At 34.6% G+C, this 72089-nt stretch overlaps 5 protein-coding genes across 14 annotated transcripts; 1 reads left to right on the top strand and 4 right to left on the bottom strand.

Moving 5' to 3' along the window:
* Positions 1 to 13749: 13749 nt before the first annotated feature.
* On the bottom strand, positions 13750 to 17937 carry LOC110888419. Its single transcript, XM_035979404.1, has 3 exons — positions 17521 to 17937; positions 16219 to 17436; positions 13750 to 15549 (listed from the first exon to the last, which is right to left on the bottom strand). The coding sequence occupies exons 1-3, from the start codon at positions 17915 to 17917 to the stop codon at positions 14297 to 14299; spliced, it is 2868 nt and encodes a 955-aa protein (XP_035835297.1). The 5' UTR covers positions 17918 to 17937; the 3' UTR covers positions 13750 to 14296.
* On the bottom strand, positions 17904 to 20457 carry LOC110888420. Its single transcript, XM_035979406.1, has 7 exons — positions 20328 to 20457; positions 20104 to 20202; positions 19813 to 19984; positions 19378 to 19548; positions 19095 to 19310; positions 18568 to 19000; positions 17904 to 18466 (listed from the first exon to the last, which is right to left on the bottom strand). Exons 6-7 carry the CDS (start codon positions 18765 to 18767, stop codon positions 17932 to 17934), a joined length of 735 nt encoding a protein of 244 aa, XP_035835299.1. The 5' UTR covers positions 18768 to 19000; positions 19095 to 19310; positions 19378 to 19548; positions 19813 to 19984; positions 20104 to 20202; positions 20328 to 20457; the 3' UTR covers positions 17904 to 17931.
* Positions 20458 to 20906: 449 nt separating this feature from the next.
* Positions 20907 to 25183, bottom strand: LOC110890522. 10 transcript variants are annotated; one of them, XM_022138144.2, is made up of 8 exons: positions 24881 to 25183; positions 24595 to 24723; positions 24194 to 24391; positions 24010 to 24092; positions 23632 to 23914; positions 22492 to 22665; positions 21728 to 21793; positions 20907 to 21334 (listed from the first exon to the last, which is right to left on the bottom strand). In XM_022138144.2, the coding sequence occupies exons 5-8, from the start codon at positions 23644 to 23646 to the stop codon at positions 21080 to 21082; spliced, it is 510 nt and encodes a 169-aa protein (XP_021993836.1). In that variant the 5' UTR covers positions 23647 to 23914; positions 24010 to 24092; positions 24194 to 24391; positions 24595 to 24723; positions 24881 to 25183; the 3' UTR covers positions 20907 to 21079. The 10 variants fall into 10 exon arrangements, with proteins under 10 accessions (XP_021993836.1, XP_021993838.1, XP_021993837.1 ...); XM_022138146.2 differs by having other exon boundaries at positions 23632 to 24092; positions 24194 to 24361; positions 24595 to 24650; XM_022138145.2 differs by having other exon boundaries at positions 23632 to 24092; positions 24595 to 24650.
* A 176-nt stretch (positions 25184 to 25359) lies between these two features.
* Positions 25360 to 31818, top strand: LOC110890521 (protein FAM133B). Its single transcript, XM_022138141.2, has 6 exons — positions 25360 to 25662; positions 26627 to 26696; positions 26778 to 26840; positions 27082 to 27123; positions 31234 to 31290; positions 31380 to 31818. The coding sequence occupies exons 1-6, from the start codon at positions 25475 to 25477 to the stop codon at positions 31470 to 31472; spliced, it is 513 nt and encodes a 170-aa protein (XP_021993833.1). The 5' UTR covers positions 25360 to 25474; the 3' UTR covers positions 31473 to 31818.
* An 8105-nt stretch (positions 31819 to 39923) lies between these two features.
* LOC110888421 lies at positions 39924 to 41333 on the bottom strand. Its single transcript, XM_022135947.1, has 3 exons — positions 41237 to 41333; positions 40294 to 40489; positions 39924 to 40209 (listed from the first exon to the last, which is right to left on the bottom strand). The coding sequence occupies exons 1-3, from the start codon at positions 41331 to 41333 to the stop codon at positions 39924 to 39926; spliced, it is 579 nt and encodes a 192-aa protein (XP_021991639.1).
* Positions 41334 to 72089: the final 30756 nt, after the last annotated feature.

Consider the following 72089-nt stretch of genomic DNA (forward strand, 5'->3'; position numbering starts at 1 on the left):
TAGACGATCAACTATGACCCAAATACTGTCGTGACCTGATGGCGTGGGTGGGAGCTTTGTTATGAAATCCATAGCTATACTCTCCCACTTCCATATAGGTATCGGCGGTTGTTCGAGTAAGCCAGAAGGTCTTTGATGTTCAGCCTTGACTCTTGCACACGTTAAACAGCTTCCAACGTACAGAGCGATATCCCTTTTCATACCCGGCCACCAGTACTTATAACGAAGGTCCTGGTACATCTTATCTGCACCGGGATGATAGAATACCGGGATTTGTGGGCTTCGTTCATGATAATCTTTCGCAAATCGGTCCGCTTAGGGATCCAAATTCAGTCCAGATAATAGAATATCCCATCGGGTTTGCTTACTAACTGAGCTCCATCGTGATAGATTCTCTCTCTCTTCAATATACGCTCGTTAAAGCAAGCATGTTGGGCTTCTCGGATGAGGGTTTCGAGGTTATGCTGGGCTTGGATGTTTCGGGTACTGAGCACGTAACTCTTTCTGCTGAGAGCGTCAGCAACCACATTCGCCTTGCCTGGGTGGTAACGAATCTCACAGTCGTAATCATTGAGAAGTTCTACCCATCGACGTTGACGCATATTAAGCTCTCTCTGATTAAAGATGTGTTGTAAACTCCTGTGATCAGTGTAGATTGTACACTTTGTGCCCTACAGGTAGTGTCGCCAAATCTTCAATGCAAAGACAACCGCGCCTAGCTCGAGGTCATGGGTTGTATTGTTCTTCTCGTGGATCTTGAGCTGACGAGATGCGTAGGCTATAACCTTGTCTCGCTGCATGAGAACACAGCCGAGACCAAGGTTAGAAGCATCACAGTAGACAATGAAGTTGTCGCTTCCGTCGGGCAGTGTAAGAATCGGTGCGTTGCACATCATATGTTTGAGGGTTTGAAAAGCAGTCTCTTGTGCGTTTCCCCACACAAAAGGCTTGTCCTTATGGGTAAGAGCGGTAAGCGGCACAGCGATCTTGGAGAATCCTTCGATGAATCGTCGATAATAGCCCGCTAGTCCGAGGAAAGAACGAACTTCTGACGGGCTCTTAGGCGTAATCCAGCTTTTGACAACTTCAATCTTCGCAGGATCAACATGAATACCTCGACTATTCACTATGTGACCCAGAAATTGAACCTCCTCCAACCAGAATTCGCACTTGGAGAACTTGGCATAGAGTTGGTTTCCCTGAAGTAACTCGAGAACCAAACGTAGATGTTGTGCGTGTTCGGCTTTTGATTTGGAATAGATCAAGACATCGTCGATGAACACGATGACGAAACGGTCAAGATAGGGCTTACACACGCGATTCATCAGATCCATGAAAACCGCGGGTGCGTTGGTTAAACCAAAGGGCATAACAACAAATTCATAATGGCCATAACGGGTTTGAAAAGCAGTTTTAGGAATGTCTTCCTCCTGAATCCATAGCTGATGATATCCTGAACGTAGATCGATCTTAGAGAAGCATGCTGCACCTTGGAGCTGGTCAAACAAATCGTCAATTCGGGGCAAAGGGTATCGGTTCTTAATGGTTAGCTTATTCAATTCCCGATAGTCGATGCACATCCGGAACGACCCGTCCTTCTTTTTGACGAAAAGGACTGGCGCGCCCCAAGGAGAGGTGCTTGGACGAATAAAGCCTTTTTCGAGTAATTCCTGGAGTTGATTCGAGAGTTCCCGCATTTCGGATGGTGCGAGTCGATAAGGGGCTTTGGCAACGGGGTTAGCTCCAGGAATGAGGTCGATGCGAAAGTCGATATCACGACTTGGTGGTAGTCCGGGAAGATCATCAGGGAACACCTGAGGAAATTCACGAACCACTGGAACATCTTTGACTTCAACTTTCTTTTTCTTTCCCTTCTCCGCTACTACGATGTTGGCCAAGAAGGCTCGGTATTCCTTGCAGAGATACTTGCTGGCTTGAATACATGACATAAGCTTGAGACCTTTCGACGTTGTTTCACCGTAAACACATAGAAAATCACCATTCGCGAGCAAGAATCAAATCATCTTTTCAAAGCACACAACTTTAGCATGGTTTTCACGAAGAAAGTCCATGCCTATTATGACATCAAAACTTCCGAGTTGCATCGGAATAAGGTCGATCGGAAAGATGTGATTGTTGAGCTCGAGGGTACAATCACGGAGTACTGAGTTAACGGCAATAGTTCTTCCTGTAGCAACTTCGACTTCGAATGACGAGGATAGATAAGAGCGCTTACGACTAAGGAGCTTCTCGAATTCAAATGACACAAAGCAGTTATCGGCTCCAGTATCAAACAAACATGATGCATAAATACCATTCACAAGGAACGTACCATTGACCACGTTGTTATCCGCCTGAGCCTGACGGGCGTTGAGGTTGAAAGTTCGGGCATGGGCTGCTTGCTGCTGCTGCTGAGGCTGCTGTTGTTGCTGTTGCTGCTGGGGCTCTTGCTTGACTACCCTATTCGGGCATCTATTGGCAAAGTGGTTAGGGTCACCACATGCGAAGCAGACTCTAGCATTGACTGCTGGTGCTGGAGCTGCTGGTTGGCCTTGAGGAGCAGGAAGTAGAGCTTGGTTGACAGTAGCTTGAGCTGGGGCTTGGCGAGGGCCATAACGGCAGTTCACAGTGAAATGACCGTAGAGGTTGCAGTGAGCGCAAAAACGACAAGCTAGACCCACCGGGTGATGATACGAACATGTTGGGCAGAGTGGGTGAGGGCCTGTGTATGCACGCTTTGCTGGCAGTGCATTGATCACTAGAGCTGAACGCTGGTGCTGCTGCTGTTGAGCTGGTACAGATTGTAGGGGAGCAGTAGTGGTCGCGGCAGCACAGCTCTTGTTGCTGGAGCTGTTGTTGTTATTCTTCTTCTTCCTTCTTGAAGACTTGGAGGACTGAGTAGATGAGTCGGTGGGCGTTGCAGTAGCTTGATGCAGGGACTTGGTTTACTTATCCCAGAAACCTGACTTAACTTGCTTATCGTTGATCTCAGCGGCGAGTAGGTAGGTTTCCTCGATTGTTGCTGGCTTGGCGGCGTGAACGAAGTCGGCTACACAGTCGGGTAGAGCTCGGATGTACTTCTTGATGGCCTGATCTGAGGTCTTGACTTGGTCAGGGCAGATAATGCTAAGCTGCTTGAAGCGAGCAGTGAGAGCAGCGTTGTCTCCATCCTTCTGCTTGATTTCCCAGAACTCGTCCTCCAGCTTTTGGCGTTCATGAGGAGGGCAGAATTCTTCGATCATGATAGCTTTCAACTCCTTCCATGATAGCCCGTAAGCTGCATCATTTCCGCGCTTGTTTCGTTCGGCCGTCCACCAGTCCAGAGCACGGGACTGGAAGACGCCTGTAGCATTGAGAGTACGGAGATGCTTAGGACATCCGCTCTGGCGCAGAGTGACTTCGACCGGGTCGAACCAGTGAAACATGGTTGTCGGACCATCTTCGCCAGTAAACTCTTTCGGTCCGCATGCTTTGAACTGCTTGAAGCTGAAAGCAGCCTTTCTTGAATCCTTGGAGATCTCAGTTCGGGATTCTTCTGACGACTTGCTAGCGTTTTCATACACCTCACTCACAGCTTTCGCCACGGTTTTGGAGATGATAGCAGCGAGACGTCGGTCTCTCTTTTCTTGGCGGGTCAGACATTGACGGGATCCAGACGACGACATGGTCAGCAACAGACATCGTCACAGAACTCAACACAACGTAATTGAATCTCTCCTCACACGTCTACCACTATCTAAAGCTTAGAATCACGTCGAGACACATAAGCACATAAACACATATGCACAAAACCACAGATGCACGTAAGCACAGAAGCACATAAGCACAAAATCACATAAGCACGAAAACACGTAATCATTTAACCATAGAAGCGGTCAGAAAACAGAAACCTATCCTTCAAAGTTCGAGTACCGTTCGAATATTGTATCGAATAACCTAACTTGGTCGTGTAGCACAGTATAGTATGATATCGTCTAGCTTCGCGATAGCTGAGTGTCGTTTAGGGATAGAATAATAGTGCGAGTCGCGTGGGTCGATTGAAATTTGGTAGCAGAATCGAATAACATCCCGAAATAAAACAGAGAAGCAATTATAAACACAAAGCAGAAAAGGCACACATAAACACATAAAAATCAACAAGAGTACCAGACGACTTTGTTAAATTTGAAACATATAAAATCGAGAGATAGATTGTCTGCGGCTACTAGACATCGACTACCCAAGACAATTCGACTATTCGCAGTAGGCTTGTCGTCACTTTCGACTCTAGAGGTCGTGTTTCTGCCTCGATTCTCGGGCATTCCACACGCGTTCCCTAGGTCATACTTGTGAGTTCAGGTCGTTGGAGTCCGTCGATGCCTTGGTGAGATAAGTAAATACAGAACAAACTGCCAAGGTCAGGGTTTCACCCCTTGGCTTAGCAATTTCTTCCTTGTTTTTAATGAAAATAGAGGAAATTATGCATCAAAATGTGGATTTCACTCCTGATTTGGTATAATCCCCCTTGTTTGTTGGTAAAAGTAATGAGATGAGCATGAATAACGAAATAAAATCGGCATAAGTCAGGCAGTTCGGTCAGGAGTTTGCGGCTTTCACACCTATTCCCAACTAAACCTACCGACTTTTATTTGAAAATTCGAGTGCAGTGATAGGGAAGGATCGCAGAATTCAGCACATAAACTGGGTCTGATGGTTCCTAACTATAGTCTAGGTCTCTAAGACAGCGACCCGGAGTAGGTCGTGTCTGCCTAATTCCCTATAGTTATGGCTCTGATACCAATCTGTCACACCCCAACCGATGGCGGAATCATCGGGGCGCGGCACTGAGCGAAACAGATTGTTCAAAGAAGTTCCATAACAACTATTATTACCAAATAGTTTTAAATATCACGTCCCATACCGTGACCCATAATATAAATCTAGTTATTACAGACATAGATATTCTTTAAACAAAACATGTTTCGACAACTCAGATTTAAACATATAATTATAAATTGTCTTGGTTTCTAGACTCTTCCTAGCCTCGATTTCATCACCATACGTCTAAGCATCCTAGCAACTTAAGCACCTGTCATATACGTTAAAATAAAGTCAATACATAAAATGTAAATGTGAGCATACAAGTTTGATAATAGCATAAAGAGTTTCGAATAGTTTACGCATAACCAGCACGTACACAGAGAGAGCAATGATGCATGTAAATTATCGACATGGACCTATCAATACCAGTGACTGCGGGTTGACTGTCCGAGACAGTTCGCAATACATGATCACCACCGTAAATCATGCAAGTAGATTGTCCTTAACAACCCCCGTGTGAACGGGTGCTGAGTCCAAACTATAGTACTACGTTGCTAAGGCAGGTAGACAGCTTTCCACGTGTAAACATAATAACAAGCATACATTTAATCACGTAATACATGCGGTCGGTTAGCGTTCAAATAGTTTGTATAGTGTGTTCGTTTGTGATTTTGGTAGGTAACGTATGTAACACCCAAAAGTGCTAAAGCAAAAAGGGTTCAAGTATACTCACAGTGATTGATTGTGGATTGAAGGGAGCGCTGAGAGTAAGATTAGCCTGAATAGTTCGATAGCATAACGATAAGTAATGCGGAAAAGTAAACAAGTATGGATGGATCAAATGGGCTGGTCGTTCGAACGGCAGGTTCGATCGAACGGCCTGTTCGATCGGCTGGTATATCCGATTGGACAGTCTTGTTCGATCGGCCGGTTGGCTTGATCGGCTGGACCATTCGAGTGGATTGTTTCTTCCTCTGGTGTGTTTGTGTTAGAGGATTTGAACTTTGGAAGTTTTTGTTGCAGTATTTGAGAACACTGAAGTGTTCCTACCTTTTCGAGTCGTTCGATCGAACGGTTCGTTCGATCGGCTAGCTCACTCGATCGGCTAGGAGCTTCATGTTAGTCCCCAACTGAATGTCACTCGATCGGACAGTCTGTTCGATCGGCTGACATTCTCTACTACGAACAAGTTGTGAAAACGATTAAGTGTTGAAGCATAGTATCTCATGATCCGAACAATAATGTTTACCCATCCAGTGATCCATTCGATTGAACATTACTTCGTCAATACTATTCTTCAAAAGTTTGGGAGTGTGGGGCCATGTGCTAGCCGATCGGCTGGCCCGGTCGATCGGCTGGCATATCCGATCGGCTGGGCTGTTCGACAGCCTAGCCGTTCGGCCAGCATTTCTGACCTGGTCGGCCTCTCGTCTAACACTTGGTTGTTTGTTTATTTGTTATTCTTTCAAGGTATCTTGACAACGTGTTGAACTATGATAACCTTCGTTCCCACCTGTTCCCTTGGCTCGAACAGGAATCACCCAGGTCCGGCCGGTTTGGAATGTCGGTTTAGAGTTTAACCGATATCGGTGAACCTTGTTCATAGAATCCGAATCTTGAACCTTCTAAACCATTTGAATGATTGGTTAGCCGGTTCAAGCTCCGTCTCTACCGGTTTGAAAGCATTGAGTGTAAAAGAGTTGAAAGAAAGTTGGAAATCCTTCTTACAATCCTTTACATTATGAAAATGTTTAGATCCATGATGGATCTTAGCTTGTTTATGTGGAAATCGGTTAGATCTAAGCTAATCATAGTGGAATGAGGCCAAAACATGATGTTCTTCAAGAACACCATGATGACATCACCCAACAACACTTAGATCTTGGTGATTTCACGGTTAGAATCCAAGTTTTGAAAGATAGAAAGGTGTAGATTCAAGTAATGATCAAGAACGTGCAAGAATTAGAGTGAAAACTTACCGGGATTGAGATAAATCTGAGGAAAGGTGAAGAAGATAGCTGGTTCGGTCAGAGCTTTCCAAAAATGGAAAGTATGACAATGACAGCCCTATTTATAGGCTTCCAAAGAGGGGAAAGTGACAGCCGATCGGCTGGGAGATCCGATCGAGTGGGCTGCTCGATCGGCTGGCAAGGTGCTAGCCGATCGGCTGGCCTGTTCGATCAGGATGCTTCCTGTTCGATCCGCCACGCACTTCGGGTATTTTTGCGACGATTTTCGACGTTTCGATTTCGAGGAATGTTGGTACGGATACGATAGGGTTCCTAGTCAAATTACTTTTAATCCCAACCACTATATCTAACATACAATCTTCCATAAGTTACGTTTCGATGTCGGTTTCGATTGAGTTTGATCGCCTTTCGAGTTTTCGATTCGATTTTCGATTGGTTTGCTTGAATACCACACCAAACATAAGGTAAGCACGCACAAGTAACACATAAGGCACACACACGTATAATAATAACACAATTCGCGTAATTCGAGTCTCGAGTTCGATTGATTGTTAGATCGGTTTGATTACTGATTAGGTTAACTTTATCGCATTGTTACTTCCTATCATTCACAGTCGTAGATCGGTTCGCATTAAAACACGTTCGATTACTTCGATTCTTGCTGTTTACAACACTTACTCCACATAATACAACTAAATCACAAGATCGACTATCTACAGTCAGAGAAAGTCAAAGTTGACTTGGACTTTGACTTTGACTTTGACATTCGAAAACACGGGGTGTTACAGTGGGGGCGATGTAGAGTGGCGGTGGAGGACCTGGAGGTGGCGGTGGAAGAAGGTGGTGTTGGTGGAAGGAGGTGGTGGAAGTGGTAGAGAGAGAGGGAGAGAGAGGTAGATGTTGTAGAGAGAGAAGGTTTTGTTTAGAGAGAGTTGAGTTAATATATATTATTTTTATTTTTTTCTTTTAAGATATTTTTTTAAATAATAGGGTAAAATGTCAAAAATGCCCTCATGTGCCTTGCACATAATAAGATTTAACAAAAAAAATTAACTGGGTTTGTTATAAAGGACATAATGTGCAGGATTTTGAAACGTTAAGGACAAAATTCATCAATTTTAAAGGTAAAGGACAGCGCCTGAAATTTGGGACAAACATAAAGGACAAAACTTGTATTTTACTCTAAATTTCGATATGAACAAATTGCTATAATTATTTTCTATCAAATTTCTTGAAATTTGTAAAACAGTTAATGGCATGGATTTGTATATTAATTCCATAGATGAAATTGTTTTATTTTTCAATTGGCTCTTAGTGGACTTGTTAAGTGTCGCCATTCTTTTGGTAGACATTGAATGAATTTAACATTTATCTTTTCATTGGTTGTTACAATCTTAAATTTCTTGGTTCCATTTGAGATTGAGTTAAACTTGTTGAATGTTTTTGTTAAAGATTCTCCAGGCAAATGCTTGAAGGTTTCATATTCATATAGGACTTTTGGTTCTTTACATTTGTTCTCCACCATCAAACACACTAGCCAAACTATCTCACATTTCTTTTGTTGTTTCACATGAATCAACTTGAGAATATCTGTCATTTGGCATGGCCATGATCAATAAAGATTTGGCCTTTTTCATCTTTTTTACTTTTATGAACATTTTCCTCACTTCAATGTCTTATTTTTATTTTGTTTAGTTGAGGCTGTGATTTTAGGAGTGATGTCTAAAGCAAGAATCTTTATATTTATTGTTGGAACATAAGGACCATTTAAAACAGATTCATAATATTGATGATCACGACTGCTAAGAAAGTTTATCATCCTTATTTTCTAATAAGGATATCCATCTCTTATAAAGGGTGGTGGCTTAACCATCAATCCTACTATGTTGACTATTTTATGGTTGTAAGCTTGTTATTTGTACTCAAAAAACAATATAAAGCGGTGTTAAAGCTACATAATTGAACAAAATCAAGACTTAAATCACAACAAAGCAAAAATATCATAAACAAAGTAATATGAGATCTTGTTTATGCCAATCCGAGAATACTTGTGGTTGGCCGGGATCAATGAATAATCATATACAAGAAACATATAGCTAAAACAAATAAATAGGGACCTAGAAATGATCTATGCTAACAATATAACTTGCATAACTCTAATCAAAGAAACCACTTCAAAGGTAACCAAGAAAATAAATAAAACGAGATGTCAAGCCATGCAGTTGTGTTAGTTCCAGATTCATATAAGGATGATTTATGCAATAAATGATTTCAATAAAACAGTAATTTGAAAAAGTTTTAAGTGGAAATAAAATCAACCTTAAACAATTGTGGTGTACAATTTTATGTGTTTTATTCAGGGTAAATAACATTTTACGTCCTTTAAGTTTCAACAAAATTTCAGTCGCTATCCTTTAACTAAAGAACTTACAACGGATGTCCTTCATGTTTTAATTTCTTTACAGTAGATGTTCTTTATGTTTTAATTTCTTTACAACATATCTCTTTTATTTTTGTAATCTTTTTTTGGGAGAAATGACACCGCCTGTAAAGAAATTAAAACGTAAAGGACATTCGCTGTAATTTCGTTAGTTAAAGGACAACGCCTGAAATTTTGTTGAAACATAAAGGATGTAAAATGCAATTCACCCTTTTATTCATTAGTAAAAGATTACATATGTGAAATGTTTCAATCATATCTATACTATATAATGAAAGAAAACACTTTAGGGACACTTGTCATCATATTAGGCAATCTCTAATAGATAATTATTAATTTAGTTTAATCTCTTATAATTAATTATAAATAACCCTCCTACTAAATATTATTTAATTTAATATATTATATTATAGATAATCCTCCTACTAAATATTATTAGTTTTAATCCTCCTACTAAATATGTAAATTTTTATTAAGAAAAGATCTACTTGAAATCGAATCATATTAAAATATTGGTACTTCAAAGTACATAATATTGTAGTTTGATGCACCTAATTATGCACCACCAAACACATTTTTAATAGAACAATAATACAAAGATTTTGAGTTCAAATGTTGTATAGATTTGTATTTGTAATGGTTAGGTATTTAATCACTTGAAACCTTAGGCTTGATAGTTTCGATATGAGAAAATTAAAATCTATTATAATAAAAGAAACCAATAAGGGGACACATGTCATTTATTAGAGCCCTCTATTTTTTAATTTTCTTATCTCTCCTACTTAATTATAGATAACTAGGTTATAACCCCATGTATTACACGGGTTGAATAAATGAATTTTATATACCAAATAATAAAACATTATCTTTTTAAAAGCCTCCTTTATTGCACGGGTTGAAGAAATGTAATTTTATATATTAAATAATAAAATAAGTTATATCTATAAGAACCATATGTATTGTACGGGTTGAATAAATGTAATATTATATACCAAATAATAAAAAAAAATTATATCTTTGAAACCATTGTATTACACGGGTTGAATAAATGTAACATTGTTTACCAAATAATAAAAAAGTTATATTTTTAAAAACCCTGGTGTATTACATGGGTTGAATAAATATGATTTTATATATCAAATAATAAAAAATATATATTTAAAAAAACTAACGGATTTTTTTATATTTAAAGTAGGATAAGATTGAATATTAATTTTTATTTATTTAGTTAATATAAGATTGAAAAATCATATGATTGAATAGGTGGGAGGTTGTATTATGATAAATCGGTTAACTGTACCGAATGATAAAGATAATAGTGATTGTTGAACAAACTAATTAATCGAATTTGACAGAAACATTTGTGATGCTAGGCGGATTTTTTTTAATGATAAAGATAATTATTAATTTAGTTTAATCTCTTATAATTAATTATAAATAACCCTCCTACTAAATATTATTTAATTTAATATATTATATTATAGATAATCCTCCTACTAAATATTATTAGTTTTAATCCTCCTACTAAATATGTAAATTTTTATTAAGAAAATATCTACTTGAAATCGAATCATATTAAAATATTGGTACTTCAAAGTACATAATATTGTAGTTTGATGCACCTAATTATGCACCACCACCTTAGGCTTATCATTTTCACAAACCAAAACGCATTTTTAATAGAACAATAATACAAAGATTTTGAGTTCAAATGTTGTATAGATTTGTATTTGTAATGGTTAGGTATTTAATCACTTGAAACCTTAGGCTTGACAGTTTCAATATGAGAAAATTAAAATCTATTATAATAAAAGAAACCAATAAGGGGACACATATCATTTATTGGAGCCCTCTATTTTTTAGTTATCTTATCTCTCCTACTTAATTATAGATAACTATGTTATAACCCCGTGTATTACACAAGTTGAATAAATGAATTTTATATACCAAATAATAAAACATTATCTTTTTAAAAGCCTCCTTTATTGCACGGGTTGAAGAAATGTAATTTTATATATTAAATAATAAAATAAGTTATATCTATAAGAACCATATGTATTGTACGGGTTGAATAAATGTAATATTATATACCAAATAATAAAAAATTATATCTTTGAAACCATTGTATTACACGTGTTGAATAAATGTAACATTGTTTACCAAATAATAAAAAAAGTTATATTTTTAAAAACCCTGGTGTATTACATGGGTTGAATAAATATGATTTTATATATCAAATAATAAGAAATATATATTTAAAAAAACTAATGGATTTTTTTATATTTAAAGTAGGATAAGATTGAATATTAATTTTTATTTATTTAGTTAATATAAGATTGAAAAATCATATGATTGAATAGGTGTGAGGTTGTATTATGATAAATCGGTTAACTGTACTGAATGATAAAGATAATAGTGATTGTTGAACAAACTAATTAATCGAATTTGACAGAAACATTTGTGATGCTAGGCGGATTTTTTTTTTAATTATTTGAAAGTTAACATCAACTTTGGAATTCATATGAATTCTTATTAGATTTGATTAAATATTATTGATAATAAAAATTTATATTAGATTAGATTTTAGATTTGATTAAATATTATTAATAATAAGAATTTGTATTAATTTAGATTAAATATTATTATTTTTAGTATTATTAATAATTCTAATCAATTAAATTAGAGAATGACAAGTGTCCCAAAACAGGTTTCTTTTACTATATAGTATAAATTAATATTATTTAAAAGATAACTAAAAATTTAAATTGAATATAATATTAATTAAAAGATAACTATAAAATTAAATTTAATATAAATTTAAACAATTCGTATAAGAGATAATATAATATTTTGAAATATTTATTAGATTTTAAAATCTATATCTATATCTATACTATATAATAAAAGAAAACAATAAGGGGACACATGTTATTCATTGGAGCCTCTATTTTTTCATTTTCTTATCTCTCCTACTTAATTATAGATAATTAATATTAATTAAAAGATAATTATACAATTAAATTTAATCTAAATTTAAACAATTCGTATAGGATATAATATAAATATATAATATTTTGAAATATTTATTAGATTTTAAAATTATTTATCCCGAAATTAACAAAAGACGTACAATAAATATAAATTAATATAATGTAAATGATTTATAAGAACCATCACCGCAATCACCCCATCCATCATATATCGAGTATATCCGTTAGTTTTTTTAAAGATATAATTTTTTATTAGATTAATTCAACGCGTGTAATAAACGAGGTTTTTTAAAGATATAATATTTTTATTATGTATTATACAAAATTATATACAAGGTTTTTTAAAGATATAATATTTTTATTATTTACTATACAAAATTACATTTATGCAACTTGTATAATACACCGGGTTTTTAAAAATATAAGTTTTTTTATTATGTGGTATATAAAATTAGATTTATTCAATCCGTATAATACATAGGGTTTATAAAGATATAACAAGATATAACTTTTTATTGATTGGTATATAAAATTACATGTTCTTAACCCATACAATACATGAGTTTCTTAAAAATGTAATTTTTTTCATTTTAATATATAAAATTAAATTTACTCAACCCGTACAATATACGGAGTTCTTAAGGATATAACTTTTTTATTATTTAATATATAAAATTACATTTATTCAGCCCATGTAATAAACGAGATTTTTAAAAGTATTTTTTTTTATTATTTGGTGTATAAAACTACATTTATTCAACCCGTGTAATAAACGAGGTTTTAAAAGATATATTTTTTTATTATTTGGTATATAAAAATACATTTATTCAACCCGTGTATTACACGGGGTTCTAACCTAGTATATATATATATATATGTATGTATTGCAATTTTTATGTATTCAACCCATGTAATACAAATAGTATTTTAGTGTTACTAATTAACATATGTCAGTTTTGTGATAAATTAAAGTTACTTGTGTGAATTGTCATATAACAATCAATTATATGATGTTTTTTTACAAATTATATAATTATAAATATGTAGTTATGTATATTTTTTACAAATTATATCAATTTTATTGTAATATCATGTATACACGAGTCTATAACCTAATATAAATAATAAAGTAAAATGTCATTTCGTCCCTTAGGTTTGGTCACTTTTGCGACTTTCGTCCAGATGTTTGTTTTCTCGCATCTGGATCCAAAAGGTTTGAAATCTTGCAATTTTTATCTGGCTCTTTAACTCCATCTATTTTTCTCTATTAAGTCATGGGTATTTCCATTATTTTAGCTTAAAAGACAATTCCACAAAGTGAAAAAGACCGGATTGCCCTTTCAGTTAGGAAAAAAACGAAAACACTCTGACTTAAGAAAGAAAAATAGATGAAGTTAATGAGCCGGGTGAAAATGAAAGATTTCAAACCTTTTTAATTAAAATGCGAAAAAACAAAACTTTGGACTCATGACATAAAATGAAAGATTTCAAACCTTTTTAATCAAGATCCGAAAAAACAAAACTTTGGACTCATGATGTAATATTATTATTAAACTAGGTTATTACCCGTGTGTCACACGGATTGAACGGTAAAAAAAGAAAACACATATAACTTTATATTCAAAACAGTTTAAATAAAATAAATGCAAAAGTTTCCTTAACAAATGATAAATGAACAAAAAAGACTACAAATTTCCAAAAATTTCTTTGTATACAACATTTGTGGTCTTATTTGTAGCATGGCCATCTTTATCTGTTATCAGCATCTTTAAACCGGCTCTACTTTTAACCCTTGATAGTGCCACATAAAGTTGACCATGTGAGAAAACAGGATCTTTGAGATACAATCCAACCTTGGATAATGATTGTCCCTGACTTTTGTTAATAGTCATTGCAAAACAAACAGCAACCGGAAACTGTCTTCTTTTGAACTTGAAAGGAATTTTCTTATCAGATGGTGACAGACTAAGGCGAGGGATGAAAGTTCTTGTACCAATATTAGCACCAGATATAATCTCAGCTTCAATCACCCTATTACCAAGATAAAGTACTCGTAGTCTTGTACCATTACACAAACCATTCTTTTGGTCAATATTTCAAAGTAGCATTATTGGAACACCCACCTTCAAAACTAACTGATGATTAGGTACACCTGAAAGTTTAAGTCCATTCAAAACATCCGGTGAGTAGAGCTTTTCATCAAAAGTTTCGTTTACATGATCTGACTGACAAATTGAATCTGAACTTAAGTACTCCTTTTCATCGCCAGGAAACAAAGACATCAAGCGATCATTGATAGATTGAACAACCTCATTTGTAGGTGCTAAAATGGCTCTATCGTCAAAATAGTTAGGCTCATGGAATCTATCAAGAATGGAAGGATAGACAAAGTTAATTAAATCAATAATAGGATCAGAAGAATCACCAATTAAAAGATCTTCAGGTATATCAATAGTTGATTCACCATCATTTGCTTCACCAACTTTTCCTTCTCCGATGTCTAATAGCCAGTTTGAAAAAGCAGTAGTTTCCTTGATGTTTGTAGAGTCGATCCCTAAAGATAACCTCATGTTCTTTGTCAACCTTAAGACTTTGACGTTTGACCAAATATAAGAAGAACATAATGACGCATTAACAATGTCATGCCTGCTTCCATTTTGTACCACATGAAGAATCTGCCTAAAGTCTCCACCAAAAACAACGACCTTACCTCCAAACATGATGTTTGAGCTGCTATGATTGCCAGAGATCAAAATGTCATTCATTGTTCTATTTAGGGCTTCAAAGGCATGTTTGTGAGTCATTGGAGCTTCGTCCCAAATAATCAAGGAGGCTTTTTTTAGTAGCTCTGCAGCATCACTATTTGGCTTAATAAAACACATAGAGTCTTCGGTTAGATTTAAAGGAATAGAGAAACGGGAATGTGCGGTCCTGCCTCCGGTTAGTAACAAAGATGCAATTCCACTCGAAGCTACATTTAAAACAATTTCTCCTTTAGATCTGAGTACTGTTGATAATGTCTTCCACAAATAAGTTTTTCCAGTACCACCGTAACCATATACAAAAAACACACCTCCTTTATTTCGTGTAACAGATGTCATAATATTATCATAGACATGTCTTTGCTCATCTGTTAACGCACTAATGAGAGTAACAACATCGGTCTTCAGATTATCGATATCATAAGATAGCTCTTCGGTAATCAATCGATTGTTGCAATTTGAAACAAAATCAGAATCAGGAAATGGCATTGCTGGAAACTTTTTCAAAGTTGAGTTATTACGAAGTAATATTCTCTCAATTTCAAATAGTGTAAGGTTCTTGATTTGATTGTCGGTAAGTGATAACTCTACAACAGACAAATGTGGATTATAATAAAGTCAGCTCGGAAATTGCATAATAAGAATTTAAAACATAAAGAAAAATCTATATGCTCATTAGCAGGTTTCATCAAATCCTTAACAAATGTAAATGGAAATCTTATTAACTTAAGACAATTTAATAAATATTTAATAAATCCTTAACAAATGTAAACGGAAATCAATATTAGCAACAATAAGAAAAAGTTAAACTGAAAACAAATATGCCTAAGTGCACAGTCAATTTTCAAACACGCAACAATGTAAGGAAAGACCTACAAAGTGTTTACCTACAATTTAATGTTATATTTCTCATCCATAGAAAAATAAAACATATGGATAAATGTTGAGATTATGGATATCCTATGGGTCAAATTAGTGAAAACATAGATTAATCATTATACGCAAGACATAGATTGAATGCCAATTTAGTATATATATCGGGTACATTTGATTTGGGTCAACTAAGTAAAAAAAATACATTGGTCATTAAAAGGTTATTACATACTCATGAACATATGCGATTTGTAATTGCATTTATTGCAACTCATGGATTGTTTTTACAAATAGAACATGTTACAATTATATAACGTAATGTCAATGCAAATCTTGTTTTTTAATGATGTAAGTACTAAAACTGTAAAAATAAATTATAGTACCTGGACTTTTTAGTAGCATTTGTTGTTTGTAGAGAATGTCGTCAGATAGGAACTGCCATGTTTTTTGCCAAACAAATTCAGGTCTAGATAAAGTCTCATTAAGCAACATTGTCGAAAACAAAGACCGTAGAAAATACCCAGATCCTGAGTGACTTGCCTCTTGAATAGCCTCAATATATTCAGTGTCATCCTCCAAAAGACCTCGTTTGTAACATGCTTCCCTAAAAGTTTTGCATATCTGTTTATTGACTGTCAAAATCTCAACAAATGATCTTGGGCCTTTAACTTTATTCAAAAGAATCCTTAAAAAGTATGCTTCACCAAGAGCGGGTGACACAACATGAATTCTACCAATAGAGAAGCCTCTTTCCCTTCGTTCCCAACTTTTTCTTTCAAGCTTCCATACAAATTTTGTTGGAAATTCAACGTATGTTAGATGTTGTGCTTCTGGATATGTTGCATTAGCTTCCATCCACTTTAAAAACATAGTAGAAGCAATTGAAGGTTTGCTAAAAACGTCGTCTATATCTTCTTCAGCACCATAAACAACGTTTTGTTGTCCTGGAAGATGGAAAGGTAGCCTGATAACAGACGGAGTCCGATAATGAACATCATAAGAAAAGATACGCCAAGACGCTTCGCATGCAGATACATATCTACAATCGTAATATTCTTTAATCTCATCAGTATCCTCATTAAGGGGATCGTCGTTGTTGCCTTGTTTCAACAAAAGGGTAGCTCTGTCTGGACCTTTGTTTATGTATTTAAACAAATATTTGATAGAACCAGCCTGGTTGCACCATTCGACATTTATATGTGCTTGATATCGTTTAAGCAAGGTTTTGTTATATGGAACCACATTCCTATTGTCCATTCTAACATCATATTTGTAAATTTCTTTACCAGAATCTCGCCTTCTGTACATTGGAAAACCATTACTGTCAATTGAGGTATGCTCCAAAAATTTCTTAGGAAACTTTTTTGAACACTTTCCATCTATCATGCATGGAGAATTGAAATTATCAGCACCGCAAGGTCCATGCATCATGTGTTCCTTTACAAGCAAATACAATTCTGGATCTTCGATTTCATCAGGAATCTCAGCACAAATCACGGGATCGATCTTATCAACTGTAGGAACCTTGTCATCAGGGTGCATAAACAAACACACGTGAGCATGGGGAAGTCCACACTTTTGAAACTCTACAGTGTAAACAACTACAAAAAAAATAAACAACAGTCATATAGAATTGTTGTAAACAGTAAAATATCTACAAAAAGTACACAACGTAAGTTACTTACCGGCTAGAACTTTTCCAATAATGGATTTGTCCTTCAAATCTTTAACAAAAGCATCAAGTTTAATTTTAAACAATCGGCATAATATGTCTGGCCTATCCTCGGCCTTTAAGGTGGTGTCTTTAAGAAATCTCTTGACTTCAGGCCATTTGGGATTACACGTAATGGTTATAAAAAAATCTGGGTACCCAAACCACTTACATAGTGATATCGCGTCTAGATAGTTTTGCATCATGTATCTAGCTCCACCAGTAAAAGATGAGGGCAATATCACAGGTGTACCAACGTTTGAGCCGTTTAAACCTCCACCGTTTTTTACATTCTTTAGATTCTCGAACGTTTCACAACGTAGGTTTTTTTGGTGGCCACGTATGAAGAACAACCTTTCACTTTCGATCATTGTGTAAGCATCCACTAAGAACTGTTGGAATAGCCTTCTTGAATTATGAATAAGTGAAAAACATCCTTCCCTGTCTTGAATTCTGTATGAAAAAAAAACTCCCTCATTGTACACAAGTTACGCTTCTTGGGTTTCTTTTTGTCAGGAGGCAACTCTCGATGTGGGATATCAACGCGATAACCATCATCTCCAAAAGGAAAAAGCAAAGGATACTGAAGAGGAAGATAAGACGGATGCAGTTCACTAATACGTATAAGATTGCCTGTTTGTGTGTGAACAATAATATCACGTCTGTCTACACAATCGGTAATGTCTCCGACAATTAATGCTGCTACTTCAGAACATGACGGAATGTTGTATGTCCTCCCGTCTTTATCTCTTTTACCAATAAGCTGTAACTTAAGATTCACATGAGGGTCTTCCTGAAAACAATTTTTAGCCATCCTGTAAATCTTGACAAAAGGATTTTCTAAATCCAGCATGTCTTTAATTTGTTGTATAAGCTCCACATCAATGGCTTCATCAACTTGAGATTTATTTGAAGTAACACTGTATAATAATAGAAGAACTATAAGTTATGATTGTTGAATGATTAAAATAAGGTCGTGAAATAAACTAATAAATAAATAAAAATGAGTTTGTCAGCATACCCGAAAACATTCTGTCTGTTTGATATTTCATTATCAGTATCATAGATGTAAAGTTGAGAGAACTTTGGCTTAGAACCATCTTGAGGAAGCAAACTTCCCATTAAATGACAATTTTGACCACTTATTCTAAAAATGTTTGGGCCCCTTCCTTTATTAATTGATTTATCAATCTTGCCACCCATCGAGGTAAAGGAGAACATTGAATTAAGACGTCGACTGTTCTTTAAGAAGTAATTGCTTTTCTTATCACCACCAACAAATAGCTGTAAATAACTTGTAGGAGGTTGTTTGTACGGAGGAAGCTCAACTTTTCCATAACCGCAACAAAGAGAAAAACATTTTTCATCTTTTTGACCTCTAATAGCTTCAGCTTTCCATAATTTAGCTTTACATATTTGACATACATTATCCTGATCAAGATGATCCAAGTAATCTAGAAAACATAACGGTTAACGATTGACTTAATATTTATATATGTTTGTATAATGATGTATGAAATTTATAAACGCATACTTTTAAATACATACCTTTAGAGATTCCTTTAATTACTTCTTCATCCTCTGAGTTCAATTCATCTGTAGGAAATTGAGGAATATCCAAACCAACGGGATTGAACTTCCGCTTAGTGGAGTGCCGGTTGGTCAATAAAGAGTCATTATTGACGGTAGAAATAGAGATGCTTTCAATCAGATTGGAAGTAAACGATGGTGGTGTCGCGATGTTGTTATCAAAAGTAGCATAGACTGAAAATTTGTAAAATCAGTAACTTTGTTTTAATTTAATAATATTTGTAAATAATATAAAATGTACCGTTAGTGATGCTTGATAATGGAGTTGATTGATTTGTATTAAGCCTCTTATTTTGAATAGTTTTTTGTTGCAATCTAAGAGACGTCCGCTGAAAACTATTCTCTTCATGAGTAGCATTTTTTAATGGTAAATTAGTGTATGTTGATACCTTCTCTTTACCCTTTGTAACACCTGCAACCAAGTATCAAATACACAAATATGAAGATGCTATGCATTGAGCATGTGCAGACAATAGCAACCTTTACACACTTTTGTTTATTTTTTGTAATTATATGTATGCAATATATATGATACTAATTGTCAAAATTTAGGTTGATATATATTATTAACATGTTTTGCAAAATTCCGTATGTTATATTTATTAATATTTTTTCTGAATTTCGTAGAGTTATCATTGCTATTTACTAATAATGAAACGTAAGTAAAAGATAATACCATTAGTTATGTCTGATAATGGGCTTGAACGAATTATATTTGACGTGTTGTTAGCAAGTCGTTTTTTTTTTTTGACAATCCACAGAAATATGTGGGCCTACATGCTCGTTCTGGTCGACAAAAAATGTAAATTGACTGGAAGATGATAACTTGCGTTTACCCTTTCCAACATCTGCAAGACAATTAGTTATATAATAAGATGCAAGTATATTAATGTAAGTTAGGTTAAATCAATTAATATTATTTGACAATATTAATAAACGTGTTTTGTAGTAATAAAAAAATAGGTACCAATGGAATTCGTAGACGTTGCATTAAATTTCCTGGAATCTAAATGTTGCTTTCTCAAGTTTCTGTTATGCTTAGCTTGAATAGTAAACATGTTTGAATCTGAGAAAATAAAAAGATAGTAACTCGTGATTATTGAATTACAACAGTCATTGATAACAAATACGAAAGTTATGACTTTAATATGCAATGAAAAAAAGAAGTAAAAAACTAAAGTATAAGATTACCGTGTAAAACTTGCGAAACATTAGAAGTAGTCAACTTTGATGCATGTGAAATTTTCTTGTTCTCTAAACATCGTTTTCGATGTTGTCGGTTTTGTCTAGCAGTCACGGCACGAATTCGTTTATAGGAATCTGGGGAACAAAGCAAATATATTGTTTATATGTTCATTGTTTATACGGTTATTATAAAATGTAGGTAAATAAGTGGTTATGTGTGAACAAAACTTAGAAAAAATATAGGATACAAGTATATAGAATATAACCATGTATTGGATAAGTTGATAGAACGTTGATAATCATGTATAAATTTGATAAAAAGGTTGGTCTTTATGGTGAATATATGGAAAATGCTAGATGTTAATTGAATGTGAAATGTTCTTTTAAAAATTGTACTGAAAAGTATTAGATTTTGAGTCGATTATATAACTTATAGTTGTGTGGTTGTTAGAAATGAGTTTTGTAGATGACAAATATCTTTACTATAATTTGTAATATTGACACATTTTTGAAACACAGTTGTTTACTAATAAATGTAAGTAATAAAGATAGTAAGAAACATATTGCATCCATAGACATAACATGTAACACACCAAACGCAATACAAGATTGCTAGTCATTGAAATAACAATAACGATCATAAGTTGTTCAACATTTCAAAAACCAACAGTTAAAATGCCACAAATCCCAAAACCTAAAATAAGTCTTCTGGAAAAAAACACATAAACAAAACAACCACACAACCACACTTGATATAATTATTTTTCCAGCTTGGGAATGAGAAAATCAAACTTGCCATCTTGAACTTGAATAGGCTGGATCGTTGGGCTAGCTTTTGTAGCAGATGCACAATCATTATCTTCAACATCGTACACCTCTTTCAGATTTCGTTTGAGTTCAAGACGAGCATCTTTCTTAGTTTCATTGCTTTCAGAACTAACCGGGCGTTTTCCTATGCTCTTGTCAGCAGCATCATTAGGGGTTTGGTTATCTCCGGTGTACGATACGGTCCCCTGGAATCATAAATTTAGTTTCTCAATAAATACGCCAATTACAACACAAATAAAACCTTTTTCCATCTTATGTAAGGATATCTATAAAAAATTTAAAAGCACATGAAAGACATCAATCTCATGCTAGTATACAAAAATGAAGGCTTTTTCTATACAAGTTCTTTATACTGTTTTTCAAATATCGCCCATCCAAAAGAAACCGAGCATCATATCTCAACTATATATATCCACAAAGTAAAGACTAACATTTGAAAATAGGATGCTAAAAGTTTACTTTTGCAATTATTTGTTAAGATTTGTGCTCTAATATGTTCCATAACAGAATTCAATTACTACAAGTATTATCACCAAAATTACATTTCAATTTGATAGGTCTGTAAAATATAGAATTACCTTAAAAGCTGGTGTATCTTCTGAAATGAGGTTGTTAGAAACGCAGTTAAAAGGTGTGTCGGCACCCTATTAAGTTGTTAAAAAAATTTAGACTTTATATATAAATAATACTAAAAATAACATCTTCGCCCCATTAACAACTTCAACATCATGTGTGGGTTGGAACGAGGTGGTTTAAAAATGGTTTTGTTAAGGCACAGTCAAAGACAATATCTTTAACCACTTTAAACATGCCAAAAAGTGAACTCACAAAAGTTAGGGTTTAATGATCTAAACTGGAAAAATAAGCATAAGTAATGGTCTGTGACATTTTAGTAATAAAATCTTACAAAATTTTCGTTTCTAATGTAATCGATTGACTTCAAAAGTTAACGTGAGCTCTTTTCCTAAATCACTGAGGTATTCTGGATACAGAAAGCTAAATGCTAAAAAAGCTTAGCGCTTCATATAAAGTGAATTGTATTACAGGTGGCAAAATATGTAAATTTTGGTATTTGTCAGGTTGGGTTGATCCGAACACTACCTGTCCAAGAATTTAGTTTTATCATAAATAATCAGTGTGTAAAATGTGATTAAACTAATTATAAAATTTCAATAATGGTAACTTTATGAATAAAATGATTTAGGATTTATGAATTACAACTACAGTTTGGCTGAATTTTGTTCCATTTTACTTTAAGCAACTTATTAATTTTACCAGATTGACCACTCATAGGTCAACCGGTCAGAGTCACCACTTGTAAGTTATAGGGTTTAGCACTCACGGTATTTTTTAACTGGGCTCCAGCTCCAAAGCTTGATTTTCCAGCAGGAATACGAAGAACCCTAAGATCACCAATCGGATCTGATAACGGATTCGTTGGCATTTCTTCAGCGGATTCACGAAGAATAGCATTAAACATTGCAACGTCTAGTCTATCCACCAGCTGCTCCATAACCTATAACAAAAATTATAAACGAAAATTTAGTATTATGATAGATCTATATCATTCAAATAGGGCTGCAAATGAACCGAACGTTCAGCGATTTTGTGAACCGTTCGACAGGAAGTTTGTTTGATAAATAAACGAACACGAACAAAAAGTTTGGTTTGTTTAGTTAACTGAACGAACACGAACAGAGATCGCATCTATTCGTTTATGTTCGTGAACGTTCGGTAATATGTACATTTATGTTCGATAATTCATTAGGATTTTTACTTTCTATATTTTTATTTAAATACTTTGAATTTTCACTAATAAAATGCATTTAATAATTGTTAGTGTATAGTATATTACATACCTTTTAATATATGTTTGTTTATCGTTCATTGAATGCTTGTTTGTCTTCGTTTTATTAAAAAATGTAGAGTAGTGTTGTAATAATATTGATTTTGTGATTAAAATTAATGCATTTATTAATTTAAAACAATTTAAGTGACAATAAACCGTTAGTGGGTAGAACAACCCGTTTTGACCCAAACCTACCCGAAGTCTATTTTGATGCATACAACCTTCTATATCGTTTTTATTTAAGGACTCTATTATTATACAATAATATTGCATTTGTCACCATAGTTAAGTCATTAATTATTTGTAAACAATCTAAAAAAAGTGTTTGCACATCAGCCACTCGTTTGACCCAAACCTACCTGTTACCCGACCTACTGTTTTATCTCGAATGGTTCAAATGGGTCAAATAAATATATATACCTAAAAGGGGAGAGGGTCAAATGGGTTGAAACTTTAAAACAAAATGGTTTTTTTATCATAATTAATCCAGTAATTATTTATAAAAATCACCCAAGTATGTATCAGTTTTCATTAATACGAAGTCAAACCCATTTCTGCCACATTTAGTGTAAAGTGTCTGGAGCAAATCATTTAATGATTATATGTCGAGAGAGAGAGAGAGAGAGAACTGACCATCCTAGAAAGCATGGATTTCACAGTTCTCAGGCCATAGACACGTTGAGATGATGGCTTCTGGAGTTTGGAATAAAATTATCCGATTTCCGGTAACGATAAGCAACCCCTGCTTGCTTTGATGAGGTTAGCATTAGGCTCTGCGTAAGCTTGGTTATGCCAAAATATGAGCTGCCCTAAACAGTAGTTCTTGTCATATGTGTTGCGGTATTCAGGCAATCCGGGTCCCATTTTCTCTGCAGACTTGGCCCAGGCTAGCGGACTGATGTAACAGGTGGGGATACTACAACATCATACTCGTACAACATGATTTACAAACAAAATGAGAACATGAAGTCAACAAAAAGAAGCCAAACTACAAAAAAGAATCGGACTTACCTAAAAGTTAGATTAAAAGTTAAAAGTTCAGCAAGTATTTCATGTTCTCGTGAAGCACCTGCTTTAATAACAGCAGCCAAAACCTGCACCATTCAAATCAAATTCACCTAAAAGTTAGATTAAAAGTTAAAAGTTCATAAATATATGAAGTGATTACAAAATTCAAAAATAACAGCAATCGTACCAGCATTAGTAGCTTGTTTGTTCCATCAGAAATAGCTGCGAGACCATCATAATGTTCCAGGTCAAAATCATTCAGAGCCGATGTAAGATATTCCCCTGCTGGGGTTGACTTTATCTTGTCTTGACCTTGTTTGACTAACGCAAGAGTTCCGCCAGCCTTCTTTTTCAGCTGAGAAAGGTACAACATCCATTGCACCTTCTTTATTATTGTTGTCAAGTCCAAAAACCAGATAAAGCAAAATAGTATTTAGAATCTAACTATAGAAAGAAAACATATAAAACTGAATTATGGCCATTGTATGATCCGCCAAACTATGAGAATCTAGCAGGGCAAGCGCACAAGACGTTTAAGGTTTCTGAACGTCTAAAATCTAAATGTTTGAATCAGAATAAAACGCATACCACTAATAAATATGTGCATACGACCCCTCTTATCTTGAATTTTGAAAGCAAATGAACTGCCAGAAGAAAAATCAAACCATAATCGTTATCAAGGCACTCTATTCCATTAGGGTATCATCACAGTTGTAACTGAAAAACAAAAAGCAGAATCAAAATCAAACAAACAAATAGCCATACGAGTAATGAAGTGAGTTGAATTTTTTGTTGAAAAACCCTAATTTCTTTTAACCACAACCATACAAATAGGAAAAAATCGAAAACCTAGAAATTGGCAATGAAAACATACTGTATTACGGATCAAATCGCTGGTATCTTCCGGCGATGGTGAGGGTTAGGGTTAGAGAACGCTGAATCACATCTGCGAGGAGATAGGGTTTGTGAGAGCGATGGTTGGTAGAGAGAGAGAGTGGTATGATGCAAGGGTTATATTACGGATCAAATCGCTGGTATCTTCCGACGATGGTGAGGGTTAGGGTTAGAGAACGCTGAATCACATCTGCGAGGAGATAGGGTTTGTGAGAGCGATGGTTGGTAGAGAGAGAGACAGTAGTATGATGCAAGGCAGAATAAAAATTTCAAATTAATTTGGGCAGTGGATCCGGGTCAGATACCAAGGACCCAAGCTTTAACCCGATTAAAAGAAAGGTGAAGTGGGCTGTAAGATTGACACATAGGATTGTGTTGATGTGGCTAGTCTAAATCTTTGCCAAGTGTCCATATGGGTTAGTTATTTATTAGAGGAGAGAGATACATCCGAAAAAAGAAAAGATTTTTCAATGACTAGGTTAATAGAAATAGAAATAGAAAATAAAAAAATTATAGACAAGGGTTGGTCTACCCTTGGAGGCAATTCAGGTCTCTTGATCTTCAATCTTCTTCCATGGCCGCCTCCACTTCTTCCTCCTCCACCTCCGATCTATCTTCATCCTCCTCCGATCGAGACCGTCGTTCACGCCGCCGTAAAGACAAACACAAAAAAGACTCTCTTAAGATCTCTAAGAAAAGCCGTTCGCACACCAAACGTCGTCGTAGGCGCAGTCCTTCATCTTCCTCTTCCGATGACTACAGGTATCCTTAAATAATATCCTCATCTTTTAAATAAATCAATAAATTGATTCTATTGAGGTTTTTTTTTTGATGTATTGCTATTCTACTATGGATCTGGATGTGAAAATTTTGTTCTGTTATGTTGTAATAGGTTGCTTAGCTTTTATTGAGGCCTGATTATTCTTTGCAGCTCTTTTTTATATGCTTATTTGATGATATAAGAAACTATGTTATGCATTTAAGTATGTCTGGCTTGCCTTTGTCTCACTGTTTTAGGATGTAATAGTTATTTTGTTATGCATAGATTCTTTGTAGTAGAGTTAAATGCCATTTTAGTCCCTGTGGTTTGGGCATTTTGCCAGTTTAGTTCAAAGGTTTGAAACTTTGCCATTTTAGTCCAAATAGTTGTTTCAAACGTTGCTGTTTTAGTCCATTAGGTTAACTCCATCCTTTTTTTTCTGTTAACTAGAAGGGCAATTTGGTCATTTTATATGTAATTCTGTTAACTAGAATGACAATTCGGCCATATAAAATGACCGAGTTGCCCTTGTAGTTAACAAAAAAATGGATGGAGTTAACCCAGTGGACAAAAATGGTAACGTTTGAAACTATTTGGACTTAAATGGCAACGTTTCAAACCTTTGGACTAAACTGGCAAAATGACCCAAATCACATGGACTAAAATGGCATTTAACTCTTTGTAGTAATATGTATGGAGTGTATGGCTAGTCTAACTAACACATGTTAGACCATCTGTAACCGAAACACTCTAGAAACCTTCCCACAAGCTTTTTTTTCTCAAAACCTTACAAAAACGTTAAAAAAAACTCACCCTAACACGCGGTCATAAAAAATGTCCTGTGGATGTGGCCGCGCAATGGGCTGTTTGTGATACAGGTGTCTTTCACTATTTGTGGGGTGTAAAACTTCGTAAGGAATTTTTACTTAAAATCTGCTTTAATTATGTGGTATCTGCATGTTACAGTTCATCTGGCAGTGAAGATAGATCAGGCAGTCGCTCAAGGAAGCATAAACACGAACATAGACACAAAAAGGTCAATTTTTGAATTACTTGAACCAGTTATGGTCAACCAATGTGTCTGTCATTTTGTTTGATGCCTTCATTTTTTTCGCAGAAGGATAAAGACAAGGGGAAGGCTAAACATCACAGCAAACGCGATAAGCGTAAAGTAAAGGAGGTAGGTCATTGTTTCAGTGTTGCGTTTCTTTGACCGTTTGTTCCATTGTGCTGCAAAATTGAATATGCTTACTAATGATTTATAAAGTAAACTTGGAAATATTAAAATGGTGATATATAAGGTGCTTATAATACTTTGTGCCTTTTTTCATGAATTGGCTCTTTGAAATGGAGCTGGGGTCTGTGACATGATGAATGAATGTCTGGATATTGTTTGGTCCTGGCAATGGGAGCATTAATAGAACCAGAAGGATGGTAGCAGCAGCCCTGTTCAACTCTCTAAGGCAAGTTGTTTAACTTTGATTTTAATTTGCAAGGGATGATGGTGAACCTGCACGTTTCATTGATTTACCATCAATGGGGCAGGCTGGAAATATGGGTCAGAACAGGTTAGATCAGTTGGGCTGACGGAGGTGTACAAAAAAACTGGTTTTAGAACCGAAACCGGAAAAAAAACCGAAACCGGTTTTTTTTAACCGGTTTTTTTATAGCCGGTATTTTTTTAACCGGTTTTTTTTAACCGCCGGTTTTTATACTGGTTACTATTCTTGACTTCAAAAACCGGTTATTAACCGAACCGGTTATTAAAAAACCGGTTAAAACCGGTAAAAAGACCGTTTTTTTTTGGGAAAAACCGGTTAAAAACCGGTCCCAACCGGTTATACCGGTTATTGTTTTGGACCTCAAAAACCGGTTAGTAACCGGAACCGGTTATAAAAAAAACCGGTTTTTATTTTGGGTGAAAAAACCGGTTTTTTTTTTTAAACCGGTTTTTTTAATAACCGATTAACCGATTTGTACACCTTTACCAATCAATCACCTTTAGTTGTTTTTTTATTTTTTATAATTATTTAATTGTATTAAATGAGTATGAAATTTTACTGCTAAAAAATAATCTATGTTTTTCTGTAATATTAGCATATTTTTAAAGGAATTTAGTAGCATACTGTAAGAAATTATAATACGCTTTCAGCTAACATTCGGCAGATGACATAGAATAGCAACTTGCTTTTATTCCTGTCCACATATTGTAACTGTACTAATTTTCGTTCAGATATAGTTATTAAAGTTTGAACTTATGTGCTATGGTGGTAATGGTAATGGATTAGCGAAAATAAGTTATATGAATGTATGGCAAGTTTAATGCTTGGAGTCATGTACGTTGTATGATATTTTTACTTTTATTAATTTGTATTATTATTAAACGAATTAAAACACACGCACTAAACTCTTGAACACACTCATTAAACAGATAAACACACATACACCTCCTCAGCAGCATCCTTCCTTCCATTGCCACGACACCGTTATCGCTCACCCTCTTTTGCTCGAACCTTTTGGACCTCAAACCTTTTTATTTCTTTGTTACTTTGTTTGAATCGGTTTCTTTAGAGTTCTGATTTATGGTTTTGGCTTGTGATTTAATAGTTTTATTAAAAATTTTATTTGTGTTTGAGACCTTGATGTTTTAGAGTTAAATCTTACTTATTCTTCATATATGTATTAAAATAGATCGCATCAGATTTGAATCAGGTAGTTTCTTTGAGTTTAGTTTAGGTTTTGTTAATCATGAATCGTATTCGAGTTCAATGTAATCATTTTTTTTGAATCCTGAATAATTTTTTATTTTACTTTGTTTTAGTTCTCCTTTAAACTTGATTCTTGTTTCTTTTTTAATCTTGAGTCAGAACAATTGCATAAAATATGAGGAACATTGAAGAACATCTATGACTCTATTTATATTTGTATAAAGGTAACCTTCAGATAAAAATGTCAACTACTTCAAATATAAAAAAATAAGAGTTTCCTTTTTTTAAAAACATAAAACTGATTATGAATCAAACAAAAGAATTACAAAAAACATAAAACTGATTATAAATCAAACAAAACAATTACAATGTGAGATTATAAATATGATTTGTGAAGGTAAAAGAGAAGTATTGAGACACTTTGCATGATACAATCTGCAAGTATATTATACAGACAAATTTCAAAACTTTAACTATGGCAAACCCAATATATTTAACACTCCCCTCAAGCTGGAGAGAGTATTTAATACGCTCTAAGCTCCTTACATATATATTCAACTCAATGACCTATAAATAGATTTTGTAATTATGCATGTTTGATCGTTAGACTTGCTAGTTGCAAACTTAGTCAAAATGATCTCATGAAGAAGCTTTACATTGAATCACTGACGAAGTGAGATTCAATTTCTAATGTGTTTTGTTCTCTCATGGAAGACTAGAGCAACTGTATTGTAACATACGAGTTGTGTTTTAAAACACGCTAGGTTTACCGAGGTGATATGGTCTCTAGTGTCGAGGCAAGAGGCGAAAGCGCACACAACACGAGGCGCACTTCTTTTTTAAAAGAAATAGTTTTTTTAATAAAACTATCTTTCATACATAAAACGCATTAATATACATCTAACAACTAAAACACTTAACAAACATATTGCAAGTAGTAGTGTTGTACGAAGCAAGCAAAACAACCCAACATAAACATAACTTAGTAACTGCCTAACAACTTACCTTAATCTAGTAGAACTAACAAAAGAAGCCGGAAATAAAGTTTAAACTTAGAAGCAGGTTGTCAACAAAATTCAGAAATAAAGCAATATGTGTGAGGACAAGTAGGTGATCATTATGATTACGTATTATATTGCCCTAGCGCCTAGCGGAATAGTAGGTGATTGTTAAATTTTGAACATGTAGTTTTTGAAATTTCAAGATGAATATTTAATGTAATTTACTACTCAATTTCAGTTTATTTTTAACTTCAATATACCTCAACTCTCTAAAATTAAGGTTTTATAAGTCTGTTGATATTTCATTAGTCTCTCTAGTGTAAAAACTAACAACTGCTAAAACGAGAGGCGGTAAGTGGAACTCTAAAATGGCTAAACACTAGTTGCAGTATGTTGAGCAGATATTTAGATAGGTATTTTAATCAATCGTTGCTATTTGCGTTATGTGGGATGGATGGACTCGGTGGAATTTGCACCTTTATCGAAAGCATGAACATATTAGGTGGTGCTGACTGAGTAGGATGCCTGTTATGAGGTGTTGTAGGTTGATCATGTTTCTTTCAACACTTACCCTTAACAAGACATTAAGACCACATCTTTGAGTCAGTCATGAATTTCGCAAAACTTCTGCATAAGTGCTCGGATTATTCGCAATAAAACCTCATACTTCCATCTTGTTTCATTAGTGGCTCAAAAGGTCAGAACAATTATATGATGGTAGGATGATCAATGGACTGCCACAACAAATCGGATAGCTGGGTGGACTTTTTATGGCTCGATTCACCTATATCTGTTGCACCTAGGGTCAAGTGATTGATCTGACCTGTTCTTTGTACCACATTCACATTCTGGTCAAGGCTGGCCATGAGAAATAATTTGCAATCGGTGATTATACAAGGCTAAGAGGGATTGATAACGCTTGCCATGTGTAGTATAATACAAAATATGAACCGTGAATGAAGGTCTGAAGATTACATGTATGTTTGTTGGCAACATAGCTGGAAAACGTTGCACGCTGATCTATTGCCCAAGAAATTATATTGACGATTTGAGATACTGTACTATCTACAACTATATAGACAGAATACGTGATTCCAGCCCTAATGAGCTAAGCACATAGACCTAACCTTAACTACGGCTAGTATATTCTGACATGATTTAAGAACTTATTCTTCATGATAGTTCATTTAAAAGTTTTAAGAGCTGAAAAGAGATATTTGTTTTAACATCAGAGAACCTTTTGTTTTTTAAACAAGTTTTTTTAAAATAATGATGATGAGATTCTGTTAATTTTCTTCTCACCACACCAACAAGAAGCTGCTTGGACGTCGTTAGTGTGCCATGCCATCAAGAAAGTTGGTTTCTAGGTCATTGTTTGACTTATACGTTGTTTGAAATGTTAATGACCATATTAAATAAAAAACAAAGTACAATGATCATTTCAGTAAAGGTAAAAGTAGGGTGCTGTTGTTCTAAGGCATTTGCCTTTTAATATAAAACCCAAATTGACCCATTTGTTGGTAAATGACTAGGAATTGCTACGTCTAAGATGGTCAGGTCGTATGGGTCCAAAACTCCTTATGCATTTGTATGCGTGTATATGTTCGATTTTAGAGGCATGTAATCACATTGTTTTGTTATACAATAAATTGTTGTAAAAATGAATAAAAGTTTTAATCGACATTTAGTATATTGGCTATAGCCTATACGAACATCAAAAGAAAAGGCAAAAATAATATGGACCAGCCCCCGACCCATAGCTGACCAACTTGCTGGGTATTATATCAGGAACATAAGGCTAAAGAAACGAATACACAAACAAATGAGTTCTGTTATATTAATATGAATCATTCATTTGTTACAGTTTCTGGGTCGTGACAAAGACGACGGCGTCCAGCGCAGTGTAGTATCTGGCAAAAAGGTGAGTCTCTTCCATTACCAAGTCTCGGGATATTAAAACTTGAAACAGCTGCACTTCACATTGCTTTTTCTTGGTGTTTTAATTCGTAGATCTTATTAAAAGTTGACAAGACAAAGGAAGATAAGAAGGCAGAAAACAATCGGAACCAGCTTCTGAAGTTTTTAAATGCTAGCTATGATTGATTTTATGGCGAATCAATCTTGACTAGTTGTATCCATGAAAGATTTTGATCGGCCTGTTTAACGTACATTGTTCTTCATTTTTTGGGTCGGTGAAACTGTATGTTTTATCATTGGTGGTTTTTCAGATTTCAAAGTTCTCACAGGATGGTTGATGTTTTTTGAATGGGATTTTGTGGGTATGTACTTGCAAACTGAGTTCGGAACACAAGTTTGAACTGAACCCGGTTTGCTTATCTTCTCTGTTGTACGTTTGTTCGTGAGAAACTTTTTGACGTTTCTTTTATTTGCTCAATATGTCGTATTTGCTAAATCAAACTTAAATATAAGAAGTTTTAGTGTTTTTCGATTGCTTGTATTATGGCATGTATGAATTGAAATGTCTGTTTATGCATATATTCAGTGATAACATGCTAGATGATGAAAATGCACAAATTTTTTCATCAATGTTCTACTCCCATTCACACTATGTGCCAAACACACATTGCATATGTTCAAGGCGAAGATTTTCTTATGAGCATTGTCTCCTATGGATAGAAGAACGTTGTGAGATTTGCCTAAGGTGACGGGCGTTATTAACTTCAGAGTTCGAATACTTTACCTTGTATCAAATTTAACTGAATTAATAAACCAACTTCTTATCATTTGACAAAGAAACATTTTAATTAAATTATTTGGCTTGGAAATGATGCTGGTGTTTAAAAATTAAAATTGTAAAAGCAAAAACCATTGGGCTTAATTTTGGAATTAAATGAAACCAACTTGTGTGTGAGAGTGTGAGACAATTATCCGGCCTTTTCATATATGACGTGAATCCATGTTTGTAAAAATGTCGGCTAGTCTTTGATTTTTTATTTTTTTTGAATAGCCAACCGAAACTTTCATTTAGTCGCCGATTAATCACTAATCGGAGGTTTACCGATTAATGTCTGATTAATCACTAGGCGGTTAATGGCGGTCCTATTCTAGCCAGGTTTAGGCCAGGTTCCGGCCAAATTTTGACCAAACCTTATAATTTCCCGTTAATTACTTAAAAAATGGGTCAATGGGTGGTTAAAACATGTATACTCTAAAAAACTACATATAAAAATGCGTGTTTATATATAACTAAAAATTACATCTAAAAATCCCGATCCGATTATTTCCGATCAGTCCCTATTAATCCCGATTAATCATAGTCGGTACCCTACCGCCCGACTAGCGCCTAGCGATCCTTACAACACTACTTGAATCTTGTTAAGAGTCACTCGGAAAAGTAACTTGAAATCGACACTGGTAGAAAATTAGGGTTATATGAAAAACAGTTAATGATTTTTATATGCTTGTTATTTAGAAAAAAAATGTTTTACTTAAAACCCTAACTTATAAATTATACATGTTTTAAATTAGAATACTTGAAGGTGTTGTTCCAATCTTTGTAGTTTGTAGATGAAGATGAAATTTGTTTTTCTTCTGGTGTTATTGATTAGTCTCCTTGTCGTTATGCTCTAATGATGTATACACAAGAAAAGTTTTTGCGAAGACAAGAATTCAAATTACATAGTTTAACTCCCTATTCATGGCATGGTATGATGTGTTGATTACCAAATTACAAAACTTCAAAACTGATTCAAGTCCTAGTGTGGTATTTACGTTGAAGCAAAAATAACAAGGTAATGTTCTCATAAATGAAACACACCGAGCCACTTGAGTTGACCCATGGTCATGTCTGTGATTTGAAGTTAGTTCTAATTCTATTTAGGGTCCTTGTGTGATTAATCATTTTCTTCCAACTTTAACGATGTATATCATCTATAAAGTCGTGTCGGGTAACGGATTGAATTGTTCAACTAAAATATAACCTACTTTTATTTTTGTCAAAACATTAACCTTAACCTTAATCTGCACACACTACTTAAATCATGTCACCCAAACACCACCCAATTTAATCAATTTATTTATAGGCGTCAAAAGGGTTGATGGATAATAATTGAGTGGTTGGTGGGTTGTAAAAAATGGGTTTGACATATCAGAAAGAGGTTAGTGGGTCAACTCATTTAATTAAACTAGCTGGTAGACTGCTGACTTTTTAACATGGTTGTAAAAATCCCGATTAGTCTCCAATTAGTCACCGATTAATCACTAATCACAGGTTCACCGATTAATGGCCGATTAATTGCTAGGCGGTCAATGACAGTCCTATTCTGACCAAATTTTGGCGAGACGTCAGCCAAATTTCGACTAAACCTTAAAAATTCTTCTAGTTACTTAAAAAAATGGGTTAAAACATGTCTACTTTAGAAAACTACATATAAAAATGTGTGTGTGTATATATAAAACTAAAAATTACATATAAAAATCTCGATCTGATTAATCTCTATTAATCGCTAGTCAGTAACCCATCGCCCGACTAACACCTAGCGATTCTTACAACACTACTTTTTAAATTATATGGGTTAAACATCTCAATTTGAACAATTTGAACAAGAACAATTTAATTAAGTAGGTCAATTCGAAAACAAAGCGTTTATAAGACAGGTTAGATATAAATACGGGCAATAAAATGAAAACAAAAACAAATGGTATATTTATTGTGAAAATAAAGAAATGTCATCCAATAACATTGAAGAACAGCTCCATTAAGAGGGAGAAGCCTTAAGCAGAAGGGATGATCACAAAGAATATTGATTTAAGCACAAATAAAATCCTGGAAACATGATTTCAATTTGATCCCCAAGAAGAACTTATGTGCTTAGGTTTCTTTATTCAGAATACTAAACTAGTACATAACAGGATACCTAAAGGCTGATGACGGCTGATGAGAGGTGGATGTTGTGTACCCTAATTCATGATATGCTTTGTCTTTGTGTTTATAAAGAGATAATGTTACATTATGGGTCCTAAATATAATCATTACTTCACAAGCGTGCCCTTATAGAGTGAGAAACTTGCATAAAAGGTCCCTATGTTATTGAGCATTCCATAAAGCTAAACTAGCATAAAAGGTCCCTATGTTATTGAGCATTCCATAAAGCTCATCATCATACTTATACTAAATCCCACCAATAGCAAAGTTAAGGTAGGGTTTGAGTATTCCATAAAGCTAAACTAGTAAAATACTCATGTGCTACACTGTGGGAATTTTGTCGGTATTAGTAGGTTTCATTATGGTACCGACACTTGGTATAATAATGAAATGAAAAGTCTAAATTATTTCCAAAATACATGTCATAGATGAAAAATTAAAATTCCCTAGAGTGCGATGAGAATTTGATCGATATCAGTTCATTTCATTACAATAACGATAATATATACCTTTTAACTCCAAGTTTTTAATTACTTGTTAGTAACTCACATTCGTTAGATTTGAAAAGAAAAACTAAATACACAACTTTTTTACTGAAGAGGTTTACCTAACTCCTAAGTACATACAACTTTTGCTGAAAAGGTTTACGTGACTCCTAAGGCCATGGGGTATGGGGCTTGGGTTGGGGTAAAACGCCCAAGCCACCATCCTAGGTGGGCTTGGGTTGGGGCGTGGCCCTTGTGGCTTGGCTTTCAAGCCGGGCGTGGGGCGGTATGGCCATGCTAGGTGGCTGCCTCCTATTCGCTCACCAGCCACGTCATAGCGGGGTTTCAAATTTTGAATTTAAAATTCAAACGGTTGGGGGAAAAGCAAACCGCCACCCGGTCACCCAACAACCCCTATATATTGTAACCCCCAACCCACTGGTCCCCCCATCCCACGAACCCAACCGGCTGCCCAACACTGGTCCCCCCATCCCACGAACCCAACCCCTCCGGCTAACCCGCTATGACATCCTGGACCCATGAAGAAGAAATGGCTCTCGTGACAAGCGTCGTTGACGCTATGAAGGGACGGCCACCGGGCCAAACAAAATATTGGGTGGAAGCATTCGCAGCCTACCGACATAACGTCGGTAACGACCGCCACAACCTCAACGCGTGCCAACATAAATGGCGCGAGCTACGGCCCAAGCTCGAGCGTTTCAAGGCTTACTACGAAGCCGTTCCGAGCGGCGAGTTGAGCCACGAGGACCGGGTGGCGGTGGCGAACATAGAGTTTCGAGGCAAGGAGCGAAAGGCGTTCGACAAGATCGACCTTTTTGAAATTTATTTAACGCTCTAGGTTTGTTATTTTGTAATTTTTAGAAATTATGTAATTTTTAGGATTATGTAATTTTAAATTTTAATGAAGTTGTAGGTTTTTTTTTATAAATGTTGTGTGATTTTTTATAAATTTTTTGTAATTTTTTTTTAATATTCTGCCACCGGTGCACCCAACCCAAGCCCAACCCACGCCCCACCATATCCCGCGGACACGTAACCAGGCGGTGGGGGGGGGGGCTCTCATTCCACGTGTCAACAAATGCCCCAACCCAAGCCCAACTAGAGGTGTACAAATCGGTTTTTTTTCAAAAACCGGTTTCGGTTTTTTCACCCAAAATAAAAACCGGTTTTTTTTTTTATAACCGGTTCCGGTTACTAACCGGTTTTTGGGGTCCAAAACAATAACCGGTATAGCCGGTTGGGACCGATTTTTAACCGGTTTTTCCCAATAAAACTGGTTTTTTACCGGTTTTTTAATAACCGTTTTTTTAAGTCAAGAATAGTAACCGGTATAAAAACCGGCGTTAAAAAATAAACCGGTTATAAAAAAAACCGGTTTCGGTATTTTTTTCGGTTTCGGTTTTAAAACGAGTTTTTTTTACACCTTACCCAAACCCCACCATACCCCATGGTCTAAACACATAAGTTGTAATAAATTGATCTCTATATTTTTAATCATAGACAAATTATATGTTGATGTGCTTGTTAATTAAATTATGTTAACAAAATAAATATGATATCGAAGGATTTTATTTAAAACTGCTGGCTTTTTTTAACTATCATCGGCCCACAATTTCAAATTTGAATTTGGACTAGGGATGAGCTCGGTATTGACCGGTATCGAACCAGTACCGGAACCGAAAGTACCGGTACTAAAAATCTTTAAAAGTAGGTATCGGTACCGGTACCGAATATATCTAGTTCGGTACGGTTCGGTACCGATACGGTACCGGTATTTGAGGGTAAAAACTGGCAAATACCGGTACTGAACCGGTACCATACCGAATCGGTACCGAAAATGTGGGTTGTATTTATAGTGTAAAATTAGAATTTAAAAAAAAAGGTAAGGTTTTTTAAATTTTAAAAGTTAACCATTGGGGTTAAACGACTAACATCCACGTCCATTAACCACGTGCCACGTCGACGCCAAAAACTCTTCCACGCCGGTGGAGATTCACTCGCCTAATCAATAACGCTGTGGTAAACGTTGTGGACGGGATGGTGTGAACGATGTCGAGCAGCAACAAAGTCATTTTTGAATGCCCACACCGTGTGGTCTTAGAAGTATCCTTTGTATAAAACCGAAAAAAAATACACTACGAATATGAACTTGAGCCGTAGCCCGTGCTACGGCTAACATTACATTAGTTCCGCCCCTGAGTTCGGCTTCGTGATTTTGGATTATCTTGTTGTTGTTTTTACAATGGTGTAACAAATAATGTTTTGGACAATTTTTAAAACATTATGGGACCATCTTTATTAAGATCCATAAGGAATCAAACAACTAAATTATGTTGTGTTTAAGTTTAAAACTTTAAACGTGATTTTTTAAATTAGGTTATATGTTAGAAAATTAAATATTGCATCGTCCATGAAGATATTATGGGTACCAACCTCTGTCACCGTCACATTTGTATTTCCGCTGCGATGTTTTTGAGGTGTGAGAGATGATGGCCTGTTTTTTGGCATGACAACTCCGGTTGCAGCCGTGTCAAGGCTTAGTGCCTGAGTCATACTTTGCTAGCTACGACATTGAGGAAGTGATTGTTTTCATTTTCTTTTTCTTTCTTTTGTTTTATGAACATATGTGAGGTGGGTGTGTTGGTGGCGGAATAGTTTGCTGATGGTAGTGACGTGGTTCTGTTGACGGTGGTGTTTATGGCTGCTACAATTGTGGTGGTGGTGGTTGTGATAATCACTGACAAACAACATTGATAAGTCAAATTGTGTTTACTTTTAGTATAATAACATATATAAAGTGGAGGATTAGGATCAAATACAAAATACAAAGATCTTAATTGTAAGAAGGGTACAAAGACTTCTAAAAAAATCTACTAAAAAAAATCTTAAACATCCATCACCACCCAAAAACCTAAACCCCCCACCCATCCCATCCCCTCCCCCATCACCCACCCAAAAAAAAAAAAGAAAAAAAAACAATTTTTTATTTTTTATTTTTTGTCGAGGGGGTGGGGGGTAGGAGTTTAGGTTTTTGGGTGGTGGTGGGTTTTTAGTTTTTTTTTTTAGATTTTTGGGGGGTGGGGGTTAGGTTTTTTTAGGTTTGGGGGGGGGGGGGGGTTGGGGTTTTTTTTTGGTCAGGTATAGTTTTTTTTTTTTTTTTTTTTTTTTTTTTTTGCGGGAGGGGGGGGGTTAGGTTTTTGGGTCGGGGGGGGGGGGTAGGTTTTTGGGTGGTGGTGGGGGTTTAGGTTTTGGGTGGTGATGTACTGGGTTTAATTTTTTGTTATTGGACACTTGTTGCTCTATAAATCTTTCTTACACTTCTTACAATTAGAAATCTTTGTTTTTTTTTGCCGAGGGGGTGGGTGTTTAGTTTTTTTTTAGGTTTTTCGGGGGTGGGGGTGGGGGGGGGTGGGGGTTAGGTATTTTTAGGTTTTTGGAGGGTGGGGGGTGAGGAGGGTAGGTTTTTTTTAGGGGGGGTTGGGTTTTTTGAGGTTTTTTTTGGTGAGGTATAGTTTTGTTTTTTTTTTTTTTTTCTTGAGGGGTGGGGTGAGGGTGGGTGTTTAGGTTTTGGGTGGTGATATAATAGGTTTAATTTTTGGTTATTGGACACTCGTCTGTAGAATAACTTCACTCATAAACTGGATGGTTTGATTACTTCTACAGCTTTCTTTCACTTTCTAAGACTCTTTTTATCTATCATACAATTTGAATAAATGATGATTTGTACAATTCAGTAAAAAGTTAAAGTTCTAGCGGTTTCTTTAAATACAACACACGAGTTTAGTCACTTTGAAAACCTTTTAGCCTCACGGGCTCACGCTAGACTTTTATTCGCTTTTTGATTACTTAACAACTTCAAAAATTTAAGTGATATCAACATAAATTAGCTAATGTGAATTTTATCCATTATTCGAACGTAGCCTTATATCAAGTAGTATTCTTGTAAGTAAAACCTAGGCCCCTTGATTCTAGAGTGAAAGTTTAACTTGAAAGTAGTTCTAATTCTAGTTAAAATTAACACAAATTAGAGATGTGATCAAATTGTTAACCAATAACCAATGTAGTAAATAATGGTTATAAATTGTCTAAATGTAGTAAATTGCCCTGTACGTTGTCGCGGCATTTCGAAAAAAAATTATATCAAAACATAGATCAAATGAAAATGTACATAAAAATAAGCACGAATACATATTATATTTGACTAGAATCATTTTCGGAAAAAAAATTACATCAAAATATAGACCGGCCGAAAACGTACATAATAATAAGAGTAAGAAAATATTATATTTGAACCGGCTCATTTCCAGAAAAAATTTATGTCGAAACGTAAATCAACTTATATTTATACCCACGTGTATATAAAACAAACATGTGAAACTCAATTATAAAATTTTTAGAAAGTCAAGGGGTTGTAAGTATAAATGTTGAAAGTTGATGGAATAAAGTATAAAAAATACAAAATACAAAAAATAAGAAAAAAGGACAAAAAAAAAAAAAAAACCCTTAAAACACTATTTACCAAATTTGATAAGTGAACTGTAGATAATTTTACAAAGTTGTTTTGAAAACAAAGTTTTGTATGAAAGTGGTAAAACTCACTTTGATGAATTGATAAGTGTATTGTAGATAATATTTACTGTGAAAGTGGTAAAACTTACTTTGATGAAATTGGTAACAAACCTGTGAATGCGGGTTCAAATATTGCTAAATGAATTTGATATTTTGAAGTCAATTTGTTTAGGAATAGTAATGATTAAATTGTGTGTTAAGTTGGTCATAGGAGGATTGTAAGGCCATCCATAGTCATAAGGCTCTTTTGGGGGGCGTTATACGATATGTGGCATGCTATGTCATTAAGGGATTTTATGGGGAGTTATACAAGTTGAGGTCGTAGTCATAAAACCCCTTTGTTATCATTACTCAATTAATTTAATTTTCATTTTTTAAGTAATTTCTAAGTTTTATAAAATTAAAAATCATTGCATTAAATAAAAAACAATACATCAAAATAAAAAAAAAACGTTAAAGAAAAAAAATGTTACACCTAAAAAAATAAATTTATTCTTCGGCTTCATTTTCGTTCTCTCCTTCTTCCTCTTCGTTTTCTCCAGCATCCAAACCTACGTCTTCAAAGTTCCCGTCTTCGAATTCCTCAACCTCTTCTTACTCGGAATCTTCTTCGTCGTCACTGTTGTATCGAATTGGGCGAATCGCCCAAGCATGCTCAACTAAATCCGCCTTCAACGTGTTATGTATTTCCTTAGATCGCAATAGTTGAGCATTTGCGAGTCTCTCTTCCATTGTTGCTTGGGTTCCTTCGACTAAATCTTCCGGAATATAATTTTGACATATCGCTCTTCCATCATCCTCAATGATCATATTATGCAAAATGATGCAAGCATACATGGTCATTCGTATTCTATCCTTATGCCACATGCGACAAGGATTTCTGATAAAATGCCATCGTTGCTGTAGAACCCCAAAACACCTCTCGATATTCTTTCTCGAAGACTCTTGTAATTTTTTAAAATACTTTCTTTTCTCATCGAACGTTTCAGAAAACGTTTTAACAATAATCGAATACTCCGGGTATATACCATCGCCCAAATAGTAGCCATGCTCGTAGTCGTTCCCGTTCGCATGAAAACCTGCCTTTGGTATAGTTCCAGAAATGTAGCTCTCTAATAATGGTGAAGCCTCTAACGTATTAATATCGTTAAAACACCCGGCTACACCAAAGAAGGCCGACCAAACCCAAAGATCGTATGACGCAACAACTTGTAATACCAAAGTTGGCCCTTTTTGATCACCCGGTGTATGTTGACCTCGCCATGCGGTTAGACAATTATACCAACGCCATTGACGACAATCCAAGCTACCAATCATGCCGGGTATTCCATGCTTTTCTAGATGCACCTCACATATTTGTTGAAGGTCGTTCCAAGTGGGATTTCTCAAATAACGTTTTCCATATAACTGGCATATACCTAAAATATAATTTAATATATAAAAGTTTTACTAGTAAGCTACTAAAAAAATAAATATATAAAAGTAAATAAATAAAAGTCAATAAAAAATACCATAGCAAAAATGTTCCAAGCAATCTCGGGTTGTTTTCTCCGCCATCTTCAAGTACTCGTCGTTGATGTCGTACGTGTTTCCGTATGATAATATGCGTAATGCGGATGTGACCTTTTGAATTGAGGTGAAGCCTAAATATCCTCGCGCGTCCATTCTTTGCTTAAAGAAATCATACTTATTTTCCAAATCATTATTAATGCGCAAAAATAACATTTGGCTCATCCGAAAACGCCGTCTAAAAACATTGGGTCCGTGAACCAGTGTCGCATCAAAATAGTCTTTCATCAAACGCTCATTCGCGGCTTCACGGTCTCGCAAGATATAGGTGCGCCGCAAGATGGGTCGTTGAGGGGGACTAGGCCGAACGTGCTCAAATGCTTGTATCACAAAAGTACATGCACTCGTAACCGCTTCTTCCTCCTCCGCGTCTTCTTCGGGTGAAAAAAATCTTCGGTAAATATCAGTGAAGGAGTCTTCCGACGGGGAACCCATTTTTTTTAATACGGTAGGAGTAGCTTCAACACTTTTTAAAAAATATATAGAGAAGGAGAGAATAGTTGAGTATGAATTGTAAAGAAAATGGAAGAGTTGGGAGTTATTTATAGAGTGAAATTAAAAAAATTGATTTTTTTTTAATATTACGAACGTTGTTTAACAGTCAAATTTTCAAAATCCTTCACAATCGCGCCGCTATAATCCTCGCGCCCCACCTCAATTTGGCATTCATACCGGCCCTCGTTTTGGTGTTTGGGGCGTTTTGCCGGCGCCATCTTCGAACATAGCGCCCCACTACGAATCGACTAATGATTAAATAACCAAGTATAGAACTTTAAGGGTGACTCAAAGAGTCATTCTTAAAAGGTTACTAATATTTTATACAAGAACCAAAAACTATGGAGTTAGTAGATTAAACTTGATAGTGTGTTGCAAGTGTGAAAACCACGTTACATGAGTGACTAATGTCCCAAAGCTAGTTCTAGATGAGTTACAATTGTTATGTGCCTAGGGATTTCTAACAGTTTGAATCAGCCGGCATGGTCGTTTAAAAGCTACTTGAGATGGGATGACTAAAGTTCAAATCAAGATTATCTAAACGAGCTTGAACCTAAAATATGCTTGTTTAATAAGCAAGTTTAACCTTCAATTATCGAACTCGAATAAGCTTGCGATTTTAAACAAGTCCATTAATTATATACTTGTTTCAATATATATAAAAAACTAGTATTAAGGCCCTCGCGTTGCGGTGGGGGTGTAAAACTGTGACAAATAGCACTAATGTCATACCATCGCCAGCAACCACCAACATTAAAGTTAATGCGAATAAATTCGATCGAAACGTAAAATATAGAAAATAATAACTAAGTCCATTTAGGACCTGCGTGTTGTGGCGAACCTGTCAAGTGGGAAAAAATAAACGACGTAAAAATGTTGAACCACACACGCACGTTGCGGCATGTTAACTCACAAAATTTAGAACGAAGTGTAAAACGAAACGTAAAAACGTTGAACCACGCTCGCATGTTGCGCCATGTTAACTCGCAAAATCTAGAAGGAAGCGTAATACGAAACGTAAAAACGTTGAACCACACACGCACGTTGCACCATGTTAACTCGTAAAATCTTGAACAAAACATAAAACGAAAAATTTGCCACATATGAAAAGTGTAGGGGACCAAAGCTGAAAGTAAAATGTTGTGAGGTTAAATTGAAAAGATGTAAACTTTTGGACTAAAAGTAAAAATTCAAATAGTTCTGGATTAAAAATGTAATATCGACTTTTTTTTTTTTTTGAAAATCCCCCTAAGCATGGGGTACAACACCTCCATGCACCAATATGTTACTTATTTATATGATCTAAATTGTTATAAATAATATATGACAAGAAACAATCACATAACATATTATATATATTATGTATTGTTATATATTAAAGTTATTAGATATAGAGAGAGGAATGTGTAAAATGTTCCTTAACATGCAATGAATACGATATTAAATCACACATGTTATAAAAATCAAACCCTAATTACTCATGAACAAAATATAAAATCATGCATGTACAAAATCAGAAACCGTGCATGTACAAAATCAGAAATCACGCATGTTATAAAAATAAGAGTTAATTACATAGATAGCCTTTGTGGTTTATTGCAAATAACATCTTTGAGTACTAACTTATTTTTTTAACAGGGGTTCTATGGTTTCGATTTTGTAACACCTTTGAGTATTAAGGCTAATTGGCATTAATTTTTCTGTTAAATCAGTGTAAAATGACTAAAACACCCCCTTATATGTTTTTGTTAGTACTCAAAGGTGTTACCTTTAATAAACCATAAAGACTATCTGTATAGTTAACTCTAAAAATATAAAAACTCATTATATTTGTAAAAAAATATTATTATAAAATATGCTACATAAAAATATTTAATAATTATATATCAAAAATAATTTACATAAGAGAAAACATTGTTGGGACAATGATTAGTTTTTTTTAAATTTTTTATATAGTTAATTTAATAAAGAATTATGATAAATATAAAACTTATGCTTATTACCTATATATTAAAAACACAATTGAATGAATAGTAACAACACTAAGGGATGAGCAAATGGTATTGGGTACCGGTACCGATATCAAATTTACCAAACTCGGTGTATTTTCGGCACCGGTTCGACACTGGTTTTTATCCTCAAATACCGGTGTCGTACCAGTACCGACCGGTACCAAACCGTACCGTACCAGGTATATTCGGTGCCGGTACCCACTTTTGGGGATTTCGGTAACAATATTTTCGGTACCGGTTGGTACTGAGCTCATTAAATCATGTAGCGACGTAGAAACGCAGGTAATTGAACCGTTTAGATTACTTTTCATACACACAGTAAGTAAACAGTATTTCATTTGAACGAGTTTTTATATACACAACTTATTTTGCTTTTTTTTGTCTTTTTCTGTAATGAATGAATTGTAGCATGTAAAATTAACTTGGATATTTATATTATTGATGAGCAAATCGTATCAAGTCCTGTAATCAAACCGGTATCGTATCGGTACCAAATTTACTATACCAAATCATTTTTGGTACCAATTTGGTACCCACCTTTTGGCGTTTTCAGAATCGTTACTTTCGGTTTGACACCGGTCTAGCACCATACCTGTATTTATTGATTTTTACCTTCAAATACCATATCGTATTGTACCAAGCTTTTTCAGTGTCGTTGCCTAATTTCGATGATTTTCCGGATCGGTACTTTCAATGCCGTTACCGGTACCGAGCTCATCCATATTTTAACGTGTTAGCACCGTAATAACTGAACTGAAAACAACCGAATTTCCAACGTGTAGGACGTGTGGGTCCTATTATTATATATTTGGTTATTTAAAATCGTTTTTAGGACGGAGTGACTATTGGTAAAGGTCATTTTTATTTATGTTTTGATATTCGTTATCTGCTTGCCGTTGCTGACACGCGTTTTATAGTCATTGGGTTCCCGCTGCAACGTGCGGCGGAAAATCAACTAGTTATCTTTAATATAATATAACACACACATTTTTTTTATCTTTTACTATATTTGTTGGTGCATCCGTCTGTCGACTTCGTCTTGTATCGAGTCTTGTATTGTATTAGATAGATCAGGGCTCGCAAAACGAGAAAACTTGTCAAAAGGCTAATTTCGCATGAAATTAGAACAAGTAATTTTGCACGAAATTACTTGCTAATTTCGCACGAAATCTAATTTTGTGTGAGAGCTAATTTCGCTTGTGTAGGTTCGTGCGAAATTACCTCTCCTATATATAGCCTTGATTTCGTTTCATTTGTAACTTTTCCGGTTTGAGAGCCGAAGTGCTGCCGAAGTGTCGTCTTGCTGTAAAATCTTGTCAAATCAATAAACAAGACATTTAAAGTGATATTCTTGCTGAATCACCTTGATACGACTGTTTCCGCCTTTCGTATCGAGCAAAAACTCTTCTGAACGACTCATCTGGTCGATAAAACGATCCTACATGTGGTATAAGAGCTCAGGAGGAGGAGTTCTACCGATTTCAGCTTGATTTCATCAGATTTTCTAACTTCTACACCTTCTTTTCTAAATTGAACAAGTTTTAACGGTTAAAATGGTTTGAATTTCACACATGGTCAAAGTTTTTCTGAAGAAGTTGCTAAAGATCACATGGCGTTACTTGCTACCGTGCTGGAATCTTATGAGGGATTGGTTGCTGGAAGGATCGGAAATCCTATGCTGACGAAAGAGGATTACGATCAGATCGATGCAGAAGAAATGGAACTCATGGATATTAAATGGTGTTTGGTAAGTGTCTTGAGAAGAGCTGAAAAGTATAAGATGATTACAGGAAGAAATGATTTCTTGGATGCAAATGTCTCTACTTTGGGTTTTGATAAATCTAAAGTTACTTGTTTTCGATGCAGGGAGAAAAGACATTTTAAGAGAGTGCAAAAATCAAGAAGCAAGTGGAGCAAAGAATCCGTTTGGAAAAGATGATTACTATCGAAAAGCCATATATCAACAAGTTGCTCATCAACCACATCAACAAAAGGAACCATAAACTGCACATGCAAAAATGATCGAAGAAGCAAATAAGAAAGCTTATTGTGGTATCATTGATCAAGATGATAAAAATGTGACAACCCTCACCAAACCAGGTATCTGTACGAATTAATTAGTATTTAATTACTGCTCAATTACTGTGCTTGCTTACAGTGGTAAATAAACTTCTACATGATTTCTGAAATATGTATAACCATGCCTCATATTCTATTTGTTGTTGCTTTATTATTTGCATACTAAACTCTAGTGACAATCTTGATGCACAAAAGCACAGTAGCACTATGAACGGATAACCTATTAAACATGCTGATAGAGCCAGCATCAGGCAGACACTGCCTCTAAGGCCTGTATGAGCCAGAGATAGTTACTACACTAGTAGTGAGTGTAGGGATACAAGGGTTGTAGAACTGCGTCACTAGATATAAGTTACAGTGACCGGATGTGCCTAAAACGTACTCTAAATACAAAACTCAGCACTTAAATGGAAAAATTCAGCATTTAGCTAACTAATAAGTGCCAAATCATGAGAAAAATATTACTAGAACACTTTCCAAAGTGTCGGGAATAAGTTGTGTCACTAAAAACAATACTAAAGACACTTTAAAGCTTTGTTAAGCGCTTTAACGGATCACTATCCAACCAAACAACCGGACTTTACCCGGAACACAAAAATATTGCCATTTACATTGTTTATCTTTTTCTGAGCCAGTTAGGGTCCCTGAATACCCTAACACCCGCTATAATGCATAACACACTAGTAACCGAGTTAACCTTTAACTTAACTAACTAATACTTAACGTTTAGTTGAAATGGAACCGGATTAACCCCCCCCCCCAACCGAACCGTCCCCAAGGGGGACACCTCTTGTCCTTCATTTGATTAAATTAATCATGCTTGTCCCATATCAAGTGAACACTTAAACCACTGGATAAAGATTATAACATTTGCCTATAAGTTCATGACTAAACACACTTAACATTTCCATCACTCAAACTCACAACACACACACTCTCTCCCTCTCCCAAGCTCTCGGCCGAACATCCCCTTCACCATCCATCCATCTTTCGATCTTGATCATCTCATTTCAAGGGCATACAAGTGTCGAGGATCACATACGAGGAAGCTTGGTGCATTCGGAACGCGAAGGACCTCTTCTCATTGCTTTTATCCACTCATTCTTCGACTAGAATCTTCCCTAGCCTCGAGCTAGTAGTAAGTTGCTTGAAACACCCTCTCGATCTATTTTAAAGTGGTTAAAATGATATATGACGGTTAAAACTTATGAACATACAAGATGATGTGTTAAAAGTCTACTAAAATGTTAAAGTAGTTGGTTAAAAGCACAAGGGTTGTGTAAATCTTGTAAGATTTGTTTTGTGTAACTATTTAGAGCCGATCTATGTTGTGGTAGCTCGGATCATCGTCTAACCCGGATTGGTCATGATCATGGACCATGACATAGAGTATGTTGAAGTGTACAAAGGGCTAAATGATGAAACTCTACCACACACTAAACATGAACTTGTGTAAAATCGATTTTACTTACGAAATAGTGTTCAAAACTAGTAGATCTATGGATCTACAAGCGGTATTTTCAAAGGACCAAGTGTCAAAGAAATCTTATTTTCTAAAACCGGATCTTACATGAACAAGAATGATTTTTAAACACACAAGTGTGTAAACACTTGTGTAACACTAAGTTTCGACAAAGAACTAGTTTTGTCAAATTTTACAAGAAGTTGTAATGATGGAATTTCTTTAAAAGCGAGGTTTTTACGAAACCGGATTGATTTATGTAAAGATCCACCAAAAGTAATGAGATTTACTACATATTTTTGGAAAAACTACAAGTTCATGTGATTCTTGCGATTTACATATTTATTGACTAGTTGATGCTTCGGACATTGTTATTGTGAAATAAGAAAATTGTTGAGTTGAATTTTAAAAAGAAAATGATACGCTTGAAAGCGTGGCCACCTCCAGTTACAGGGGAAACTCTGGCGAAATCTTTCTAAAAATCTAACACTTAAAAGTATTTTCATCACAAGTGTTACAAATGTATTTTTGACTTGTTTTCAACATGTAAATTTCGCCACGACTTTATTTACAAAATATCAGAGGTGAGATTTTCACAAAATAAAACTTGATAAATATATATTTAGTATATATTTTCATAACAACACTTGTGTGAATCTTTATGATTATTTTGTGAACTATACAAATATTATTTTTAGGGTAAAAATAATATTACCGTGTTAACGACTCCCAAAATAATACGAACGCCTTCACAATAATTATTTAAGTTACACCGGTAATTATTATTACCACTCGATCTTTAAAACGTAACTTACGCATTTTAAGGAAATATGCATGCAACGCGTATTATGTCAAGGTATTATTTTGAGGAAAAATCATATGTATAAAAATATAATATTTTTGGGAAGAATATTTATATTTTGGAGTAAGAAATAAAATATATATTAGGTGAGACTTAATAATATATTTTGAAGTTATACGAACGCACATGTATTAAATCCCCCATCCTTGGGAAGGAAAATAATTACCAAGTATTTACAAAATGTAAACACGAAATAGTTGTCTAACTATTTCCCAAAAACTTAAACCATAAAGCTAAGGCACGGACGTCCGTCTAATAGAGTTAGTACGTGTAGGTCGTCGCACAGCTGCTTGATCAGGAGATATACTTGGTAGAGACGCACCACTGTGAGTTCATGTCCCCCTTTTTCTCTTAACTGTTTTCAGTTTTCTAAACCACGGGGGTGAAATACATGTTGCTATGTTTACAAGTACTTTTTACATGGTATGGATAGCGTAAGGAGGGTTGTTATTTAGATCATGTGAGTGGGTAGGCGGAAACTTGAGGCCATTAATCCTCATAGTAGGACCGAAGGGCAGGAGCGGTAGATCTATCTGGGTGTAGCGAGCCCAGCCCCAGGCCCAGCATAACGGACCTCGGGGTGACTTTGTACCCAACGCATAAATCCGCTAGGTTTGAGTCTTCCTACTTGCACTTCACACATATCAATGGCCTTGCAAACCATTGGTGATCTCTTTTTCCTTATTTGCTACATACCAGGATTTTATACTGACAAAGGTTTTACTTACTCACTACACATGAACTTGCTCAACAATTTTTGTTGATTTTTTTCCAACTTACATGTATTTCAGGTAATTAAGGATCTGGCATGGTATGATACGTTTTCACGCTGCGTAAAAGAAATAAGGCCATCCAAGTTTAGGGGTCGTGGTTCTTGCCTGGACGAGCCACCGCTCTTAAACTACGTCTGCTTTATGTTTGTGGTTATGAATTATGAACAATGTTTTTATGTTAGAAGGTTGTAAATTTCCGTTGCATGTGTCGGTACTTTAAAAATAATGTCGTGGTACTTTTATTTTGAAACTTAAATCAATGGATGATCTTGCATGGTTTTATTATCATATAGCTTTGTTATGATTAAGCTATGGTATTAAGAAGTCACACCAAATTAACCACGCTTCCGCAAAGCCAGGGTGTGACAAAAAAAGTGGCAGAAGGTTTCAGATGGGATAAATATATTCCACCTGATTCAAAAGTTGTAGCTCTCATTGCACAAGTCATTCAAGAGCCTGATTTGCTGACAGAATGGATGAAAGTGTTTGATAGTAATGATACAAGTCAAGAAGAAGAGTCATCAGATGAAAGTTCAGAAAGAACAACAGTTTTTGATCAATCACCATCTGATTCTGGTTCTTCAGATAATAGTTTCGAAAAGACAATAGTTTTTTATCAATCTCCAACTGATGACAGTAGTGATGATGAGGAAGAAATGCATATTAATATTGCAAAACTCATTTATCTCCTGAAAGCTTTCAATTTTATTTTGCAGATCGCTTGGAGAAACTGAAAGAAAAACGAGCAGCAAAAGAACAGAAAAGGGAGAAATGTGAAAGTGTAGCTCAAAAAGAGAAGATTGTTCAAAATGAAAAAGTTAAAATTGCTGAGGAGATTGTTGAAAATGAGAAGGTGATTGAAGTTGAGAAAGTCATTGAAGTTGAAAAAATTGTTGAAGTTATCAAACCATGTCTTAAATGCTTGGAATCTTGCAAGCAGTGCACAGAGAAAGATGAAAAGTTGTGTGAGTTTTACAAGATGAAGGAACAATTATTGTTCAATCTCAATTATGTGAAAGAGTCGTATGACGTGTTGAACAGAACGGTAACTGGATTACAAAAGACAAATTCTGAAAGAGAAGATGCATTGACAATGATGAATGCTGTGATGATGTCCAAGCAAAAAGCTATCAATCACTACATTGAAGAATGTGCAAAGTTAAAGCAAGAGTTGGAGGCTGAGAGGATTGAAAATGAGAGAATTAGACGTTTACTACAAAGTTATTCTAGTTCTGATTATTTGATTGATCGAATTTATCCAACTGTTGCAGGTTTTGAAGTGTTTCAAGATGAGAAGCCGAAAGAGAAGGATACTGGTAAGAAATAGAGTGTCAGTTACAATAAGTGTCCGCCTCCGATCTGGGAAGGGTATTCTCCCAGAAAACCTAATGAGGAGCAAGTCAAAAAGGCTGTCAATATAAAGTTAAAATCCGAAACAACTGATGAGTTACCAGAAAATATTGACGTCACGTTCACATCGTCTGACACTGATCATGAGTCTGAGTTAATAAAAAAGGTGGTCGATCAGGTGTTGGATAAAGATGAGGAGTTTAAGTCAAAGTTTGAGTCTGAAAAATCGGGATCATCATCAGTTGACAGTCAAAAGTCGTCGGTTAAACGGGTGTACAATAAAGAATTCCTGTTATCAAAATCTAATTTGAGTGACGAACCAATCAAAGTGGCATATATTGAATGATTCGGACAAATTATATTCTGATGAGGAATTTCCAATAAGAAGTGTTCAAACTGAAAAGATCAAAAAGGTTTTCAAATTAATAGAAATGAATATTTCTGAAATAAAAGATGTAAATCTTAATGAAAAACCTAAAAAGTACACTTCAAGAGTTCAACAACGATTAAACAAGAAAAAGGGTTACGGTTCTGGTTCTGGTTTTCAAAAGAAACCAAATCATAATGGTAATTTCAAAAAGAAAGGTCTTGGTTTTATTCCGCCCGAAAATTATAAAAATGAGAAAAGTTCTAAACCAAAAACTACATTTGTTTCAGGGATAAGTTCGGAAGAAGAAGCAAAGAGCAAATTTTGGAAACAATCGAACAAAGATTTCCTTGCGAAGAGGCAAGGAGGAATGCAGAATGAAGCCAATTATCGAAAGGAGACAAGAACCTATTTTAGATGTCAAGAAATTGGTCACATAGCCTGGAACTGTCCATTGGTGTCCAAAACAAAACAGGAAGTTGTTTCTAAACTGAAAGAAAAAGTTGTTGAGAAAAATGAACTACCAACTGAAAAATTCAAAGTTTGCAAAAACTCAACATATGAAGTTGGTGAATGTTCAAACAGGTTTTACAAGAAAAGGGGAAATCTTGACAACCAAACTTGGGTTGTTAAGAAATCAGATGTGAAATCTGGCGATGAATCTGATTCCACAAAGTCAGAGGAGCCACAGGTTGTTCAAATAGAAGAAAATTCAGTTCCGACAATGGATGATGTGAATTTTCCACCATTGCGAGCTGAAAATTTTAAAACAAAAGTTGGTAAGGTTGAAATCTCAAATCAATTCTATTCTGAAAAGAAAGAATTTGATGTCGAGAAAGCTTTTAATGGAAATGTTAAAAAGATTTTTGGAAAGATGGTCGATGGGAAAGTGAAAGAGGTAAAAGATTTTTATGAAACAAAGAAGGCAACTTACACCCCGAATGAACCTGAAGAGGAAAGATCCAAATTGGTCAGGCTTGGATGGCAGTTTTTCACAAGTAAAATCCTGACTTGCCGGAACTCCCAGGTTGGTAATTGGGGAGTAGGAATCGGCATCTTTCTTGAGAAATTCACATGTTGGTAACTGTGATATTTCGATTTTCAAGTGGTTAATCAGGGACATTAAGTTGTACTTGATTTTCTACAAGTGGTATTTGTTGGTAGAATCTAAAAATGTTAAATTTTTCAAGTGGTTAAAGAAGAACACGATGATGAATTGAACCCAAACCTACAGGTGGTAAAATCAACAAAACTTATTTTCCGGAAAAACCATTTTGATTAAAACAAACTTAAGTGTTTTGAAATCATAATGGGAAAATAGTTTGTTGTAAGGGGGAGTTCTTGTTGTTTATGTCGAGTGAATGGCGAATTTTAAGCACTTCACAACAGTTGTTACTTTATTTGTACAGTTTGTTTTCAAGTTTTTTTTAAATGTCTTTGAATTTTAGGGGGAGTAAGAAATTCAAAAAAATCCAAAAACATTAGAAAATTTGAAAAAGCCAAAAACATGATAAAATGAAAAAGAGTTTTGTTGAGAAAAAGAGGAAATGATAGTACATCAGTGGACTATCATAACAGCTAAAGAATTGAAAAGTCAAAAATGTGATAAACAGTCTCACTGCGGATGTGTCAGTAGGTTTTTATACATTCAGTAGATTGTTTTCGGGATATAAACATAATTTCAATTACTTACTTATATCGTGGGGAACATCTCTTGAATATATGGGTAACCCCCGAAATCTTGTTTGAAAGATTATCTATTTCTGACATACTAGGTCTTTGTGCGTGGTGATATCTGGGGTATTATACCAGGACTTCTGATTTTGCGGGAGCAATAGCCTAGTCCTCGTATAATGCTTTGCAAAAAACTTTACTCTTAAAGCCAGCCCTCAGTACAAAAAATGATGAAACATTGAAAAATGCTAATCATGTGCTGTTGAAGAAAAGATCCCCAAACGGGACACACCTAATGACGAACCGTCATCTCTATGCACGAATGGAAATTCTGACCTGAGCTCTCACGGTTTCGCATTTACCCATTTACAGATATCATTAGTGTACATTCACCTGTAAGACTGAATATAGAAGTCTGGATACGGGAGTATATTCAGAGGTGGGACACGCGAATAAGTTTAAGTTTTTAAAACATTAATCTCGTATCTCGAAACAGTTGAACTTTGTGTAAAAATTTAAATGGACCAGTATACTGACAATCTAAGTGAATTGTTTAGAACTTAAAATGTTTTAAAGCTTAACGGTGTTAGTGATCTGTCTCAAAAACTGATATAATCCTCTTACACAAACTCACAAAAAGATTGTATGTAAATATTTCTTTACAAGCATTTTTTTTAAAATAAAAAATTCAAAAAGATTTTCAGTGTGTTTTAGCATAAACTTTTGAAAAATCCAAAAAGATTTTCGACAACTGTTGTTGGAGAGCAGCTTTTCAAAATTCCAAGTGCTAAACATAATGAACATTTCGTGAGGGGGAGTTTGTGTATAATGATAAAAGTTTTTGAGTGTTTATTTACAAGTGGTCATCAGAAGCTTTTAACTGATTAAATCATTCTGGAAAAGATTTCTGCAAAGTGGTATATAAATTTGTCAAATTTTAAATTTGTGAAATTTATTGTGAGGTAGAGGATGTGCAGGTAAGCCTGGTTTTGATTCCTGAGGATTGTATGTTTAGAGAAAGCCAGGTTTCGATCCTGAGCAGAATGTGAGCCAAGTTCTGATCCTGAAAAAAAGAAAATCAACATCCGAGGGGAGATTATCTGTTGGTACTGAAGAATAGAAGAGAGAGATTAATGATGATTTACAGTGTCAGATACTTTGGAAGAGTTCGAGGAGACTGATAAAGACTGAAGAGTGAAGACTCGACACCGAAGACTTCATCAACATCCGAGGGGGAGTCTGTTGGTGCATCCGTCTGTCGACTTCGTCTTGTATCGAGTCTTGTATTGTATTAGATAGATCAGGGCTCGCAAAACGAGAAAACTTGTCAAAAGGCTAATTTCGCACGAAATTAGAACAAGTAATTTCACACGAAATTACTTGGTAATTTCGCACGAAATCTAATTTCGTGTGAGAGCTAATTTCGCTTGTGTAGGTTCGTGCGAAATTACCTCTCCTATATATAGCCTTGATTTTGTTTCATTTGTAACTTTTCCGGTTTGAGAGCCGAAGTGCTGCCGAAGTGTCGTCTTGCTGTAAAATCTTGTCAAATCAATAAACAAGACATTTAAAGTGATATTCTTGCTGAATCACCTTGATACGACTGTTTCCGCCTTTCGTATCGAGCAAAAACTCTTCTGAACGACTCTTCTGGTCGATAAAACGATCCTACAATATTCAGTCAATGCAAATTTTTATCATAATTCTTTTTGAGTTTAGTTAATTTTATATTATATAAATATTGTGTTATGTGTTATGTTATATATGTTGTGTTATATTATATTATATTATATTATATTATATTATATTATATTATATTATATTATATTATATTATATTATATTATATTATATTATATTATATTATATTATATTATATTATATTATATTATATTATATTATATTATATTATATTATATTATATTATATTATATTATATTATATTATATTATATTATATTATATTATATTATATTATATTATATTATATTATATTATATTATATTATATTATATTATATTATATTATATTATATTATATTATATTATATTATATTATATTATATTATATTATATTATATTATATTATATGTTTAGTTTAGTATAATGGTTTAATCTAACTACTATAATAAAAGAAACCAACTTTTGTACACGTGTCATTCATTGAAGGTATCCTCAAATCTATACTTATCTTATATTAACTTAATAAATAATAAATTAATGTTAAATCTTATCATAATTTAATAAAATATTATCTCAAATCTAAATTGTTAATTTAATATATTTTGAAAACAAATACCTCTCTTTCCTACTTATCTTATATTAAATATACAAATAGTAAAATAATATTAAATGTTATCCTAATTTATTAAAAACATAACTTTTTTATTATTTGGTATACAAAATTATATTTATTTAACTCGAGTAAAACGCGTATAATATACGGGGTTTTTAAGGATGTCATTTTTTATTATTTGGTAGATTTATTCAACCCGATTATACACGGGTTTTTTAAAGATATGACGTTTTTAGTGTTTCGTATACAAAATTACATTTATTTAATCTGTGTAATACACATGATTTTTAAAGATATAACTTTTTTTATTATTTGATATATAAAATTACATTTATTTAACCCGTGTAATATACGGGGTTCATAAAGATATAACTTTTTATTATTTAATATATAAAATTACATTTATTCAACCCGTGTAATACACGGGGTTCTAACCTAGTATAATATAATATAATATAATATATGACGTGCGTGCGATGCGCCGCGGGCTCATTACAAAGATAAAATGGATTAGTATAAACGTCGTGTGATGCGTTAATCATATGAAAGCGCGCATTTCAACGTATCGGATTAAGTCAACGTAACCTATATAAGTATTGCATTGGATCAAAAGGTAAAGTAAATCGAATTTGTATATTATAATCATAACGTATGTATATGTGATGTGACTCAAACATAGGAAACGTACCAAAAAAAATAAAAGCATAAAAACGTGTATAAAAAAACTGACACGTATAATCAAAAGGGATTAATTAGAATTTTAAAAACCACAAAAGGACAAAAGAAAATACATTCAAATCAAAGGGAGAACACTAGTGTTTTGCAAAGTAAAATTGTACTCGCCGCGCGTTGCGACAGGGTCGAAACGTAGAGTAACTCGAATTTATATCGTTGAATGAAGACGTATTATATTTAACAACAATCGTTTGGAATAAATTTATGTCGGAACATAGACCAACCGAAACGTACATAAAATAAGCACAAAAATGTTTTATATTTGACATGACTCGTTATAAAAAAACTAGCATCGAAATGTAGACCAACTTAAATTTATATCTACACGTACGTAAAAAATTAGTTTTTAAAAAGAAAAGAACGAAAGGAGTAAACTCAGAACTTTAGAAACTTGAGAGGGTCAAAATAGTATTTTATAAAGTTTTTAAACACAACGACAAATTAGTTTTTAAAACGGAAATTAGCAAACGATTGCTATTGAAAAAATTAAATTAGTTAAAAAAATAATAGGTTAAAAATTGGAAGGGTTAGCATAGCAATAGAAAATGATAAGGGGTTAGGATTGCTATATGCAAAAGTTGAGGGGCTTTGGTGGAAACCCCACCGACATTCTACTTTAATATTATGTATAGAGTTAACTGTCATTTTCGTCCTTTTAGTTTGTTTAAAATCGCCAGTTCAGGTCAAATTTTAAATTTGTACCATTTCCGTTCCTGATATTCTTGAAACATGTCAATTTCGTCCAAAAAAACATGAGTTAGATGTCATTTTCGTCCCTGTGGTTTATCCAATTATTAGATTCAACTTTAGTTTTTTGGATGGAACTGACATGTTTCAAGAATGTCGGGGACGAAAATGGTGCAAATTTGAAATTTGGCCTGAAGTTATATAATTGGACAAACAATAGGGACGGAATTGACAATTAATTCTTATTTGTACCATTTCCGTCCCTGATATTCTTGAAATATGTCAATTCCGTCCAAAAAAACATGAGTTAGCTATCATTTTCGTCCCTGTGGTTTATCCAATTATTCGATTCAACTTTAGTTTTTTTGGATGGAACTGGCATGTTTCAAGAATGTCAGGGACGAAAATGGTACAAATTTGAAATTTGGCCCGAAGTTACATAATTGGACAAACTATAGGGATGAAGTGACAACCAACTCTTATAATACAATACAACACAACACAACACAACACAACACAACACAACACAACACAACACAACACAACACAACACAACACAACACAACATAATATTTATATATTAAAATATCAAGTAAACAAAACAAAGAATCGTAATAAAATTTTGTTGGTCTGAATATAATAAAAGAGAAATAAACGTGTGTGTATATTATATTTGAGATAATATGCATGAGTTTTATCTTTATCATATTTCTTTTTGAAAATAGTTATATAAAAAATTATTAAAAAAACTAAACATTGTCCCTACTAGAGTGTTTTTTTATAATAAACGTTTCGTAATTGCATGTATATTTCTTTTAGAAATATAATTATTAAATATTTTTATATAGCACATTTTATAATATGATTTTTACAAATATGGTGAGTTTATATTTTTTAGAGTTAATTAGGTAACACCTTTAAATACTAACATAAAATTATGTAAGGGAATTTTAGTCATTTTACACCAATTTAACAGAAAAGTTAACGGTAGTTAACCTTAACTCAAAGGTATTACAAAATTGAAATTACAGAACTTAAACCTGTTAAAAAGAATAAGTTAGTACTCAAATGTGTTATTTGCAATAAACCACAAGGACCATCTATGTAATTAACTCTAAAAATAATTACGCACGTTATAATTTTCTATCGTACGCATCGTATCTTAAGGAATATTGTATTTTACGCTTTCACTATATATATATTTATATAGGGAAAAGATCATTTGAAAAGAAACTTAATGTGAGAAGAAAAAAGAATGGGCATAATAGTGAAACAATAAATAGTTTTTAACTTCGTCTATTAATTATTTTCTCTCTCATTAATTAGACAAAAACACTTTATCCTACACATTTCAAAATGAATCTTACACATATAAAAATTTATCCTTCACGTATCAAAAATTTTCCTTCACCATAAATTAAGTTGTTTTGAAAAAGTATATTTTAATGAGTTGCAAGTTTAATTAGTTAGCTAATTTAAGGGAATACGATAAATTAATTAAAATTGTAAGGTCATCCATAAGACCATGAGTAATAGGCATTATTGGGGAGTGAAGTGGCTTGATAATGCCCCCAACACCACACCTGTGGGCTTTATAAGGACATAAATATGGATGGGCATTTCTAGTATAATGTCTAATAAGGAAAACAAAATTAGAAAGTAATGATTGTCACACCCCAACCGATGGCGGAAACATCGGAGTGCGACGAAAACAAGATTGCAAGAGACTTCATAACGACTAATTGTGATAAGTACTTAATAAACAGGATTTCATTTCATTACTAAGATCAAAAGTACATTGTTTGGAACAAATACAACAAGTTGAACATGAAGCAAATTACAACAACAATACTAAAATTAAAACGCGTTTCTAGTCAGCCTACTAGATTCCGTTCATCATCATCATCATCATCAATTTCCTGCAATACTGTAAGACCCAAACACGCTTTAACCATAAAGACGCAGCGAAAATACGAGCCTTAAAATTTCTTTCTTTATAAACGTCTTGACATACTTGAAATTCCATTTTAAAATAACTCTTTTACAATAAATATATTCTTCGTTCTCATTTATGAAATAAAACATAACTTATGTTTACTAGATTACATAATCACACATTCCCGTACAATCTATCTTATGACTGGATCTTCGACCACTTACATCTCGTGATGATGATCCGTGATTCCATACAACCTCCATTCACCACATACATTCACATCATTAGTATTTAATGACATTATATATAATCTAAGATTCTTAATTATAGGATCACGTCGCGTTCTATCCTCATACACATTCCATTCGGTTATCTTTCTGAATTCAAGCATTTCGTCTCGGTGTTTAACCTTCAATGAGTCAACAATAATGTACCTGCATTTCATTTCATTCTCAAAGGCAACCCGGTTAGCATCGTTAATACTCATATACATTTACACTATACACACATACAAGTCTCACTCATTCGAATACATATGGTTCAATAACACGCATACATATTATCTAAACCAACTCTTTCGAGTATAATAAATTCTACTTCATACACCTACCCCTCTATCCAAACTCTTACATAAAAATTACATTCTCACATATTCATACTAACAATTCTTAGTCACAAACTACTATACATATAAGTCTCATACATACCAACCTACGCGTATACTCATTTCTATTCGTGTTTACTAATGGGTTTCATCTACTAACATACGATTAATCTATTCATACATTCCTACATATTTATTTCATTCCCACAGATACTTGCATATTTCCCCTCTCAAATTCTCCCCTTTCAGGAGCTGCTTCAGAGCAGGAGGCCCTCGGCACGCCCCATTCTTACCCGTACATCATAAACACTCTTTAATGAGTTTTGGGTGCATTTCGGGAGCTTAAAAATGATTTCTGTAATCATCCGTACCTCACAAAACTATATGGTAAGGTTGGGGTACATTATGGAAGTTTAATGGGGCTTGGAAATGGGTCTACGGGGTCCGAAATTGAAGAAAAATGAAGAAACGGGGCTGTTGGCCTCGGCTGGTGCGTAGACAACAACTTAAGGCGTCGGCCAACTGCTGCCCAGCGTCAGCGACGCTGCTACCAGCATCGGCGACGCTGCCCCTGCAACAATGACGTCAGATTTCATTCTTTTTGATGTTTCGACCCCCGTTCGCCCATCCCGAACTTCCCAAAACGTAAAATAACATTATTCCAAGCCCCCAAATCATTCTAACACTTAAACCCAAGTTCCCACAACCAAATCCTATACTTTTATCTTACTTTCTTTATTTTGACCCGTTTGATGTTACCGAGTTGTTTCTGACAAAGTTAACTACTTTTTACCCGTTACAACAATACTTACCTTAATACTAACATTACCTAACATTCTTACATGGTTCCCGTACCACAACATCCAAAATCCACACCTGACACATTACTTTCCACATTTTGACCCGTTTGAACTTAACAAGAGTTTTCATTCATAGCTGATTCACATATTATCCAATACGACCTTACCTACTTTTGTTCTATCATTTCTTACCCATCATTCTTGCAACCAAAACGCATTATATATAAATAAATTTAGTTCGGGAATCACTTACTTTAAGCGTTCGTGTTCATGCTTGCTTCCTCGCCTCCGCTTGACCTGTTAACCTTCCGTTCTTGAGTCCATGCTAATGTGATTCCTATCCTTTCTTGTCATCACAATCACATTATGGTTAGCACACATGATCATTCATACTAACATTCATTTCTTTCCATTCATACATTACTTAACTTTTTATTAACCAAATACCGCATACATAAGGCATAGACTAAAAGTCACCTTGTTCCACATTCACGCAACTCAATTATCATTATACACGACACATAGATCATCTAATACATAACACATGACTTCTCTACTATTACAATTGTGTCTGAAAGGCTAACCATGCTATTCATTCATTGTTGACTTTCAGAAAGTCAACTGTCCTACTTACACACTTTCAACTTATGAACATGTATCCATCTTAATACGGTAGGCCATAGTATTAACATTATACGCATTACATACTCGTATTTTATGACATATACAACTACATGATCACTTATACACACACACACATATACATACATAATCCATTCCATTCACACTAGCATTCTCATATTTTCACAACTAACACCTTAACCCATACTAAGCTAACCCAACATCATTTCAACATAATATCCACATGAACTATATCTAAATCACACTTCTCATGTTAGTTTACTATCAATTTCATTATTCTCACGTTCTATACATGTTTACCCATTACTTGCATATAATTTCACATATTATTGTCATTTAGACATTTCATCAAACACTTGGTGTGCGTACTACTTTCTAAGCATAATGTACAAGTATATCATGCTTTTCTTCTTACTTATCACTTTCATTCATCAACACAGGTAAACATCAAACAAATTCCATACCATACTCAACCTATATAACGATTACAATCACATACTACATAATACATCTAATTGCGTAACAATTGGACATGGGTGATCCACCCATGTCGCCATCTTCATCATCACCAAATGGGTTTATGTCAAAAACATCAAATTACTTGAAATTGTTCATAACTAAAGTTTTATTTGGTGATTCTAACACACCTTCATACTAAATTTCATACAAATTCAAGAATTTATCATACACCAATTACTTGCAAAATCATCAAATTAATTTCTATGACTTACCACATGCTTGTTAAGGATAGATGATGCTAAATCTTAATCCATGCACATAATCATCAAGCAAAGTGCCTTCAATTTGTTGAATTTCTTCAAAACTAGAATGGGTTTTCTTTCTCCTCTTGAAATGTCGAACATCAGACATTGTTTTGATGTTCCTCCCATTCTCCACTAACTAGTTATAACATTTTTTTTTACAATATACACATTTGGCCCTCAAGATTGCTTGCTTATTTTTTACTTGTCATAACTTATCTATTTAGTTAACAATAACCCTAACCAAGTTAGCTAGTGACTAATTTATTTCATGCCATATCCCAAGAAGCCTTACTAGCTAATTAAGCACTTGGGTTTTGGGGCGTTACAAATACGTATTAAACATGTCAACACATAAGGTATTGGCGAGCATACAATTTTGATTAGTAGCATAAGTATAAACATTTTCAACCAATCCACATGGCATAATCGTAATCTAGGACTTAACATAATGATACTAGCGTGCAACTTATAATTGTCAACCCAAAGTTTCCTGCTGGCGTAATCTTGTCGTAGAAATGACAAGACCGTTTTGTTTAACTTAACATTACCTCAAGAATACGGGTGGTGTGTTAATCTTATAGCGATATACATGTTAAGAGAGTCTCGTACGAAGTTAATGACAAGTATTAAGCAAATAAGTATTCTAGCATGTATGAGTTCTAGTGTCACGTATCAAGCATGTATATTGGATTGTTTGTTTGTAAGCATGTTTGTAAGTGTAAGTGCCCGTTTTAATAAGGAATAAGTATTGCACCCAAAAGTGACGAAAAGTAAAAAAGGTCATGTACACTCACGGTTTTGCTAGCTCTATGATTAACCGAGAGGTTGACGAGTTGTTGAGATTGGAACCCTGAAGTTACCCTACAATGGGGAAACGAAGGTGTGTGAGTATTCGGATTTGCGGATGATCCGGATTGGGAATTAAGTATAAAAAGTATATGTACACGAAAATATATCTGTCTAAATACTCATTTTGACATTAAGTCTTATGTGTTTTCATGGGTCCTAACTTGCCCATTAGAATCACAATGAGGAGTTTAAAACAAAGATAATATAGCCTAAGTTCATAACATTAACGATAAACCGGTTAGTATCATGGATTCGGCTAAATATATATATTTTACATTATATAGTATAAGTCCATCATGTATAATATCATATAAATCATGTAAATCAAGCATGAAGGTTTGATGATTAGCATCCATTAAACCTCATTGTATAAATTCACCAAAGCACAAGGTTATCAACATGGTTGATAACCCGGTTGGTTGATGTATTGCAAAATACATTTATTTATCTTGTATAGTTTGTACATTTTTATTTAGATTTAGTTTCGGTTTTAGTTAGAATGTATATACTTTTAATCCGTTTGTATTTTACAGGTCTTGGTTGATGAAAGGAGTTGAAAAGAGTGCAAAATGAGCTAAAATATGAGAGAACCAAGTACCGGGACGTGAACGGATGATCGAGAGATGAAACAGCAAGAAAAACAAGGCTTTTTAGGATTTCATGGGCCGCGATAGAGTTAAGGTAGAGTCTCTCGCCCCGCCACAGCCTGTTTTGACCCATTTGACTAAAGCATAGCGCCGCAGGGCGCGAAAACCTATTCTAAATGTCTCGCTGGCGTGAGAAGGTGTTAAATCAGCGAATTTCGTAAATTATTAAGTTTTAGGGTTTTGGAACGGTATATATATGATGTTTTCATAACAATTAATACCCTAGACGCAACCAGTAGGGCTGTCCTTTTTTATCCAAAACCTGAAAACCGACCCGAATTAGAGAATAACCGAAAACCCGAACCCGAATAACCCAAACCCGAACCTTAAATGAATCGGTTATCGGGTTACTTTTCCCAACCAAAAACCTAAACAACCCGACCTGAATAACCTGAAAGTTGAAAGCCGTATAAAAACCTGAACATTAATAGTCTTTTTATAAAGTTGCGGTTTGATTTGGAGTGTTTTGTATTTGAAACATTAAGTTTTGAGACTTTTGAATATTATCATACTATATTGTTAATGATGTTTGAATTATGATAATATTTTTTTAACAACATGATATATTTAATAATATTTTGTAAAAAAAACATTGTTTTTTTCATTTTACATCTAAACCCGAAAACCGAACAACTGACCCGAACTAACCCGAACCCGAATAACCCATACCCGAATAATCCAAACTTTAAATGGGTCGGTTATCGGGTCACTTTTCCGTAGCCAAAAACCCAAACAACCTGACCCGAAACCCGAAAAAATAACCCGATGAACACCCCTAGAAACCAGACCTCTTTGGATGGATTTTGAAGTAGTTTTAGCAAGGAATTGAACCTTGGAATCATTGGGTGGAAGCTAGAAGCATAAAGATTAAAGATTGACAGTTTTTACCTTCCCGATTTGTCTTGTTTCTTAGTTTTCTTGTTAACTTCAATGAATTCTTTATTTGAAACTTGTATTCTGATTTTCATGACTATGTTTCTTAGCTAAACACTTTAAACTACTTAGGTTGTGATGAACAATTGATTACAGTTTGGATTTTTATTGGATGTTAATTGAGTTTATGGGTTTATTTTGAAAGTAGCTAACTTTGGTTCTTTGATTTGATGTGTATGCATGTTTAATCAGATTCATTGAATGATTATTATCCCTCATGTTGCTAGTTGAATATCTTTCAAATAATAGTTGCTTGCTAGGTCAATTACTGTGTGTTTTTGGCTATTAGATGTTTTGCTAGACGTAGTGATCCATAGGGGTAAAATTGTAATTTGAATAGGGTTAAATGTTCTACCAATCTGTAATATCCATAAGGTGAGAGATTGTCGGTTTGTCTTTAGTGTTAGATTGCTAGGGTTAGATACTTTGTAAAAAATCCCCTTAGTTTCCCTTTCACTCATTTCTTACCGAGATAAATCGAGTTCCTTAGTTGCCTTAGACTTTCCAATTTCAGGTAGTTAGTCCCATTTGGGCACTTTTCTAGATAATTAGATAACCGTAAGGGAGTCTAGTCAACCGGTAGTCTTAACAGCCTTTTAGAGTTCCATATGTGTCTTCCCGAGAAGGGTCTGTCACACCCCAACCAATGGCGGAAACATCGGGATGAGACGAAGTGTGAAGATTGCAAGAGACTTCATAACGCTAATTGTGACAATAGAATTAAAGATAAATTGATTTCATTCATAAATAAATGTTACAATACATTAAAAATACAAGAAAACAATACAACATCAAATATGAAATTTATACAACGTATTTGACCTAAGACGTCTAAGTGTGTATCTATGCATCTTTGCTAATCCGTTTTCATAGCAACATCAATCCTCAACCTGTAACATGTTTAAAATAAAGTTCAATGCAAAGCAAAGGCGAGTATACAAGTTTAAGCATAAGTATAAGTATAAAAGTTTAAAACGAATCCACATGGCAACTTAGTTTATACGAGATCAACCTAACGTGGCATGCAATATTTCTAGCCAACCTCTGTTTACGCAAGAAAGTTTAATTAATTCAACATGACCCAAGTTTAAAGGGGGCGGTGCGTTACTCCTATAGCGCTATACATGTCGAAGGGAGGCTCGTGAGAGCTAATGACTAAAACATATCACATAAGTATGGTCCACGTAAGCATCAAGTATCATAACATAGTATTCATGTATAAGGATTGTTTTGTGCATTGCATAAAGAATAAGTTTAAGTGTGTTTAATAGTAAAACATGTTACACCCCAAAAGTGGTAAACATAAAAAGGGGGTTGCGAGTATACTCACAAATTTGCATATGCTTTCCGATTATCCAATGTGACGAAGTTGATGGGGTTAGAAGGTTGAATATGTAAGGGTTAAAGTTCAAGTATGTTTAGGGTCGAGATTCGGAATAAAAGAATATGAAAATAACATATGAGAATAACATGTGAAAATAATCATCTAGTACACATAACCCTTGTTCTTGACACTATTAGAACTCAAGAGAGTTGGTATGATTTCATGGATTCAAAGGTCCATTAGAGTCGTAACAAGAGCATGGTCATAGATGATGTAACATATTCTTGACAAGTAACTATTAAGTTACCATCAAGTTTAGTTACTTAGGTATATATGTATGTACATAGAATAGCTTAGATATTATATTGGTTACAAGTCTTATGATTCAAGCATGAGGTAGGAGATCAATGTCTCCATTTAGGCACCTCTTTGTGTCATAGAGTTCATACATGAGGTAGGAAGAACAAGCTTCCATTTAGGCACCTCTATTGTTCACCACTACACTTGTTGTTATAAACAACAAGGAGGGTCATGAACATACAAGTATTATGGTATTAACAACAACTAAACTATAGCAAAACATCAAGTAATGAGTGGATTCTTATGAAGGATAGCCCAAGCTAGTCCAACCATCACACATTCATCAAGTTTCATACTTGAACACTACTTGTGGGTAAAACCCTAATTAAAAACAGAAAGTTTATGAGGTTTTAACCCCTGATTTAGATGTCTCAACCATGTTTTTAAGCTTAACCAACCATAAGAGGAGTTGTAAGCATTAGGACATTGGCTTGAGTTGTGTCAAACACAAGTTGGATGAAGTTTACATAAGTTTGTAACAAAACAGAAAGTTTTTGGTCAATTTCGGAGCAATTCCAGGTCTGATTTCTCCAAGGAGAAGTCAAGGAATCAAACTCCATGATTAACCAAGCAAATAGGAAGAAGAATCAAGTGTTTTCATCAAGAAATGAGCAAGTTATACCAAGTTTAGTGTGGAGGTATGAATCTGTCCGAAAATGCAGATTCTTGCTTGAAGTTGGGAGTGTTTTGGTGAGATTTGAGAGTGGTGAAAGTGTCCAAGTGCTTGGGGAAGCTTGGGTACTTATAGGGAGGTGTTTAGGGTTGTTTAGAGGGGTTAACAAGTGCCAAAACTCGGTTTAAACTCGAAATCCCGCTAAAAAATGGAAGCTGGTCGGGACCATCCAACTTTCTGCAGATCAGGGACCTCACGCGGCCCGCCTGAGGTTTCAGGCTAAGTCCACGCGGGCCGCGAGCCACTTGTGGTTCTGAATAAGTTTCATTTTTTTACAATTTGGCCCCTGAAGTTGTGTAATTGATGCATTTTAGGGGTTTTAAGGGCCATTCTTGTCACAAAAGCATAGTTTGAGGTACATTTGAGTATGAGGAACATAATCAAGTATAATTAAGCGTACGAAGGTCGTGTTCAAGTATCGTTTATGACCGAAATACGTTTTATGCGTAAGTTTCATGTATTTACAAGTTTAGCACCTAGTTTCCAAGAATTATGAATAAGCATAATTTGTTCCACGAAATTGAACGTATGAGCATATATAAAGTATGCATAACATGTGATTAACAAAATACGAGTTTTATTCATGATCCAAGTCTCGGATTTTACATCGCTTTTAATGAGAGAACGATTTCAAGACTACGAAGTTTCCAAAAATAGTTTTACAAACGATGGTTTCTAATTTTAGGAAGTATGAAAACGCGGGGCATTACAGGGTCGAGGGTCCTGTTCGGTTTCTCTTGGGTGGTCTAGGTCTAGAGAGTCTTTGTTATAAATTTAAAACTTAGAGAGTCTAGTTTAGGGTTTAATTTAGTTAATTTAGTTAGACCACTTTTAGCACATTAAGTTTTGGCGTCGTTGTCGTGGACTCTTGGCGATTGCGTTCATTAGCTTCGATTAGACTTGCTTGCATATTACGTGCTATTTGTGTTTTATTTTTGATTCGTAGGAGTGTAATTAAGTAGTGTCTTTGTTTGCTTGTTTAGAGTCGTTTGTTTGAGTTGTTTTACCGTTTCTTTGTCGGTTTTGTGGTGGATGCCCCATACGCGTACACAAGGAGCTCCACCGAAGCCATCCTTCTCCTCTTCAACCCCAAAGGTTAGTACATCTTCGTCTTCATCTTCCACCCTTTCTGACTCTACCCTCCAATCTAAACCACCAGCCTTCTACTTCACACCTAAGTCGTCACCCCACAATTCCCCACCACCTTCCCGTCCTCCTAGTTTACCACCAGTTGCGCTGAATATGGCCAACCGTCAAACCATCCACCAGCGGTTTTGTTAGTGCAGTAATGTCTATCGCCTTCGTCAATCCGAGCCGTAGCGAGAAACCGAAGAAATCAAGCTTATATTGTAATAATTCGATAGAATTAGCAAGGTGGCATTTTGGTAATTAATGAGAAGTCTCATTAACTCCAAGAGCTATATATAGGAGTGTTATGTCATAGTTTTGAAGACTTTTGCTCATTTGGAGATTTAGAGATCTAAGCTTAGAGAGAGAAAGTCTAGAGAGAGAAAGTTCTCTCACGTGATTCTCGGCTTTGTACACATCATCTTATTCAATTAAATCACGGTTATAGTACGTTCTTGTGTGTTCGGTCACGCACGTTCACGGATTCCGCACGTCGAACGTGTCGTTACGCAATCGTACGGTGTCAAAACCGATCCTACAAGTGGTATCAGAGCAGGAGCTCGATTGCACTGATCAAACAACAAGATTCGTACGGGATTTCATCGATTTCAGATCCGAATTGCATCATTTCTTCATCTTTTACTCATTCTTTCACGTTTTTCACTATTTTTCGTCAAATTGAACGGGTTTTGAAGGTCGAAAATTCATGATTTTTTGATATGTTGTGCGAAAACACTTGATTTACAACCCTACCAAATTTCAAATTCAAACTCCTAGCCGTTTAGGAGAAATTTGAGTTTTTAGGTCCGATTTCGTATCAAACAGCGAGATTCCGCTTGAAAACCATCTTGATTCCGCTCGAAAAAGCATATTCCGCTTGAAAGTGCCTTAATTTCGCTTGAAAAGTCTAATTCCGTTCGAAAAAACCTGATTCCACTCGAAATCATCAGTGTTAGTTCAAACAGAATCAGATTCCGCTTCAAAAAGTTGTTTCCGCTTGAAAGATAAAGTCCTATTTCGCTTGAAATCGAAACTGGTGATTCCGCCTGAACATTAATGCTTGTTTTCACTTGAGTAGTATCTGAAAGTGCTTCGACTGTATACAAAAACATTGGTCCACTTAACATTCATTGAATATTGATATTCCATGTGATTTCATTTGAGGCCCAATCATATTTGGTTAATATTGGAAGTTGTCAGATAAGTGGGTGTTTAGGTCCAATTAAATCTGTTTTTAACATCACCAGTGTCGGAAATTGTGAATAGATCTGTAGTGGTGTCAGTCTTTTATATTCACTAGAACAAAATTAGATTGTCGGCTTGTTACATCTCTCGATGCCCCATTAAAGAAATTAATGTGCTTTAAAAATGACGGCCTAATCAAGTTGATGTATATATCACTAAAAAATCACTAAACAGTTAAAATTGAGTTGTATAAAATTGAGTTGTCGGTTAAGTGGATTGGGCGGCCCAATAGAAATTGATGGGTTTGTCGGCTTTTGCATGATTATCTGATCAAAAATCACTAAACAGTTAAAGCAAATTGTTCGGCCCAATCAAGTTGTTTTAGATTCTATATATCACGTGGAAATTAATCTTGTTGACTGCATAAGACCACGTGATTGAAACAAATCGGCCCAATAGAATTCAAGATTTGCATGTAAGTGGCCCAATCAAATTGTTGAGTAATTCTAAATTGTTGGCCACATTTAATAGAATTCAAGACGTTTAACAAAGAATTTGTGGTTAACAATGTTTGACGAACAGGAAAACACTAAACTTGAAAGAATTAATAGTTGGTTTGATATGAATTGGCAATACAGGAAAGAAGATGAGAAAAAGGATGCTTGGATTAAAAGATCTGAATACTTTTTGTGTAAAAAATTTGAAAAGTTTGATGATTTGAAAACAAGGTATTTTGAATTTCTTGATAAGTTGGAAAGGTATGGGATTAAGATGACAAATGCTGAAAAGATATCAAAATTTGCAGATGCCTTACCTTTGGATTGGGATGAATTTTTGTGTAAGCTGAAAAAGGATTCTAGATTCTTAAAATTTAGTCCAGGTGACTTCTTCAGAGAGCTTATAATATATGATTGTGAAATTGAGAGGAAAAAGAAAGAGTTGATAGAGGAATTAGAAAGAAGCTCAAAATATATAAGTTTGGATGTGATTCTAGAAATAATCAAAAGAATAAGAAATGGTCTTGATGTAAGAAGTAGGATGAAATATGATTTCAAGAGAGGTTGTTTTTTAAATGAAGATTTGAAGCCTGCTGATATGGTTAAAATTTTTCTTGCAGGAACGTCAAAGATTGAAGAAAAAGAAAAAGATGAAACTTCAAAATGTGAAGTTGTGTGCTCAAAATGCGAAAAATTCGAAGCAGAAAATGTCAAACTCTTGAAGGATGTGGAGAGTTTGACATTGGAAAACGAAAAATTAAAAGAAAAAGAAAAAGATTTTCAAAAGAAAATAACAATTTTAGAAAATGAAAAATTAGAAATTGAAAAAGATTTTGAGAATAAAATAAACACTTTAGAACATGAAAAAGTGTTTTGGGCAAATTTAGAAAACAAAATCTTAAAAGATAGAGAAACAGTTTCTGAAAATCGAACAAAAGTTTTAGAAAATGAAATATCTGTTTTTGAAAACAATAAAATTGAAAATGAAAAGACAATCAAGTCTCATCTTGAGAAAATATCTCAGCTTGAAAATGAAGTTGAGAATTCAAGAAATAAAATTGATGAGCTTGAAAAGAAATTGAAAGGCTTTGTGACTTCATCATCATTACCAGATCTTGTATGTCCAAAACCGATCAATTCAGTTCCAATAAGTGACAATGTCACAAATTTTGACAATGTCAAAATTGAAGATTGTGATAACGAATCTGATGACGAAAAAGAAAAAAAAGAAAAAAGAAAAATATTTTTTAAATTAAATGAAATGTTTAAAAATATTGTTTTACATTCTACTGAGAAAGGTGAATGCTCAACGCAAAAACCTGTAAAGAAGAATGTAGAACAAAAACAAAAAGATAAAAAGTCAAAAAATCTTCAAAAAGAAAATAAAAGCTCATCAGATCAATCATCCAATCGCAATAAAAAATCACAAAAATTAAAAAATGAAAATTCATAAAAAGTTGGTAATCAGTGGTGCAGGTTTGACCACAGTGCTCAAATGCCAAATCAAGGATATAAGAGGAGACATGAGTACCACAAGGCAACTCAATACTATGATCTAAGTGTGTGGTATGAAGACGGTGTGTGGTATGAAAGCAGTGAAAGGTATGATAACAGAGTGTGTTACACTTGTGGCTATCAATGACACATTGTTGTTAACTGCCAAGTCATAGATTCGAAACAAGAAGATGCTATGAATGCCACATCAGAGGACACATTGCCAGAGATTTCCTAATGAGATCAAAGGGAAGATCGAGGGCTGAATCTCAGAAAATGGCAAAGAAATCAGTCAGTGTCAAGCCCAAAGAACAGAAAGTTCAAGAACCAAAAGTTCAAGAACAGAAAGTTCAAGAAAAGAAAATTAAGCTTTCACAAGGGCAGAAAGATAGACTAAGGAAGAAAAGGAAGAAAAGGAAGAAGGCGAGAGAGTATCTCGAAAGGATTTTGTCCTCGGATACAACTGATAATCCGAGAAAAAGTTTTGATGAATTGCTTTCCTCAACTGCAAAGGCAAGCAAAACGAATTCATCAGATACAAATCTGAGGACAAAAGGGAAGGAGAAAAAGAAGATAAAGAAAGAAAAATTAACTAAGCAAAATGATAAACAATCAAAGAAAGTTAATTTTTCAGACAAAATCTTTATCAAGGTTTTCGAATATAAAAGAGACTGTGAAAGATTATTCATTTCACAGGCTAATAAGTTTGGAAAACCTAGATCTAGTAAGAATTGGTTACCAATGAAGGTTGGCGATGAATATGTTTTTTCAAAAACAAAGGAGCCACATGTCGGCGATGAATCTGGCTTATCAAAGTCAGACAAGCCACATTCTGGCAATGAATCTGACTCGAAAAAGTCAGAAGAGCCAAAAATTGAGGTAAAAAATGTCAAACCCAAGAATGGTCAGGCTTGGGTGGATCTTTTCAAATGAAAAACCTGACTTGCCGGAGTTCCTAGGTTGGTAAGTGTGGAACAGGAATCGGCATCTTTCTTGAGAAATTCACAGGATGGTAACTGTGATATTTCGAATTACAAAAGACTAATCAAGGACATTAAGTTGTACTTGATTTATCTTTCCTACAAGTGATTAAAGGAAAACAATGTGATGAAAGAACCCCAAGATTGTGAAAAGACAAACAAAACTAATTTTCCGGAAAAACCATTTTGATTAAAACAAACTTAAGTGTTTTGAAATCATAATGGGAAAATAGTTTGTTGTCAGGGGGAGTTCTGATTGTTTATGCCAAGTGAATGGCGAATTGAAGCGATTTGATATCAGTTTGTCACGTTACTTGTACAGTTTGTTTTCAAATTTTCCTTGAAAATCAAAATTGAAACATATTTTGATTTTAGGGGGAGAAAAATTAAAAAAAAAAATAGAAAATTTGAAAAAGCCAAAAACATTGAAAAAGCAAAAAATGAGTTTTATTGTGAAAAGAGGAAATGATAGTACATCAGTAGACTATCACAGCATGCTAAAGATATGAAATGTCAAATATGATAAACGGTCTCACTAAGGATGTGACGATACGCTCAGCTAGACTATTAGATTTGCGATAACGATACAAACTAAATGAAAAAGCCTAGTTCTAGTGGGAAACATGGTTGAAAGCATAGTACTTAGTTTTGTCCTTCGTGATTGTGTACCTACTCAGTAATCGCTGAATGCTAAAAGAGTATAAAAACCGGCCAGTTTGTGAACTTTCACAACTTGCTGAAAAAGTCACTGTGATTGTGCATTTTATTTTGCAAAGATTTAAACTTGTTTTATTTCTTTATTTTGTTTAAGCATTGGACATCCTCTGCGTATACGTGAGTATCGACCTGGATGTTAGTGCCTAAACATTCTGCTTTATTTTCTTTGGTGTTTCTTTTAAGCTTTGGATCACCTCTGCGTATACGGGAGTATCGACCTGGTGGTTAAAGCCTAAACAATTTCAACTTGTTTTTTATTTCTTATTTTGTTTAAACATTGGACTTTCTCTGCGTATATGGAAGTATCGACCTGATTGTTAATGTTTAAACATTCTGCTTTGTTTTCGCACATATCACAGTTGATGAAAGTTTAAAAGCATTACTTGAGTCAGTGTATTGCATGATGAGGGGATTTGCTCAGATCGTGGGGTCCATAAGAATTTAGTGCAAAATTAATATACCTTAACGTATCGGTAAGCATTTCGAAAGTTTTTAGATTGAGTTTAAGAGGACAACTATATCGTCAATCTATGTGAATCGTTTAGAACTTAAAATGATTAAAGCTTAACGGTGCTAGTGATTTGTCTCAAGAACTGATATGATCCTCTTACACAAACTCACAAAAATATTGTTTGTATATATTTCTTTACTGTATTTCATTCAAAAACAAAAATCCAAAAAGATTTTCGGAGTATTTTAGCATAAAATTTTGAAAATTCAAAAAGATTTTCGACAACTGATGTTGAAGAGCTGATATTCAAAATTCTGAGTTCTAAACATGATGAACTACATTGGGTTGGGAGAATATGTTGAAAACTTTGAATGTTATATACAAATGTTTTGAAAGATTGTGTGCTTAGTTAATCAAG

The sequence above is a fragment of the Helianthus annuus genome, chromosome 11, assembly GCF_002127325.2.
Source record: "Helianthus annuus cultivar XRQ/B chromosome 11, HanXRQr2.0-SUNRISE, whole genome shotgun sequence".
NCBI lineage: Eukaryota > Viridiplantae > Streptophyta > Magnoliopsida > Asterales > Asteraceae > Helianthus > Helianthus annuus.

Bases quoted from the DNA above. Each gene is read 5' to 3' on its own strand.
- LOC110888419 (XM_035979404.1), bottom strand. From the start codon at position 17,917: ATGATCGAAAGTGAAAGGTTGTTCTTCATACGTGGCCACCAAAAAAAC. The intron at 17,437-17,520 runs GTAAGTAACTTA...TTTTTTTTGTAG, and splicing joins TATTGGAAAAGTTCTAGCCG to TTGTTTACACTGTAGAGTTT. The intron at 15,550-16,218 runs GTACTATAATTT...TGTCTGTTGTAG, and splicing joins AATGCTACTAAAAAGTCCAG to AGTTATCACTTACCGACAAT.
- LOC110888421 (XM_022135947.1), bottom strand. From the start codon at position 41,333: ATGGGTTCCCCGTCGGAAGACTCCTTCACTGATATTTACCGAAGATTT. The intron at 40,490-41,236 runs GTACTTTTGTGA...TCTTTGGTGTAG, and splicing joins AGAAGCGGTTACGAGTGCAT to CCGGGTGTTTTAACGATATT. The intron at 40,210-40,293 runs GTATTTTAAAAA...GCATTTTATCAG, and splicing joins ACGTTCGATGAGAAAAGAAA to AAATCCTTGTCGCATGTGGC.
- LOC110888420 (XM_035979406.1), bottom strand. From the start codon at position 18,767: ATGTTCTCCTTTACCTCGATGGGTGGCAAGATTGATAAATCAATTAAT. The intron at 18,467-18,567 runs GTATGCTGACAA...ATTATTATACAG, and splicing joins AACAGACAGAATGTTTTCGG to TGTTACTTCAAATAAATCTC.
- LOC110890522 (XM_022138146.2), bottom strand. The intron at 21,794-22,491 runs GTGAGTGCTAAA...ACAACTTAATAG, and splicing joins GAGCCCAGTTAAAAAATACC to GGTGCCGACACACCTTTTAA. The intron at 21,335-21,727 runs GTAATTCTATAT...TTATGATTCCAG, and splicing joins AAGATACACCAGCTTTTAAG to GGGACCGTATCGTACACCGG.
- LOC110890521 (XM_022138141.2), top strand. From the start codon at position 25,475: ATGGCCGCCTCCACTTCTTCCTCCTCCACCTCCGATCTATCTTCATCC. The intron at 26,697-26,777 runs GTCAATTTTTGA...TTTTTTTCGCAG, and splicing joins ACGAACATAGACACAAAAAG to AAGGATAAAGACAAGGGGAA. The intron at 26,841-27,081 runs GTAGGTCATTGT...GAGCATTAATAG, and splicing joins ATAAGCGTAAAGTAAAGGAG to AACCAGAAGGATGGTAGCAG.